This window comes from Ranitomeya imitator, chromosome 2, assembly GCF_032444005.1.
Source record: "Ranitomeya imitator isolate aRanImi1 chromosome 2, aRanImi1.pri, whole genome shotgun sequence".
NCBI lineage: Eukaryota > Metazoa > Chordata > Amphibia > Anura > Dendrobatidae > Ranitomeya > Ranitomeya imitator.
In genome coordinates this window covers 235,015,727-235,087,815 of record NC_091283.1, presented here as the reverse complement: position 1 = coordinate 235,087,815, position 72,089 = coordinate 235,015,727, and the positions used below count along the sequence as shown (strand labels likewise).

General features: G+C 45.1%; 1 protein-coding gene across 1 annotated transcript; it reads right to left on the bottom strand.

Annotated features, from left to right (window-relative positions):
• Positions 1-19,439: 19,439 nt before the first annotated feature.
• On the bottom strand, positions 19,440-64,004 carry LOC138662811 (zinc finger protein 547-like). The gene is made up of 7 exons (XM_069748770.1): positions 63,954-64,004; positions 44,196-44,384; positions 43,887-44,066; positions 43,681-43,804; positions 43,507-43,601; positions 43,218-43,308; positions 19,440-20,337 (listed from the first exon to the last, which is right to left on the bottom strand). The coding sequence occupies exons 1-7, from the start codon at positions 63,978-63,980 to the stop codon at positions 19,493-19,495; spliced, it is 1,551 nt and encodes a 516-aa protein (XP_069604871.1). The 5' UTR covers positions 63,981-64,004; the 3' UTR covers positions 19,440-19,492.
• Positions 64,005-72,089: the final 8,085 nt, after the last annotated feature.

The window sequence follows — 72,089 nt, the reverse complement described above, 5'->3', positions numbered from 1 at the left end:
GGATGAAGAGGAGGAGGAAGAGGTGCAGGAGCTGTAGACTGTGGGGGCAACCCTGATTGACATAGGGCCAGCAATTCTCGGCGTGGGGAGGATGTGTTCCATCCCAAGGTCCAACTGGGTCCCGGCTTCCACTATCTTAACCCAGTGTACCGTGATTGAGATGTTCTGTGCCTGCCCACAAGCACTTGTCCACGTGTCCGTGGTTAGGTGGACTTAGCCAGTAACAGCATTGTTGAGGGCACGGCTAATTTTGTGGGACACATGCTGGTGTAATGCCGGCACGGCACACCTGGAGAAATAGTGGCGACTGGGGACTGAGTACCTTGAGATGAACGCCCCCATCAGGTTGCGGAAAGCTTCTGTCTCAACAAGCGTAAAAGGCAGCATTTCTAGTGCAAGCAGAAGAGAAATATTAGAATTGAAGACTGTGGCCAGTGGGCGTTGGCTGGGTATTTCTGCTTGTGTTCCAAAGACTGGGTTATAGACAACTGAACGCTGTGCTGGGACAAGGACGTGGACGGGCTTGCTGATGGTGCTGCTTGACTGTGGGCCACAACAGGTGCAGGGCTAGAGGCATCTTCACATGCACGGTGTACTGGGGATTGGTTTCTATGCAAAACAGTGGAAGAAGCAGTGGTGTGACCAGCAGGCAGTGGTCCTCGAGCCTGGGGTTTGGCCCACAAAGTCGGGTGCTTTGCTTGCATGTGCCTGATCATGCTGGTGGTCAGACTGGTTGTTTTGCTACCATTGCTGAAGCGGGCATGGCAGGTGCTGCAAATGGCCTGTTTAGGGTTATCGGCTGAGTCTTTAAAAAATAGCCAGAGTCGGGAAGCTCTCACAGGTGGAATGGCAACTTCACTCATGTTGGTGTTATGGGGAATGGATGCACGCCTTCTGTCTGTGGCCACCACACTGCTTCTTCCTGCCTGTTGGGGGGATATGCCTCCTTCCCCATTTGTGCTGCTGTCCTCGCTACGCATGTCCTCCTGCCAGGTTGGGTCAGTTATTATGTCTTCCACCACCTCGTCTTCCACATTCGCACCCTGCTCCTCCTCCTGAATTTCTAGCAATTGTAGTGAAGTATATCGTGGCACAGCTGTGTTGGTGCACAAGATAGGTTCCCCAAACTAGTAAGTATATAATAAATAATTTGGCACTCAACTTGTAAGCGGTAGTAGCTTGAAAAGGTATATTTATTGCAGTCCAAAATATAAACGTTTCGGTCTAAAAGAGACCTTCAGTAAACAGCGTTTAAACATTACACAGAACAGAACAATATAAGAGAACATAATCGTAAAAAACAACGTATAAATAAAAGGTTCCAATAGCAAAAAATAACAATGGTAAGGTGAATCTCATATCAACGAGGTGCATGGTGGTGGAAGTGAGGGTAGGGAAAAAACGGAAGGGAGAGAAGGAATATATTACATACCCGACTGCTCTTGTGGTATAAAAAAGTAGGCAATTGTGTCTCATCATTGTCCACCTCTTGTGACACTTTCCCATCATTGTCTTCGTGTGACTGGGGCTGGTCAAAGCTTTGGGCAGCTCTACATGCGATCTCATCTTTCCCCACTTCAAGTTGACTGGCAGAGATTTCTGAATCTTGTAATGGAAAACTCAACAGCTCTTCAGAGTGTCCAAGTGTGGGATCAGTTGTCTCAGGGCACTCGGCATGGTGGGAGGAAGGAGGATCAGGGTGAGGAATATCCTGGCCACACTGAGGGCTACTCAGACTTGACCATGTGGAAGACAAGGTGGTGGTGGTGGCTAAGTGACTGGAAGCATTATCCACTATCCAACCAACAACCGTTACACACTGCTCTAGCTTCAATAGTGGTGTGCTGCGGTCCCCTAGAAACTAGGACAGGAATGTTGAGTGAGAAGATGTGGGCCTTTGTTGTTGCCCACTTTCACCTTGCCCATGGCCTCATCCTCTGTATGCACCATCAGCATCACGTCCACTTCCCTGTCCCTTGCCCCTTGCCTTAACCATTTTAAATGGACTACTGCACTATTTCAAATGCTCAACACAAATGTCTTTATTAGTAGCGAAATAATATGTGATCAGTATGCCTGCAAATCTACGATTTTTCAAACCCAAACACCAGGCAGGCCTCAGCCTGACCTAACAGACTGTATTCAATTTTTTTAAAGTTAATTTATGCAAAATAGTGCTGTATAGAATTTGAGTATCAGACAGCCAAAAAATAAGTACACCGGCCTCCAATGCCCAAACTTGGAGCATAGAGATATATGACAGCTGTAACGGAAATACCACACTGGCAAATCTATGGCCTTTGAATTCTTTTGATGAGAAATAGTGCTGTATAGAATTTGACTATCACACAGCCAAAAAATAAGTACACCGGCCAATGAGGCCTTTTTCGGTGAATTTAAAACACCAAAAAATGGGGCACAAGGGTAGCACAAACAACTATGCTACGTATGCCTGACAAACTATAACTTTTCAACAGGCCTCAGTCTGACAGAACAGACTGTATTTTTTTTTGGGGGGAGGGGGATTTTTGGAAAAAAAAAGAAGGAAAAATAGGTAGATAGACAGTAAATAAGCTGCAGCAGCAGGCAGTTATGGAGCTTTGGGAGGGATGGAGTTGGAGCAATGGACGCACATACAGTGCCTGCAGGCCTTGCACTGGTGTGGATATGCTGTGCCCTGCCTGCCTAGCACTGCAATATCGGGACCCACAAATTGGCCCTAAAAAGGACTTTTGGTTTCTGAGGAGTTGTGGATGTAAGAGTTGCAGACCTACACTAACTCTAAAAACCACGATTGTGACCCTATCTCGGCAGCAGCTCTCCCTACTCTCTCTGAATCCGGAGCAGAATGCGGCGAGCAGGGCGGTGCCAGGTCCCTAATACTTGGGATGATGCTGTACGGCCCTGCCAATCACTGCACGACCACAACAAAGATGGCTGCGGCATTTCATGGCCTGGCAGACAATCCCTGCACCGTGATTGGGTCTCTAAAGTCCGCCAAAACTACTGGGTGGAGACTGCAGTTACCGCCGAATAATCCCGGAAATGCTCGGTGCTCGCCGAGTCCTACGATACTCAGGCGAATAACGAGTAGTGGCAAGCACGTTCACTCATCACTATTTCTGAACTCTTCCTGAGATAAAACATTAGTACTGTTGTTGCTAAATGATTCTGAACTTGTTTTCTTTGCATTATTTGAGGTCTGAAAGCGCTGTTTTTTTTTATTTTGACCATTTTTATTTGTTAGAAAAAAATACTAAATTTATTGCTTGAAAATTCTGAGACATGTTGTCAGAAGTTTATAGAATAAAAGAACAATTTACATTTTACTCAAAAATATACCTATAAAGAGAAAAATCAGACAACCTGGACATTTTGCAGTGGTCTCTTAATTTTTGCCAGGGCTGTAAGTATAAATACAACTGTGATTTGTCAAAAATCAGAGTTGACATCAAGCCCAGGGTTAGTAATAGAGAATTGTCTATGAAACACCCCGATTACTAACACTGTAAGTAAAAATAAAGAAACAGATTAAAAACATGTAATTAAAATATAAAAACAGACACCCTCTTTCACCCAATTACCAAAAAAAACACCTGCAGGTCCAATGAGATCCATAAGGTCCAGCGTAATCCACATCGAGGTCCCAAGATGATCCCCAGCTCCAATACATACAGTAGCCACAGTGACATCATAAAATGAGACCCCTCCCAGTGTCCGCCGTACACACACTAAGGGTGGCATGGAAGCCGCCACCTGTGAGGTCACCGGAGATTACAGTTTGCGGTTATCACAGAACCCTCTGAGCTGTCAACTGTCACTTGAGGTGAACTCAAGGAGCACAGTGACCGGCAATACGCATAACCTGGCGGAAACACTGTAGTAGGTTGGATTGTCGGACTGCCCCCTGCGTGACACAGGGGCACTACAGTACGGAAGTCCGACAGTGAACCAGTGGAATCATTACAGTGCATCAGATGGTGAATCACTGGTGGACTGCGTTACCCACTAGAATTTGTTACATACAGCAAGCTAAATCTAAGTGGGCAGAAGGACCTGGTGTTTTAGCTTACTAAGTCTGGTATTAAACCACTCCAAGGGAACTGGTCCTTTATCCCACTTGGATTTAGCTTTGTCACAGAGAGCAGACTAAATCCAAGTTGGCAGAAGTACCTGGTCCTTTAGCCTGCTAGATCTAGTAGATCATCTTTCGTCGCAATGCGTCGGGCCGACGTACCGATGGACGTTGTGAAAGTTTTGCACGACGTGGGCAGCGGATGCAGTTTTTTTACGCATCCGCTGCCCATTCTGCAGTCTGTGGAGGAGCGGGGGAGTTTCGGCCGCGCATGTGCGGTCGAAAATGGCGGACGCGATGTACAAAAAAAGTTACATTGTTCGCCAAAACACGACGGATCCGTCGCACAACGGACGCGACGTGTGGCAATCCATCGCGATCCCACAGAGAGCAGGCTAAATTCAAGTTGGCAGAAGGACCTGGTCCTTTAGCCTGCTAGATCTAGTATTAAAACACTCACAGGAACCTGGTCATTTAGCCAACTGGGATTTAGCTTTCTCACAGAGAGCAGGAAGGCTAAATCCAAGTTGGCAGAAGGACCTGGTCCTTTAGCCTGCTAGGTCTAGTATTTAAACACTCACAGGGACCTGGACCTTTAGCCAACTGGGATTTAGCTTTCTCACAGAGATCAGGAAGGCTAAATCCAAGTTGGCAGAAGGACCTGGTCCTTTTGGCCAATAATTATAGTATTAACCCCTTCACAACACATGATGCAGTTACGTCATATATCATAGAAATATAAGAAAAAAAATATTGCTTTTGCTCAATTACAAAAAATACATAAAATTGGAATTGACATGTTCAGAAAGGTCTGACCAATCAAAATGTAAAATAATCTGATCAGTAAACGGCATAACGAGAAAAAAACTCGAAACGCCATAATGACTTTTTTTTGGTTGCCGCAACATTGCAATAAAATGAAACAAGAGCCGATCAAAACACGGTATCCGCGCCAAAATGGTATCAATAAGAACGTCCCACCAAAATAAAAAAAATTCCCAACGGTGATGTGCATGGAAAAATAAGTTATGGGAAGGAAAATTTTTTTTTAAAAAAAAAGGAAAATCGCCCGAGGGTTAAAACACTCCTAGGTACATGCGTAGAAAAAATCTGTGGTTGTGTGATCTACAAAAATGATCACCAGTAAATCGGGGCGTGGATGAGATTGGCGCAGAATATTGTACACACTGGGATTAAGGGGAAAATTCTTGCGTGTAATTGTCACATATAAATAAATGTGTAATCAGATGTCATATCTAGTCTGCGGCTCAATATTACTGCAAAAAAATCACATGACAGGATTCATATATATCTATATACAATAAGGGTCCTTCTGTCTACTGGGATTCAGCATTCTTATATAGAGCAGGCGGAATTATTATTATTATTTATTGTTATAGCGCCAATTATTCCATGGCGCTTTACATGTAAGGAGGGGTATACATAATAAAAACAAGTACAATAATCAAAATCCAAGTCGGTTAAAGGACCTGGCCCCTCTGTAACCAGGAAATAGCCGACTCTGTGTGAGAAAGCGAAATCCCAGTGCACAGAAGGAGCTGGTCCTTTAGCCGATTGGGATTTAGCTTTCTCTACACTGAGCCGGCTATTTCCTAGTTGTCAGAGGGACCAGGTCCTTTAGCCAACTTGGATTTAGCCACAACCCCACATATATGGCTGCTCTGTGCGCACAGGACCTGTGATGAGGTCACAGGAGGGAGGAGTCAGGGGTCACGTGATCCGCAGTGAAGACGCCAAATGGAGACTTAAGTCAGTGACATTTCCGCCATTATTCGCCATCACTACTGGCACAATTACCTCGCGCCGCCTTTTCTACACAATGTTATGTGTGGAATGTAACGTGTGATTTCTCTGGAGACAAATAGACCCCACACATGAGGGAATTATTATCGGTTACCGGACGTCTAGTATATGGCGGCATATGATTGTGCTATCGCCTCCACACCAGAAGCTAAAATGCCGAAATCTCGATGAGGCTGATGTTGATTTCTTATTCGTCAGTTTCTTATTCAGCAATTTTTCCTTTTCTGTTTTTTTATAGGTTTAACAACAAACAATAATCATCACAATAATAACCTACAATACAGCGAGGTGCCCTGATGTGAATACACTGAAAGCGCCTACAAAAACTATACATATATGCTAGCCACCTTAGGGAGAGACCCAAGTTGGGCTAAATGTAGCGGGACGAAAGAGACCGAAAAGCCCTCTACTTAAAGGAAATACATAGTGGATGCTTTCCTGAAACGGAAAGTACTTGCAAACAGCATAATACAAAGAATAGCAGGTTTACCCAGAATCCTTTGCAGTAGGCGGAGCTATGCAAATCATCTCTTTCCACCCCTGTCTAATCCACAGCGCTTGGAACCGCCAAACGTGCAATGCTGCGGATTAGTTTCTAAATTTACACAGCCAACCAATTCCTACCTGTGGACACGTGTTTCGGGCTTTAGGCCCTCATCAGCACAGGGCTGGAATTGGTTTGGTGTATGGAGTGGGGCTCGGTGAGCAAGCGATACATATATGCTAGCCACCTTAGCCTCCTTTAAGTAGAGGGCTTTTCGGTCTCTTTCGTCCCGCTACATTTAGCCCAACTTGGGTCTCTCCCTAAGGTTGCTAGCATATATGTATCGCTTGCTCACCGAGCCCCACTCCATACAGCCAACCAATTCCAGCCCTGTGCTGATGAGGGCCTAAAGCCCGAAACACGTGTCCACAGGTAGGAATTGATTGGCTGTGTAAATTTAGAAACTAATCCGCAGCATTGCACGCTTGGCGGTTCCAAGCGCTGTGGATTAGACAGGGGTGGAAAGAGATGATTTGCATAGCTCCGCCTACTGCAAAGGATTCTGGGTAAACCTGCTATTCTTTGTATTATGCTGTTTGCAAGTACTTTCCGTTTCAGGAAAGCATCCACTATGTATTTCCTTTAAGTAGAGGGCTTTTCGGTCTCTTTCGTCCCGCTACATTTAGCCCAACTTGGGTCTCTCCCTAAGGTGGCTAGCATATATGTATCGCTTGCTCACCGAGCCCCACTCCATACAGCCAACCAATTCCAGCCCTGTGCTGATGAGGGCCTAAAGCCCGAAACACGTGTCCACAGGTAGGAATTGGTTGGCTGTGTAAATTTAGAAACTAATCCGCAGCATTGCACGCTTGGCGGTTCCAAGCGCTGTGGATTAGACAGGGGTGGAAAGAGATGATTTGCATAGCTCCGCCTACTGCAAAGGATTCTGGGTAAACCTGCTATTCTTTGTATTATGCTGTTTGCAAGTACTTTCCGTTTCAGGAAAGCATCCACTACAAAAACTATAAAACTGGCACAAAAATGGGCCTCAAAGAGCGTTAATGAAAGGGTTAAATGACTTTGGGCCACTAATATCACACTGCAGACATATAGAACAGGGAGCCCCACATCAAACCCAGGTCCCTCCAGCATGGCCCAAATGGGTTCTGGGCATCGGAACTGTATTAAAGTGGGCAAACAGCTGATTTTAACAGATTTGAATAGGTAAATGATGTTTTAAGTGGTTTAGTTACTCTGGGCCACTGATCTCACACTAATAATACATAGACAGTGATGCCCTGTGTTACAGAACCCCCCAGCACCAAGAAATTTATGCAGTATATGTATGTATAATAGTTTCCATGTGAAATGCATCAGTCCACAGGCTGCGCCCCTGGACAAGATATTCTCTTTCTGACCTCCCCCCGCCTTTGTAATTCCCACAGTAAATAGCGGCAGGCTCCGGCCCCCTGCGGCTATTGTAATGTATGTCAGGCCAGCTGTTTTCCTATTGGCCTGTCCTGTGTATCTGTGTTATATATTCTGTGTGCTGAAAATAAAGTGTGTTCTTTTAGACTGGAAATACCTGGAGTAGCAGTCAGCTTTTGTATGCTCCTATGTAATCAAGAAATCCTAGCCAGCGTCCTTCATTCAAAATCCAGCAAAAGCAGAATGGACCTCCTGAAACACGGGGGTGCTGAAAGAGGTACTACAGCACAGTAGACCCCGTTACACCCTGCATCAAATCCAGGTCCCTCCAGCCTGGCCCAAATGGGTTCTGGGCATCTGACACTGGGGGCTCATGCCCACTTGCGATGAAATAGAACACATTCAATCCGATAAAAAATAGGATAGAATTCGGACCAGTGTTAATCTATGATTGTGTGATCATCAGCATATTTTTTTCCAGCTCGGATTGGATCAAGATCGGGATGGAAAAAAAAAAATCGCAGCATGCTGCCACTGTAATCAGAAAACAGATTGCATCCCCCAATAGAAGTCAATGGGTGCGATAAAAAAAGTATTTGATTTTTACGCACCAATGTGCTTTGAAAAGCCGGCAATTTATATGTGGCTACTGTAAAAACACACTGATAGATTAAAATAGAAAAGATAGAATACATGTATACTCCTAAAATAGGTGTATATACAACCCCTGGGAAAAATTATGGAATCGCCAACCTTGGAGGATGTTCATTCAGTTGCTTAATTTTGTAGAAAAAAAGCCGATCACAGACATGGCACAAAACTAAAGTCATTTCAACTGGCAACTTTCTGGCTTTAACCCCTTCATGACCCAGCCTATTTTGACCTTAATGACCTGGCCGTTTTTTGCAATTCTGACCAGTGTCCCTTTATGAGGTAATAACTCAGGAACGCTTGAACGGATCCTAGCGGTTCTGAAATTGTTTTTTCGTAACATATTGGGCTTCATGTTAGTGGTAAATTTAGGTCAATAAATTATGCATTTATTTGTGATAAAAACGGAAATTTGGCAAAAATTTTGAAAATTTCGCAATTTTCACAATTTGAATTTTTATTCTGTTAAACCAGAAAGTTATGTGACACAAAATAGTTAATAAATAACATTTCCCACATGTATACTTTACATCAGCACAATTTTGGAAACAAAATTTTTTTTTGCTAGGAAGTTATAAGGGTTAAAATTTGACCAGCGATTTCTAATTTTTACAACGAAATTTACAAAACCATTTTTTTTAGGGACCACCTCACATTCGAAGTCAGTTTACGGGGTCTATATGGCTGAAAATACCCAAAAGTGACACCATTCTAAAAAATGCACCCCTCAAGGTACTCAAATCCACATTCAAGAAGATTATTAACCCTTCAGGTACTTCACAGCAGCAGAAGCAACATGGAAGGAAAAAATGAACATTTAACTTTTTAGTCACAAAAATTATCTTTTAGCAACAATTTTTTTGATTTCACAATGGTAAAAGGAGAAACTGAACCACGAAAGTTGTTGTCCAATTTGTCCTGAGTACGCTGATACCTCATATGTAGGGGTAAACCACTGTTTGGGCACACGGCAGGGCTTGGAAGGGAAGGAGCGCCATTTGACTTTTTGAATGAAAAATTGGCTCCACTCTTTAGCGGACACCATGTCACGTTTGGAGAGCCCCCGTGTGCCTAAAAAATTGGAGCTCCCCCACAAGTGACCCCATTTTGGAAACTAGACACCCCAAGGAACTTATCTAGATGCATAGTGAGCACTTTAAACCCCCAGGTGCTTCACAAATTGATCCGTAAAAATGAAAAAGTACTTTTTTTTTTTTCACAAAAATTCTTTTAGCCTAATTTTTTTCATTTTCACATGGGCAACAGGATAAAATGGATCCTAAAATTTGTTGGGCAATTTCTCCTGAGTACACCGATACCTCACATGTGGGGGTAAACCACTGTTTGGGCACATGGTAATGCTCGGAAGGGAAGGAGCGCCATTTGACTTTTTGAATGAAAAATTATCTCCATCGTTAGCGGACACCATGTTGCGTTTGGAGAGCCCCTGTGTGCCTAAACATTGGAGCTCCCCCACAAATGACCCCATTTTGGAAACTAGACCCCCAAAGGAACTAATCTAGATGTGTGGTGAGGACTTTGAACCCCCAAGTGCTTCACAGAAGTTTATAACGCAGAGCCATGAAAATTTAAAAAAAAATTATTTTCTCAAAAATGATCTTTTAGCCTGCAATTTTTTATTTTCCCAAGGGTAACAGGAGAAATTTGACCCCAAAAGTTGTTGTCCAGTTTCTCCTGAGTACGGTGATACCCCATACGTGGGGGTAAACTACTGTTTGGGCACATGCCGGGGCTCGGAAGTGAAGTAGTGACGTTTTGAAATGCAGACTTTGATGGAATGCTCTGCGGGCGTCACGTTGCGTTTGCAGAGCCCCTGATGTGGCTAAACAGTAGAAACCCCCCACAAGTGACCCCATTTTGGAAACTAGACCCCGAAAGGAACTTATCTAGATGTGTGGTGAGCACTTTGAACCCCCAAGTGCTTCACAGAAGTTTATAACGCAGAGCCGTGAAAATAATAAATACGTTTTCTTTCCTCAAAAATAATTATTTAGCCCAGAATTTTTTATTTTCCCAAGGGTTACAGGAGAAATTGGACCCCAAAAGTTGTTGTCCAGTTTCTCCTGAGTACGCTGATACCCCATGTGTGGGGGTAAACCACTGTTTGGGCACACGTCGGGGCTCAGAAGGGAAGTAGTGACTTTTGAAATGCAGACTTTGATGGAATGGTCTGCGGGTGTCACGTTGCGTTTGCAGAGCCCCTGGTGTGCCTAAACAGTAGAAACCCCCCACAAGTGACCCCATTTTGGAAACTAAACCCCCCAAGGAACTTATCTAGATATGTGGTGAGCACTTTGAACCCCCAAGTGCTTCACAGACGTTTACAACGCAGAGCCGTGAAAATAAAAAATCATTTTTCTTTCCTCAAAAATTATGTTTTAGCAAGCATTTTTTTAGTTTCACAAGGGTAACAGGAGAAATTGGACCCCTGTAATTGTTGCGCAGTTTGTCCTGAGTATGCTGGTACCCCATATGTGGGGGTAAACCACTGTTTAGGCACACGTCGGGGCTCGGAAGTGAGGGAGCACCATTTGACTGTTTGAATACAAGATTGGCTGGAATCAATGGTGGCGCCATGTTGCGTTTGGAGACCCCTGATGTGCCTAAACAGTGGAAACCCCTCAATTCTACCTCCAACACTAACCCCAACACACCCCTAATCCCAACTGTAGCCATAACCCTAATCACAACCCTAACCGCAACACACCCCTAACCACAACCCTAACCCCAACACACCCCTAACCCTAACCACAACTGTTATGGCTGGCAATCAGGCAACACAGCGTGCAGTAATCAGCGCACATACAGAGATCTGGCAATAACCAAAAACAATAGGACGAGCTCTGAGACGTGGAATCTCTGTAGACTGCAGTACCTGATCTATCCTCACACAACTATAAGCAGCAGTGGATTGCGCCTATCACTACCTATGCAACTCGGCACTGCCTGAGGAGCTGACTAGCCTGAAGATAGAAATACAAGCCTGACTTACCTCAGAGAAATACCCCAAAGGAATAAGCAGCCCCCCACATATAATGACTGTTAGCAAGATGAAAAGACAAACGTAGGAATGAAATAGATTCAGCAAAGTGAGGCCCAATATTCTAGACAGAGCGAGGATAGCAAAGAGAACTATGCAGTCTACAAAAAACCCTAAAACGAAAACCACGCAAAGGGGCAAAAAGACCCACCGTGCCGAACTAACAGCACGGCGGTGCACCCCTTTGCTTCTCAGAGCTTCCAGCAAAAGTTAATAGCAAGCTGGACAGAAAAAACAGAAAACAAACTAGAAGCACTTATCTAGCAGAGCAGCAGGCCCAAGGAAAGATGCAGTAGCTCAGATCCAACACTGGAACATTGACAAGGAGCAAGGAAGACAGACTCAGGTGGAGCTAAATAGCAAGGCAGCCAACGAGCTCACCAAAACACCTGAGGGAGGAAGCCCAGAGACTGCAATACCACTTGTGACCACAGAAGTGAACTCAGCCACAGAATTCACAACACACAACCCTAATTCCAACCCTAACCCTAAGGCTATGTGCCCACGTTGCGGATTCGTGTGAGATTTTTCAGCATCATTTTTGAAAAATCCGAGGGTAAAAGGCACTGCGTTTTACCTGCGGATTTACCGTGGATTTCCAGTGTTTTTTGTGCGGATTTCACCTGCGGATTCCTATTGAGGAACAGGTGTAAAACGCCGTGGAATCCGCACAAAGAATTGATATGCTGCGGAAAATACAACGCAGCGTTTCCGCGTGGTATTTTCCGCACCATGGGCACAGCGGATTTGGTTTTCCATAGGTTTACTTGGTACTGTAAACCTGATGGAACACTGCTGCGAATCTGCAGCGGCCAAATCCGCACCGTGTGCACATGGCCTAATTCTAAAGGTATGTGCACACGCTGCGGAAAACGCTGCGGCTCCGCAGCAGTTTCCCATGAGTTTACAGTTCAATGTAAACCTATGAAAAACAAAAATCGCTGTACACATGCTGCAGAAAAACTGCACGGAAACGCCGCGGTTTACATTCCGCAGCATGTTGCTTCTTTCTGCGGATTCCACAGCGGTTTTACAACTGCTCCAATAGAAAATCGCAGTTGTAAAACTGCAGTGAAATGCGCAGAAAAACCGCGGTAAATCTGCCATAAATCCGCAGTGGTTTAGCACTGCGGATTTATCAAATCCGCAGCGGAAAAATCCGCAGAGGACCAGAATACGTGTGCACATACCGAAACCCTAACCCTAACCCTAGTTCTTACCCCAACCTTAGTGGAAGAAAATAAAAAAAATCTTTATTTTATTATTGTCCCTACCTATGGGGGTGACAAAGGGGGGGGGTCATTCAGTATTTTTTTTATTTTGATCACTGCGATAGTGTTTTATCGCAGTGATCAAAATGCACTTGAAACGAATCTGCCGGCCGGCAGATTCAGCGGGCGCACTGCGCATGCGCCCGCCATTTTGGAAGATGGCGGCACCCAGGAAAGAAGACGGACGGACCACGGGAGGCTCGGTAAGTATGATGGGGTGGATCGGAGCATGGGGGGTAAATCGGAGCACGGGGGTGGATTGGAGCGCGGGGGGGTGCATTGGAGCATCGGGGGGTGGATCGGACTGCAGGGGGGTGGATCGGAGTGCAGGGGGGGGGTGGATCGGAGTGCAGGGGGGGTGGTTGGAGCACGGGGGGGGGGGTGATTGGAGCACGGGGGTGAGCGGACAAGAGCACGGGGGGAGCGGACAGGAGGACGGAGGGGAGCGGAGCAGTGTAAAGGACAGATCGAAGGGCTGGGGGGGCGATCGGTGGGGTGGGGGCACATCAGTGTTTCCAGCCATGGCCGATGATATTGCAGCATCGGCCATGGCTGGATTGTAATATTTCACCAGTTATAATAGGTGAAATATTACAAATCGCTCTGATTGGCAGTTTCACTTTCAACAGCCAATCAGAGCGATCGCAGCCAGGGGGGGGGGTGAAGCCACCACCCTCCCCCCCCCCCCCCCCCGGGCTAAACTACCACTCCCCCTGTCCCTGCAGATCGGGTGAAATGGGAGTTAACCCTTTCACCGGATCTGCAGGGACGCGATCATTCTGTGACACAGCATATGCATCACAGGTCGGATTGGCACCGACTTTCATGACGCATACGCTGTGTCACAGGTCGGGAAGGGGTTAAGAAACAAAAGAAATCAAGAACAAAAAATGTGGTAGTCAGTAATGGTTACTTTTTTAACCAAGCAGAGAGGAAAAATTATGGAATCACTCAATTCTGAGGAAAAAATTATGGAATCAAGAAAAACAAACAAAAAAACACTCCAACACATCACTAGTATTTTGCCCACAGGGCAACGGGGTACTCGGTACCGGGTCCTGCTGTTCACAGAGGGATGTCACGGTGGCGAACCGGTACGTGGCCCTAGGGTGTCCGGGTCCTGCTGTTCACAGAGGGATGTCACGGTGGCAGCTACCGGTGTCCTGCAGCCTGCTCGGGGCTGGTCCCTTTCTGGTATCCTCTCCTGTGCTTCCTCTCCTGCACGCTCGCTGCAATCAATTCTGCTTTCAAAATGTCTCTTTCTGGGAGCTGCAGCTCTGGGGGCATGCACAGCTTCATTGACCCTCTATCCTCCTCAGACTGATGTCTGGAACTAACTCACTTTCCCTACAGACTACCAGTTATATATATATATATATGGGTTGTCACCTATTAAATAGGATCAAAAGCTCCCCTTGGTGGCCTGAAGTGTGAAGTGTTGCATGTTTGTGGTACCTGGATGCAGTTATCCTTCTTTGCCTCCAAACGTAGCATCACTCTCCCTGGGAGGAAAGCAATACCACTGTGACGACCAGGACCCTGGGGCCCCACAATAACAGCTTGCAGTCTCTGAGGCATGGACTTAATGAGTGTCAAACAGTAATATTCATCAATCTGGCTCCAACTTTCTCTGATTGGTGTTGCCAGATCAGCTTTGCAGGTTGGAGCCTTGTCATGGACCATTTTCTTCAACTTCCACCAAAGATTTTCAATTATATTGAGATCCGGACTATTTGCAGGCCATGACATTGACCTTATGTGTATTTTTTTAAGCAATGTTTTCACAGTTTTTGCTCTATGGCAGGATGCATTATCATCTTGAAAAATGATTTCATCATTCCGAAACATCCTTTGAATTGATGGGATAGGAAAAGTGTCCAAAATATCAAGATAAACTTGTACATTTATTGTAGATGTAATGACAGCCATCTCCCCAGTGCCTTTACCTGACATGCAGCCCCATATCATCAATGACTGTGGAAATTTGCATGTTCTTTTCAGGCAGTCAACTTTATAAATCTCATTGGAACGGCACCAAACAAAAGGTCCAGCATCATCACCTTGCCCAATGCAGATTCGCGAATCATCACTGAATATGACTTTCATCCAGTCATACACAGTCCACGATTGCTTTTCCTTAGCCCATTGTAACCTTGTTTTTTTCTGTTTAGGTGTTAATGATGGCTTTCGTTTAGCTTTTCTGTATGTAAATCCCATTTCCTTTAGGTTGTTTCTTACAGTTCAGTCACAGATGCTGACACCAGTTTTCCTCCCATTTGTTCCTCATTTGTTTTTTTGTGCATTTCCTGTTTTGGAGACATATTGCTTTAAGTTTCCGGTCTTGATGCTTTAATGTCTTCCTTGGTCTACCAGTATGTTTGCCTTTAACAACCTTCCCATGTTGTTTGTATTTGGTCCAGATTTTAGACACCGCTGACTGTGAACAACCAACATCTTTTGCAACATTGCGTCATGATTTACCCTCTTTTAAGAGTTTGATAATCGTCTCCTTTGTTTCAATTGACATCTCTCGTGTTGGAGCCATGATTCATGTCAGTCCACTTGGTGCAACAGCTCTCCAAGGTGTGATCACTCCTTTTTAGATGCAGAATAATGAGCAGATCGAATTTGATGCAGGTGTTAGTGCTCTGTTTTCGCCATCTAATTTGTTACCTCTGATTATCTGTTTGAATAATTTGCAGTTTTCTCAATAACCAGTATACAGTAATTGATATATTCATATTTGTCTGCAGTGTTTTGGCTCTCTCTATAGGTCAGAGTCATGTTCACAGTTCTATTTTCTGTTTTTTTTATATTTTTCATGTCTGATTCTCCTTCCCTTTGCAAAGCTTTATGGTAGCTCAACCTACATCTCCCTCCATTTTCTCTTCACTTCCTTCAGTCTGCTTTCAAGGAAAGACGCTTTCACTTCATCCCCCTTGCGATTGCATTGCCGGTATGTCTTTATGCTTTCTGTAGGTAATTTCTGCTGTAATATTAGCCTAGCTTAGTCAGTTGTACTCCTATTTCAGTTACTAGCCTTATAAATGTTCATGCATAATGTACAACATGTTTAGTAAGTATTTCTACTATACCATGCACTGATTGTTTGTATATGATCGTTTACAGTTTCACCGCGTCAATATACTACTACGTTCAATAAGAGCACAGACTCAATCACAGTCTCCTTATTGGACTCCGGTATAGTGGTTTAGCTGCCTGTAGGGCACTAAGTAGTGAGGAAAATTATTTTGCTTCTTTTTATTAATGCATCCAGACAAAAATAACGAATAAACGTTTTCAGTCCTGCAAAGGACCTTCAATCAGACAATTCTTTAGTGTGAACTGGATATAGAAGCAATATAGGAAGGGTTAAGGAGCGTCCAAAGATTTTATAACAGCCTGCTGCAATAGGTATAATTTGAGATATGGAACACCAATCATACAATGATAAGCGCCGGGATTTGTGGCAACCTCAGTTGCAGGGGCAAAGTGCTGTGTCCGGATCAGTGAGGAGAAAGCGCGGCAGCGCGCCATGCAGCAGGAGGGACGCGTCTTCCTCAGAAGGGGTGCATATGCAGCGCCCCAGAGTCCTGGTCATTGCAGTAATGTCATTCTTCCACCAGGGGGAGCAATGTTACGTCTGATGGCACCAAAGGAGTTCACCCTGCCAGGTATCACAGCCACACACACACTTCACACGCCGGTCCACCAGGGGGAGCTAAGGGTTCTATGTACTAGGCCACTCCTCACAAAGGGTAAAACTGGTGGGTTGGTTAGGAAGTCGGTGAGAGTCAGGAGTCGGAAGGAGAAGGAGAGGGAGAGAAGCAGACTGGGCTCGGCCCAGGGAATTCCTGTCAGGCAGACAGAGGAGAAAGGAAAGAACATCAGCGGCCCAGTGGGAAAGAAGGACATGGAGCCCATGCGTCAGCCTCCTAAGAGGACAAGAAAGGAAGTGTGCCGTAGTGAGTGAGCACAGAAGTCATAGCAACAGGAGTGAAACATCAGCGGGAGACCAGCTAGAAGCAGGCTGCCTCCATCTGAAGCGCAGATCCGGTGGCCGGAACACCGAGGAAGTAATAGACTCTACGCTTTACTTCAGAGACCGGCAGGGCAGTCGATTCCAAGTTGGCTGTCTGACCTAAACACCTAAGCAGACAAGGTAGCAACGCTATAAAATAGCCTCAGGCCACCACCGTCATACGGGTATGTCATATCCATCTGGGGGACAGAGAGAGAGAAGTAACAAGAGTGAGGACCTTATGGTAGCTAATGCAAGTAGGGACCTACTACGTTACGGGGAAGGCTACTGATTTCCACCTGGATAAGGGGACTCTGGAATTGCCATCAGACCAGCCGGACCCTGCCTACCCTGTCATCCGGCACTCTGGACTGTGAATGCTGGAGCCTTCAGTAAAGGTAAAGAGACTGCACCCATTGTGTCCTCGTTATTCACTGCGCCTTACATCATCCACCATCAACATCTACACTTCTGGGAAGCCCTGGGGATATACTTCACCTGTGGGAAGGTATACCATCTAGCTGTCATTCCATCACCCCAACGGACCCCTAAGCAGCGTCGGTCACTCTGACCGAATACCACAGGTGGCGTCACGAACACTACAGTTATCTACGAACTCTGCCTTTTATTGGGCGCCCCTCATAGGGCCACGGTCCGGGTCGGGCCACCGTGACATCCTCGCTGAGGGAACTGAAGGACCCGGTACCGAGTACCCCATTGCCCTTACGTGGGGGCGATCCAAATCCTGCCATTGAAACGCACGTCAGGGGGTACGCTGCACGGAATGAACTCTGAGTATTTATATTTATCTGTGGTTTTTACTTTTGCTAATATAATTAGTTCCCTTGATCTTTGATGTGCATGACACTGTCCCTGATTGCCTTTAGGGGATTATGCACTTTATACTTTATTATACATTTTTTTTTTTCTCCTGAGGCCAATCAGGGAGAGAGGAACTCCCAGATACATGTGCGTGATGTATTAAGTATTTTTTATCTGTCTTGAGACTCTTTTGGCTATGAGCACTATGCACTTTACTCCGCATTTGCCTATATGCAATATTGAACTGTGTCTCAAGCGGATGATATTAAATCCTTTATCTTGGATATAATACACCTGGTATATTTATACCCAGGATACTGTCATCATATGTTCCGTCCAATGTATGTTTCTTTCCATCCTGTTTCTTCAGTTTACTCTTATCTCCTTAAAACATTTTAAAATTAGTATTTTCAATAAAGACATTAATGACTCTTTACGCTGTGTTGGGGTTCTTTTGTTGCTAGTTTACAGATTTTGTGGTTGATCACGGTCCTCCGTACTTTTGTGGCTATTCTGTTTAGTCTCTTCCTAGGTTACAAACATCGGTCACCCAGTCGCTGGCTTTCCCTCTCTGGCGCAGAAAATTGCGCAGGAGCCCACGCCTTTTTTTCCCCTGAAAATAATCTTTTATTAAATACATACAGCTCCCCTAACTTGCACACACTCTATATTAATGCTATTAGTCACTGACATCTATATATCTAACTGTTCTGCATGGATTTACTGTGTTTAAACCATGTCTTCTATCCGGTCGGCTTCTGCGTTGATTGTACGGAAGCCGACAAATGAATTAACGGCTATTCTACTATCTGTCTATGAGGAAAAAAAAATAAAAAATATATATATATATATATATATGTATATGTATATATACACACACTGCTCAAAAAAATAAAGGGAACACTTAAACAACAGAATATCACTGCAAGTAAATCAATCTTCTGTGAAATCAAACTGTCCACTTAGGAAGCAAGGCTGTTTGACAATCAATTTCACATGCTGTTGTGCAAATGGAATAGACAACAAATGGAAATTATTGGGAATTATCAAGACACACTCAATAAAAGGAGTGGCTCTGCAGGTGGAAACCATATCTCAGTACCAATGCTTTGGCTGATGTTTTGGCCACTTTTGAATGTTGGTTGTACTTTCACACTCATGGTCGCAAGAGACAGACTTTACAACCCACACAAGTGGCTCAGGTAGTGTAGCTCATCCAGGATGGCACATCAATGCAAGCTGTGGTAAGAAGCTTTGCTGTGTCTGTCAGCATAGTGTCCAGAGGCTGGAGGCACTTCCAGGTGACACGCCAGTACACCATGAGACGTGGAGAAGGCTGTAGGAGGGCAACAACCCAGCAGCAAGTCCGCTACCTCATCCTTTGTGAAAGGAGGAACAGGAGGAGCACTGCCAGAGCCCTGCAAAATGACCTCCAGCAGGCCCCAGTTTTTTTTTGACTAGTCTCATTTAAATATAAGTCAATATTAAATAGTCTCCTGATGAGTCGCCTTTGGTGAGGATGATGAAATCCATAGAAATGAGAGGCTTGGAGAGTGATTGTGTACACGTCATCTCACCCTATATACTGAACTGTGGGGTACACATTTTTTCTATTACTCACCTACTCACTAACCTTCAGGGGGTAAATTATGGGTATAGTTTTATATTTGGAATTAATAAAGTTTAGTTTTATCCTTTTGTCAGCAAACATGAGGAATGACAAGAGACAACCCATTTAGGAAAATTCAATTTTGGTTAAAACTATTCCAACATTATGAACATAAAAAGGCTTCTCCCCTATGTGACGTCTCTGATGTTTATTAACAGTTGATTTCCAAGTAAAATATTTCCCACATTAAGAAAATGAAAAAAGCTTCTTCTCTGTGTGAGTTCTCTGATGTCTAACAAGCACCCCTTTCTGGTTAAAACATTTCCCACATTCTGAACAGGAAAAAGGCTTCTCCCCTGTGTGAGTTCTCTGGTGCCTAACCAAACCTGATTTATTGATAAAACATTTCCCACATTCTGAACAGTAAAAAGGCTCCGTGTGGGTTCTTTGATGTTCAAAAAGATTCCTTTTCAGAGTAAAGCATTTCCCACATTCTGAACAGGAAAAAGGCTTCGCTCCTGTGTGGGTTCTCTGATGTACAACAAGATTCCCTTTTTGGGTAAAACATTTCCCACATTCTGAACATGAAAAAGGCATCTCCTCTGTGTGACTGATCTGATGTCTAACAAGATTACTTTTATGCTTAAAACATTTTCCACAATCTGAACATGAATAAGGCTTCTCCCCTGTGTGAGTACTATGGTGCCTAACCAAAATGGATTTCTGTATAAAACATTTCCCACATTCAGAACATGAAAAAGGCTTCTCCCCTGTGTGAGTTCTTTGGTGTGTTACCAATTGTGATTTGTAGTTAAAACATTTCCCACATTCTGAACAGGAAAATGACTTCCTTGCTTTAGGAGCAGTTTGTTTTTTGTTGCCTCTTTGGTGACTTTGATTTTCCTTAGCAGTCAGTAATGAATCAGAACATGGGACCTGTTTCATAGGATCAGATGACAGATCTTTGCTGTGAATGGATGATATATCTGGAATAACAGCAGTCACTTCAGTTGTATCTTTTAGTATCTCAAGATCATCAGATTTAAAAATTGAAGATGTCAGCTGTGGCTCTGATCTCCTTGTACAGTCATCTGCTAAGATAAAAAAACAATTTTTTTAATAAAATATCCTTGAGTTTTATATTTTTGAACATTTCTACTTAAACTGTCCATAAGAATGGCAAGCTATGTAAAATACTTTGATTATTTACCAAGACAATGACAGTTCACAGTCTAATAGGAAAACCTTGTTGGATGAACCAGTAGTGAGTGGTGTTCAACTATTTGTTCATTCTGCCTCCCAAATATCAAATAAAAAGAAACCAATCAATGTTATGTAGGCGAAAATAATACCAATTCTCATCTCACAAAAAAAGTCCCAGCTCAGGTCCATCATCTGTCAATGGAAAACACGGGTATTACATACCTGGTAATGTGTTTTTTCATGAGACATGACGGCACCACGAGAGAGCGGATCTGCCCTTCAAGGACAGGAAACCTTCAAGATAAAAGGGGCGGCTCCTCTCTCCACATCACTTGTTTTACAGAGTACAAGAGGAACTCCGACACCCGAGGGAGTGTATAATACAAATAATGCTAATAATGCACCCAACTAATGACGTGATCAAAAGGGTGGGAATATAATGGTGCCATCATGTCTCATGAAAAACACATTACCAGGTATGTAATACCTGTGTTTTTCCATCATTCATGACGGCACCACGAGAGAGTTACAGAGATTTGTATTCTCTTTTAGGGAGGGATCACTGCTTGTAACACTATTCTCCCAAATGTGAGATCAGAGGTAGCAGATAGGTCTACCCTATAATGTTTAAAAAATGTAGACGGAGAGAACCAAGTGGCCGCCTTACAGATTTGGTCGATGGCAGCATCTGCTCTCTCCGCCCATGACGTCGCCATGACCCTCGTGGAGTGGGCTTTCAGACCCTGTGGAACAACCCTGTCTGCACTACTATATGCTAGAATAATGGCCTCTCTCACCCATCTAGCTATAGTCTGTTTTGAGGCTTTAAGGCCCTTCCTTGACCCCTGGAACGAAACAAATAAAGCCCTCTGTCTCCTCCAGGATTTTGGCATCTCTAAATACTGTAGGATACATCTCCTGACATCTAAGCAATGGAGTCTCTCCTCTTTCTTGTTACTAGGATTGGGACAGAAAGAGGGTAGGGTTATATCCTGAGCTCTATGGAATCTCGATACCACTTTGGGGAGATATGCCGGATCTAATTTTAATACAACCCTATCATCCATAATTTGTGCGTAGGGAGGATCTGCCGATAATGCGTGTAAATCCCCAACCCTACAGGCCGATGTAAGTGCCACTAACAAGGCTGTTTTTAATGTTAGTACTTTATCTGCAGTTGTATTTAACGGCTCAAAGGGGCTTTCTGTCAAAGCTGTCAACAATAAATTTAGATCCCATGGTGGAGGAGTAGAGGATGGAACAGAGTCAGCTCTACTACAGGCTCGGATAAACCTCATCACCCATCTATTGCTTGCCAGGTCACAGTTGAATAAGGCTGCTAAAGCTGAAATGTGTACTTTGAGGGTACTATCAGCTAATCCCAGATCTAAGCCCTTTTGCAGGAACTCCAGTATTGCCGGGACCTCCCCTTCCCATATTGGCCCTGAGCTGGACAGGAATTTCTTCCATATTCTCCCATATATCTTGGTCGTTGCTGGTTTTCTGCTGAGCAAGGTGGATATTAAACCAGCTGAGAACCCTTCTTTCTCTAACAACGACCGTTTAAATGCCAGGCTGTCAAATGTAGCCCGGAATTCTGTGGGTGGTTGAAGGGACCCTGTGTTAGAAGGTCCTGGTCTTCTGGGAGTACCCACGGGTTCGTCACTGACATCACTCTTAGCCAGTAAAACCATGGTCTTTTCGGCCAGAAGGGAGCTATTACAATCACTCTAGCCTTGTCCTCCCTGATCTTCTTCAGAACTGCTGGAATTAGACAAATCGGTGGGAAGGCATACATGAGTCCTGACGTCCATTCTGTGCTGAAGACATCTACTGCCAACCGTCTGTCTGCTGGGTTCAGGGAGCAGAACTTTTTAACTTTTTTGTTGGCTTTTGAGGCAAAGAGGTCTACACTGGGTTTTCCCCACATGTGCACTATCCGTTGAAAAATGGACTCTTTTAGGGACCATTCCCCTTGCCTTAAGTGGTTCCTGCTTAGAAAGTCTGCCTTTATGCTGTCCACACCTCGAATATGCAGGGCTGAGAGGAAATGCCTCTCGGCTAGAGTCATGAGTCTCTTGGTTATGTGCATCAGTGACCGAGAACGGGTGCCCCCCTGGTGGTTCACGTATGCGACCGCTGTTTGGTTATCTGATAGGACTCTCACATGATGTCCTGTCAAGTGTGGAAGTAACCTCCTTAGCGCTCTTTCGATTGCTAGGAGTTCCCATTCGTTTGAGGATAGATTTTTCCTCTCTTGAGCCAAGGGGTCTTGGACCAATAGTGTGTCTGAGTGAGCTCCCCACCCCCATGGACTGGCATCCGTTGTGATTGTGATTTGTTGTGATTACTTTGGAGGCTGTATACTTCCAGGGAACTCTTCTCAGAGATGACCATCTGTAACCACCATCTGAGTGATTGGAGTACAGAGAGCGGGAGAATGAGCTTCTGCTCTAGCAGCCCCTGAATTTCCAGGTCGTTCAGCAGCACACACCATTGCAGTTCTCTTGCATGGAACTGGGCCCATTTTACTGCCGGTATGCAGGAGGTTAGGGACCCCAATACCGACATGGCTCTTCTTAAAGTCATCTCTGTTTTTTTTAATGTCATAATCATTTGTTTGATTTTTTCCTCTGGGAGGCGACACTCCTGCGCCACGGAGTCTACCGTTATCCATAGGAAATTCTGGACCATTGCTGGCTCTAGTTTGGATTTCTTGAGGTTCAGTTGCCATCCTAGTGTCTGTAGAGTGTCCATCACTATTCTGACCTGCTCCTGACAGTGAGAAAAGTTTTTCCCCACTATTAGGAAGTCGTCTAAGTAGGGTATTATCAGAGTATCTTTTTCTCAGATGTGCTGTGACCTCTGCAATCAGTTTTGTAAACACTCATGGGGCTGTTGCTATCCCAAAGGGCAGAGCCCTGTACTGAAAGTGACGCAACTGGGACTCCATCTGTACTGCCACTCTGAGGAACTGACGATCTTGTTGTCTGATTGGCACGTGGTATTAAGCGTCCTTTAGGTCTAGGACCGCCATGTAACACTGAGGATATAGGAGCTTCACTGCTGATTTTATCGTTTCCATTTTGAAGGATGGAATTATTAGGTATTTGTTGAGGTATTTTAAATTTATTATTGTCCTCCGAGAATTGTCCGGCTTTTTTATGAGAAAAAGGGGGGAATAAAATCCTTCCCTCCTTTCCTCTTTTGGAACTTCTTCCAAGACATGCTTGTCTAGGAGTGATGTTACTGCCCCTTCCAGACTGTCTTGTTTCTCTGGGAGGACTGTACCGGGGTCTGCATGTATCTTCTTGGAGGCCAGTGGTGGAATTTTAATTTTAGGTCTGATCCTATGATCTGTCGGATCCATACGCTGGAGGAGATCCTCTCCCAGGCTGGAAGGAAGTGAGAGAGCCTCCCTCCCACCTAAGAAGGACCGTCACTGGAAGGATTTTTTGGTGTCTCTGGGGGACTTGCCAAAATAGAAGCCTTTTCCTCCCCTGGATCGCTTGTCCAAGTTGCTCCTGTCTCGGTCTGTAAACTGCTGTCTTCGGAACTTTCAGCCTCTCTGAAAGGAGTGCCGAAATGGCTGAATTGGCTGCTTTGGAAAGTTTTTCTTTTTGTCACCGGCTTTTTCTAACACTTTGTTTAATGTCGGTCCAAACAGGAAGTTCCCCTCACATGGCAAAAAGCAAAGTTTCATCTTTGCCTGAGTATCTCCTGGCCAGCATTTAAGCCATACCACACGGCGTCCTGTGTTGGCTAAAGCTGCTGACTTTGTAGCCAGTCTAGCCGAGTCTGCTGATGCCGCCTCGGCTAGAAATACTGCCACTGCTTTCATGGCCGGTATTGCCTCTAGGATAGTCTCTCTGGGAACTTTTTGTTCTACCTGATCTTCCAGGTTATCTATCCAGATTTTAAGGAACCTGGCTACACAAGTGGCCACAATAGCTGGCCTTAGTGCTCCTGCCGTGGCTCCCCATGCTGTTTTCAGGGAACTGTCCACCTTTCTATCCAGAGGTTCTTTTAAAGAACCTAGATCCTCGAATGGCAGGGAGGATCTTCTGGCAACTTTTGAAATTGCCACATCAATTTTCGGGGCTCTATCCCAAGATGAGGACGCCTCCTCCTCAAAAGGATATCTTCTCTTTAGGGAGTTGACTATTTGGGACTTTTTTTCTGTTTTTTTCATTCTCTTTTAATATAATAATTTTTATTTATATAGTGCCAACATATTCCGCAGCGCTTTACAAATTATAGAGGGGACTTGTACATACAATAGACATTACAGCATAACAGAAATAGAGTTCAAAACAGATACCAAGAGAAGTGAGGGCCCTGCTCGCAAGCTTACAAACTATGAGGAAAAGGGGAGGCACAAGAGGTGGATGGTAACAATTGCTATAGTTATTCGGACCACCATAGTGTAAGGCTCGGGTGTTCATGTAAAGCTGCATGAACCAGTTAACTGCCTAAGTATGCAGCAGTACAGACACAGAGGGCTATTAACTGCATAAAGTGAATGAGAACATAGTGCGAGGAATCTGTTTTTTTTTTTTGTTTGTTTGTTTTTTTAAATAGGCCACACAGTTAATCAGTTCTTGTAGATGTTCATTAATAGGGAATGACCTCCGTTTTTTCTTTTGCAGACCACTGAACATAACTTCTTGGGCCGTCTTTTTTGCCTTATCGTCTACCAGCCCCATGGTAGAGCGAACAGCTTTTATAAGCTTATCCGTAGCCTCCGCTGGAAATGTATCCTCCTCCTCTGAGCTACTATCTGAGCAGCGGGCTGTATCTGAGTCCTCCTCTGACTCCGAGGAATCCCTTTGGGATGCTACTGAGGGGCTGGATCTGCACCTCTTGCTGTGGCATTAAATATTCTGGTGAAAAGCTCTCCATCTTACACATGACCACGTAACAAGAGTAGTCACCTTCAACCTGGCCTGGTTTAGTGACACAGGGCAGCACTTCTGGTTCGTTTAAATAGATTAGCCTCTTTTTTTTTTTTTTTTATGGATCACCTGCTTGATCCTGCCATTACTGGTCGCTTCAGTAGTCAGGTGCATGTGCGCACCTGTCATGATTTGATAACCTGGCTGATCGTGCCTGCATCACTTCTGGTGCTCATAGATGCAATCAATCACCTGGTTGATCCTGCATCTGCCAGCCGCTAGCGCAACGCCTGCGCTGTATAATTATGCCAGAGCACGCACCCGGCAACCACTTCCGGTGCGCGCTATTAGATCCACCATTCACCTGGTTGATCCTACCTCTGTCCGAGTGCTGCCGCCGGGTCCTGCGCTTGCACACAGCTATTATTTCCGGTGCACGCTCCTTCAGCGCCTATGCGCGCTTTACTTCCAGGTGCACACCCCGCCTTTAGTTCCGGTGCGTGCCGAAGATTCTGGCCCCCCTGCCCGCATCAAACGTTCTGCGTGCTGCTGCCGGGTATTGTGCGCACGCACGTACCTTCATTCCCGGGTACCTGGCGCCGGCTGGAGGAAGGCTTCCAGGGGTGTCCACGCCACAGATGTCAGGAAGGCAGCGCAGCACTTACCCTCAGCATCCAGATGCTGAGTGCTCCGGACACCGCTCCATACCTCTCTGTGCAGCCTCAGGTACAGCCAGGGAGGAGGAGGAAGGGGGGAGACCTGCTCTTAATGCTCGACAGGGAGGGCCCCAAAACCTCCGAGGAGACATACTCAGCCTGGGCAACGATGTGCCTTACCGGGTGCATAGCCACCTCTGGTCAACAGGGGGGCACCATAAAAGTGACCCCCATGCACAGCAGGATTTTAAATCAACAGGGGGAACGCCACCTGCGGCCCCCGTGGATAATCTTCACCCGGGCAATGCCTCACGGGCTGTGGCCATGCTTCGCTCAGGGGGGCATGGAATACATGGCCCCCGAGGTGACTACCGGTACCTGGTGACGGGTGCAGCAGACCAGCACCTGCCCAAATCCACCCGACCCAGGCCAAGGCATCCTCTTCGGTCTTCATCAGAAGTCTTCATCTTGAGGGTTCCCCGTCAAGGACAGGAAACCAACTGATGTGGAGAGAGGAGCGGCCTATTTTATCTTGAAGGTTTCCTGTCCTTGATGGGCGGATCCCCTCTCTCGTGATGCCGTCATGTATGATGGAAAAAACAGAGGTTTCCACACTATTAGTGGCTCACAGGCTGTTGAAAAGTAACAGAGTTTCTATAAACCAAATCTGCAAAATCCGCTCTTACTTCTGAGTCTTGCAGTGTTCTCAAACAACATTTAGGATCCCTGTATTTAGCAATATGATAGTGAGAAGAATCCACTTAATTTGCAGTGTGTGTCTCCTGGAGCACAATCTGGGCACTATGTGCTGGGTAATAAAATGGCAAATGTGTGATTTTCACTCTCCAACATCCACCGTGCTAATTTCCAGAAAGTGGCTGTGGAATCAAAATATTCATTCCTCCTACACACATGGTCTGAATTGTTGGTACCCTTTGTTTAATGACATAAAAACACACAATGGTCACAGAAATAACTTGAATCGGACAGAAGTCAGATAGGAACCAAGATAGGTTATTACACTTGGGGCTATTTAGTTTGGAAAAACGAAGACTAAGGGGTGATCTTATGTTAATGTATAAATATATGAAAGGACAGTACAAAGACCTTTCTGATGATCTTTTTAATCATAGACCTGAAACAGGGACAAGGGGGCATCCTCTACGTCTGGAGGAAAGAAGGTTTAAGCATAATAACAGACGCGGATTCTTTACTGTAAGAGCAGTGAGACTATGGAACTCTCTGCCGTATGATGTTGTAATGAGTGATTCATTACTTAAATTTAAGGGGGGATTGGATACATTTCTGGAAAAGTATAATGTTACAGGGTATATATACTAGATTCCTTGATAGGGCGTTGATCCAGGGAACTAGTCTGATTGCCGTATGTGGAGTCGGGAAGGAATTTTTTTCCCCAAGGTGGAGCTTACTCTTTGCCACATGGGTTTTTTTGCCTTCCTCTGGATCAACATGTTAGGGCAGGTTAGGTTAGGCTATGGGTTGAACTAGATGGACTTATAGTCTTCCTTCAACCTGAATAACTATGTAAGAAGTAATAATAAATCAAAAATCTTTGAAAATGAACAAATGAAAGTCAGATATTGCTTTTCAACCATGTTTCCACAGAATAAAAAAAAAAAAACCTCATGAAATCGGCCTGGACAGAAATGATGGGACCCTTAACTCAAGCGCTTTGTGACCGTCAATGGCAGATAAACATCGGTGCTAGCAGGGCTTTGTGCAGCGCCGACATTTGTCAACGGTCGGCGGTTTTGTGCTCATCGGGCCTCCACGTACCTTATAACAAAGGGATTCCGGCGCACAACACTTACTGTGACCCCCAACCTCATCGAGACCTGATTGGTTCAAGTCCTGATGACGTCAGCATTACACCAGCCAATAAGACAAATCACTGGGAAAGTTTGTTGTAGCAATGAACTTTCCCTGGCGATCTGCCTCATTAAAACGCTGTTTCTCCTCAGATCTCCTGTCAGTGAGAGATTAGAGGAGAAACAGTGTTACAAGAGCTGCTGGCAACAGCTGTGTCAGTCAGCGATCTTGTTATAGAGTAAAAAAAGATAAGGCGGGTTAGGGTTAGTGCTAGAGTTAGGGTTAGTGTTTATTCTAAAGTTAGGGTTCGGCTAAAAAAAATTAGGCTTTTCTCAATTGTCACCCCAATAATTTGGTCACGTCAGTCACGTAACATCAGTCACATCAGAGATCAGAGGAAAAAATGAATAAAAACAAATAACATGGCCCGTCAGTATTATTGTGCAGAGGAGGCTTATGCACTTTTATGTTCTGACAGTGAAGAAAGTGCAGTGTCAGATGGCGATGTGGATTTCAAGGACTTTAGTAGCAGTGACAGTGATAGCTCAGATATGAGCAGTGATTCTGGTCCATCCTCACACACAAGGACCAGTACAACAAGAAGGACAAATAGCGCTTCTGGGGAAATGTCTCCAACTCAGGGAACAATGCCCAGTACTAGCGCTGTCCCTAGTGCTCGTGAATTGGTGCACATCAATTTCCAAGGGGCTTTGCCTCTTGATGTGGCATTTCCCATATGGGAGGCTTCAGATTTGGCTACTCCATTCATCCCTAATTTTAATGCCATTCCTGGTATAAATGTGGAGGTGGAAAATTTTGGACCAATTCATTTTTTTAATTTGTTTTTGACAGATAGCTTGCTAGAGCATATTGTCCTACCATTCACAGAAAAAGAAGATATAGGCTTGGGAATATATTAAGCAAACTGTTCACAGAAGAGACCCAATTTTTAATTGATTAAAACTTGACTTTTAATAAACTTCTTTTAAAAAGAAATGACCCCAAATAGTGCACTACAAAAAAACCATCACCAACACAACAACAATCAATAGGAAAGGCCCAGGTGGCGCCTAACCCTGCACTTATGGTATGTCGAGTGTGTATGAGCAAATATTCATCCCACCCTGAGAGGTCCTGATAGGGGTAGCAGGGTGAGCCGACGTGGAGCGGGGGCACCATTTGCGCAGGAGGTAGGGTGCCAACCTCCGCTGGTAGGCAGGGCGCATATAGCATAAGTGCAGGGTTAGGCACCACCTGGGCCTTTCCTATTGATTGTTGTTGTGTTGGTGATGGTTTTTTTGTAGTGCACTATTTGGGGTCATTTCTTTTAAAAAGAAGTTTATTAAAAGTAAAGTTTTAATCAATTAAAAATTGGGTCTCTTCTGTGAACAGTTAGCATATTGTCCTACTAACAAATTTATATGCGTCCCAATTCATCAGCCAGAATCCACGATCCTATCATGCTAGGTCAAATTTATGAACACGAACTTATGTCCTAGAAATAAAATTTTTTTTAGGACTTCGCTATGGAGCTTGTTAAAAAAACGAGCATTCAGTCCTATTGGTCCAACCGCCCTGTTCAAGCCAGCCCAAAGTTTTCTGCCGTTCTTCCTAGGACTCGTTATGAAATGCTTATGACATTTTGGCATTTTAACGACGAGAGTCAATGCCTGCCCAGAAATGCCCCAGGACATGACAGACTATTCAAAATCAGACCCATCATCGAAGACTTGACAGAAAAGTTCTTAAAGCTTTACACCCCAACAGAAAACATTTCCATTGATGAGTCCCTTGTAAAACTCAAAGGAAGACTGCACCTCAAGCAATTTATTCCTTCTAAGAGGGCAAGGTTCAGAATAAAGCTCTATAAAATGTGCGAGAGTTCAACTGGATACACATCAGCTTTTCGCATTTATGAGGGAAAGATAGCAACTGAACCCACCAGGATGCCCTACTTATCTGGGGACATCTGGAAAAACCATTTGGAAGCTGATAACTCCATTTTTACATAAAGGCTACAATCTGTATGTTGACAAATACTACACCAGCATACCCCCATTTAAAAGTTTGTTTGAACATAACATGGGAGCTTGTGGGACCATTCGCAAAAACCGTCAGGGGTTTCCGCAATCATTGGTCAACAAAAAGTTCTGAAAGGGGCAGTCAGGGGCTTTACGCAATGGAGAACTGTGTGCCCTTAAGTATAAGGATAAAAATAATATTTTTATCCTGAGCTCGATCCACACAGATGCCACAAGGGCCACTGCAGACCAACAGGGATCCACTACTCCAAAACCTGTGTCTGTCATTGACTACAACAAATATATGGGGGGTGTGGACCTTGCAGACCAGGTTCTACAGCCATACCGGGTATCAAGAAAATCATATACCTGGTATAAAAAGTTAGTCATTTATTTGTTTCAGGTGGCCACATATAATTCTTTTGTGTTATACAAAAAAGCCAGAAATGCAGATACTTTCCTTGATTATCAGGAAAAGGTCACTGAAAATCTTAAGTAAATAAAAAAGTCTTTTTTCAGCTCATCTGTCCACTCTGTGCATGGCTGCCATACCAGGAAAATCCAACAAGTAGTAAAAAATCCAGCACCAAGAGGTTGCACTCAATAAGCTTTATCGCAAAATCTTCATTAAAAGCATGGATAACCGACAGTAGAAAAATGGCATAAAAAGCAGGGGTCCCAGACACCGGTTTACGCGTTTCAGGGCCAAATATGCCCCTTAGTCATAACCTAGTGTTATACCAGTGAGTCAGGGTTTATATAAAACGCCCCATCACATGGTTCAGTTATTTCACACCCACAACATTAAAACTCTTTCCAGTACAAAAATAGAAACTTAACCCCTTAGCGACCGCCGATACGCCTTTTAACGGCGGCCGCTAAGGGTACTTAAACCACAGCGCCGTTAATTAACGGCGCTGTGGAAAAAGTAAATAGCGCCCCCCAGAGGCCGATTTTCTCCGGGGTCTCGGCTGCCGGGGGTAGCCGAGACCCCAGAGAACATGATTCGGGGGGTTTTTAACCCACCCCGCATTTGCGATCGCCGGTAATTAACCGTTTACCGGCGATCGCAAAAAAAAAAAAAAAACGCGATCTCTTTTTAATTTCTCTGTCCTCCGATGTGATCGCACATCGGAGGACAGAGAAAAGGTGTCCCAGGTGGCCCCCCAATACTCACCTAGCTCCCCCGATGCTCCTCGTGTCTCCCGGTGGGCGCCGCCATCTTCAAAATGGCGGGCGCATGCGCAGTGCGCCCGCCGGCCGACACCGGGAGAATCTTTGGGGTCTCGGCTGCCGCTGCCGGGGGTAGCCGAGGCCCCAAAGAGCATGATCGGGGTCGGTTTTACCGACCCCTGTTTTGCGATCGCCGGTAATTAACTGTTTACCGGCGACCACAAAAAAAAAAAAAAAAGTAAAGTGTAATTCTCTGTCCTCTGATGTGATCGCACATCAGAGGACAGAGAAATAGGGGGATTCGGGGACCCTACAATACTCACCTGTGTCCCTGGATCCTCTTGCTGCTCCTCCTGGCCGCCGGCAGAAGAAAATGGCGGGCGCATGCCCAGTGCGCCCGCCATCTGTCTCCATCTGCCGGCCGGCATGAGAACAGCAGTTGGGGCTAAAATTAGGGTTAGGGGTAGGGTTAGGGGTAGGGTTAGGTTAGGGTTAGGGTTGGGGCTAAATTTAGGGTTAGGGTTGGGGCTAAATTTAGGGTTAGGGTTGGGGCTAAATTTAGGGTTAGGCTTCTTTTACACTTACGTCGGTACGGGGCCGTCGCAATGCGTCGGCCCGACATGCCGACGCACGTTGTGAAAATTGTGCACAACGTGGGCAGCAGCTGTAGTTTTTCAACGCATCCGCTGCCCAATCTATGTCCTGGGGAGGAGGGGGCGGAGTTACGGCCACACATGCGCGGTCAGAAATGGCGGATGCGACGTACAAAAAAACGTTTCATTGAACTTTTTTTGTGCCGACGGTCCGCCAAAACACAACTGATCCAGTGCACGACGGACGCGACGTGTGGCCACCTGTCACGATCCGTCGGCAATACAAGTCTATGGGCAAAAAACGCATCCTGCGGGCACATTTGCAGGATCCGTTTCTTGTCCAAAACGACGGATTGCGACGGAATGCCAAACGACGCAAGTGTGAAAGTAGCCTTAGGGCTAGGGTTAGGGTTGGGGCTAAAGTTAGGGCTAGGGTTGGGGCTAAAGTTAGGGTTAGAGCTGGGATTAGGGTTAGGGTTTGGATTAGGGTTCGTATTAGGGTTAGGGTTGGCATTAGGGTTACGCTTGGGATTAGGGTTAGGTTTGGGATTAGGGTTAAGGTTAGGGTTGTGATTAGGGGTGTATTGGGATTAGGGTTAGGTTTGAGGTTAGGGTTGAGATTAGGATTAGGGGTGTGTTGGATTTAGGGTTTTGATTAGGGTTATGGTTAGGGTTGACATTAGGGTTGTTTTGGGGTAAGGGTTGTGATTATGGTTAGGGTTAGTGATTAGGATTATGGATCAGGTTGGGATTAGGGTTAGGGGTGTGTTGGGGTTAGGGTTGGAGCTAGAATTGGGGGGTTTCCACTGTTTAGGTACATCAGGGGGTCTCCAAACACGACAGCCAATTTTGCGCTCAAAAAGTCAAATGGTGCTCCCTCCCTTCTGAGCTCTGCCGTGCGCCCAAACAGTGGGTTACCCCCACATATGGGGCATCAGCGTACTCGGGATAAATTGGACAACAACTTCTGGGGTCCAATTTCTCTTGTTACCCTTGTGAAAATAAAAACTTGGGGTCTACAATATCTTTTTTGTGGAAAAAAAAATATTTTTTATTTTCACGACTCTGCATTCTAAACTTCTGTGAAGCACTTGGGCATTCAAAGTTCTCACCACACATCTAGATAAGTTCCTTGGGGGGTCTAGTTTCCAAAATGGGGTCACTTGTGGGGGGTTACTACAGTTTAGGTACATCAGGGGCTCTGCAATCGCAACATAATGCCCACAGACCATTCTATCAAAGTCTGCATTCCAAAAAGGCGCTCCTTCCCTTCCGAGCTCTGCCGTGCGCCCAAACAGTGGTTTACCCCCACATATGGGGTACCAGCATACTCAGGACAAATTGGACAACAACTTTTCGGGTCCAATTTCTCTTATTACCCTTGTGAAAATAAAAACTTGGGGGCTAAAAAAATCTTTTTTGTGGAAAAAAAAAATATTTTTTATTTTCACGGCTCTGCATTATAAACTTCTGTGAAGCACTTGGGCATTCAAGGTTCTCACCACACATCTAGATAAGTTCCATGGGGGGTCTAGTTTCCAAAATGGGGTCACTTGTGGGGGGTTTCCACTGTTTAGGCACATCAGGGGCTCTCCAAACGCGACATGGCGTCCAATCTCAATTCCAGCCAATTCTACATTGAAAAAGTAAAACGGCACTCCTTCTCTTCCAAGCTCTGCGGTGCGCCCTAACAGTGGTTTACCCCCACATATTGGGTATGAGCGTACTCAGGAGAAATTGCACAACAACTTTTGTGGTCTAATTTCTCCTGTTACCCTTGTGAAAATAAAAATTTGTGGGCAAAAAGATCATTTTTGTAGAAAAAATGCAATTTTTTTTTTTCACGGCTCTACATTATAAACTTCTGTGAAGTACATGGGGGTTCAAAGTGCTCACCACACATCTAGATATGTTCCTTAAGGGGTCTAGTTTCCAAAATGGGGTCACTTGTGGGGAGTTTCCACTGTTTAGGCACATCAGAGGCTCTCCAAACGCGACATGGCGTCCAATCTCAATTCCAGCCAATTCTACATTGAAAAAGTAAAACGGCGCTCCTTGACTTCAAAGCTCTGCGGTGCGCTCAAACAGTTGGTTTACCCTCACATATGGGGTATCGACGTATTCAGGAGAAATCGCACAACAACTTTTGTGGTCTAATTTCTCCTGTTACCCTTGTGAAAATAAGAATTTGTGGGCGAAAAGATCATTTTTGTGTAAACAAAAGCGATTTTTTATTTTCACAGCTCTACGTTATAAACTTCTAGGAAAGCACTTGGGGGTTCAAAGTGCTCACCACACATCTAGATAAGTTCCTTAAGGGGTCTAGTTTCCAAAATGGTGTCACTTGTGGGGAGTTTCCACTGTTTAGGCACATCAGGGGCTCTCTAAACGTGACATGGCGTCCGATCTCAATTCCAGCCAATTCTGCATTGAAAAAGTCAAACGGCGGTCCTTCACTTCTAAGTTCTGCGGTGTGCCCAAAAAGTGGTTTACCCCCACATATAGGGTATTTGCGTATTCAGGAGAAATTGCATAACAAAATTTATGGTTACATTTCTGTTTTTACACTTGTGAAAATAAAAAAAATGGTTCTGAATTAAGATGTTTGCAAAAAAAAGTTAAATGTTCATTTTTTCCTTCCACATTGTTTCAGTTCCTGTGAAGCACGTAAAGGGTTAATAAACTTCTTGAATGTGGTTTTGAGAACCTTGAGGGGTGTAGTTTTTAGAATGGTGTCACACTTCATTATTTTCTATCATATAGACCCCTCAAAATGACTTCAAATGTGATGTGGTCCCTAAAAAAAAATGGTGTTGTAAAAATGAGAAATTGCTGGTCAACTTTTAACCCTTATAACTCCCTAACAAAAAAAAATTTTGTTTCCAAAATTGTGCTGATGTAAAGTAGACATGTGGGAAATGTTATTTATTAACTATTTTTCGTGACATATCTCTCTGATTTAAGGGCATAAAAATACAAAGTTTGAAAATTGCAAAATTTTAAAATTTTTCGCCATATTTCCGTTTTTTTCATAAATAATCGCAAGTAATATCGAAGAAATGTTACCACTAACATGAAGTACAATATGTCACGAAAAAACAATCTCAGAATCAGCGGGATCCGTTGAAGCGTTCCAGAGTTATAACCTCATAAAGTGACAGTGGTCAGAATTGCAAAAATTGGCCTGGTCATTAAGTACCAAATTGGCTCTGTCACTAAGGGGTTAAAGGGAACCTGTCACCCCCCTCAGGCGTTTGTAAATAAAAGAGCCACCTTAAGCAGCACTAATGCTGCATTCTAACAAGGTGGCTTTTTAGTTACAAACGCCTGTACACGCTGAAATAAACACTTATAAAATGTGCCCCCACATACCCTGAATCCGTCCCGGGGGCGGGACTTTCCTTCGTAATGAGACACAGCACAGCCGTCACTCCGGGTCTGTTCTGCGCGCCGCCTCCTCTGCCTGCATTATCGTCCCTGGCGCCTGCGCTGTAAGTACGAAGGGCAGCGCAACTGCGCATGCCCGGAAAAAAAAAAAAAAACTTACAGCGCAGGCACCGGGAATGATAATGCAGCAAGAGGAGGCGGCGCGCACAGGCCGGAGTGACGGCTGTGCATAGACAACCGACAGTGCATAGACAACCGATGTGCATAGACAACCGCCGGGAATGATAATGCAGCAAGAGGAGGCGGCGCGCACAGGCCCGGAGTGACGGCTGTGCTGTGTCTCATTACGAAGGAAAGTCCCGCCCCCGGGACGGATTCAGGGTATGTGAGGGCACATTCTATATATGTGTTTATTTCAGCGTGTGCAGGCGTTTGTAACTAAAAAGCCACCTTGTCAGAATGCAGCATTTGTGCAGCACAAGGTGGCTCTTTTAGTTACAAACGCCTGAGGGGGGTGACAGGTTCCCTTTAATAACATAGAGAACAAGACGAAACCATGCAGTCACTGAATCCAATAAAACAGTATAACTTTATTACAAAAAAAGTTAAAATACATACAAGAGGCCAGACAAATGGCGTAGAGAAGGGCCGGCAGATGACATCAAAAATATCTGCCTCAGGCAACAAAAAGTGCAGTCACCCAAGGTATAATGACCCCGGCAACATCCCAAAACCCAACACCTGGTATACATAAGCACATAGCGCATCACATATTAATCACCTATAAGAACTAAAGTGTCGACAGTACTGCCACAAAGAGCTATATAATAGCCTTAAAGGTATAGAGTAGTAAAATAAAGTGCATGTGGGCGCTACGAATCACTGTGCTGATATCTTATGTGAAGGGTCCGGACCGCTGCAGGGGACACAGGACAGGACAGGTGTCCTGTGTCCCCTGCAGCGGTCCGGACCCTTCACATAAGGTATCAGCACAGTGATTCGTAGCGCCCACATGCACTTTATTTTACTACTCTATACCTTTAAGGCTATTATATAGCTCTTTGTGGCAGTACTGTCGACACTTTAGTTCTTATAGGTGATTAATATGTGATGCGCTATGTGCTTATGTATACCAGGTGTTGGGTTTTGGGATGTTGCCGGGGTCATTATACCTTGGGTGACTGCACTTTTTGTTGCCTGAGGCAGATATTTTTGATGTCATCTGCCGGCCCTTCTCTACGCCATTTGTCTGGCCTCTTGTATGTATTTTAACTTTTTTTGTAATAAAGTTATACTGTTTTATTGGATTCAGTGACTGCATGGTTTCGTCTTGTTCTCTATGTGTTTTTGGCAGTTATCCATATTGTCCATGCGTGGAGGGTGTATGCTGACTATTTATATAAACATCATCTTATTTTTCAGCACGTTTCTGCACCACCAATTATGCCTATTGGAATTATCTTATATCCCTTTAATAACACAATATTCTATCTGCGCTTATTTACACCGGTGGGACGGGCGGTCTCCATCATCAAGATCCAATGGATTTCTCGGCTAAGGAGTTTTTATCGCCAAGCTCCGCCCCTTCTGGACTTGCTGACCCTTTCCATTCCAAAAAACTGGAAACCGCTCAGATCACCGCCGTGTACCTGATAAAATGTCTGGATACATTGGAGGGATTAGATCTCTGGTCACTGATCCCTGAGGGGCTCACTGAGGCTGCCGGAGAGATCACAGATACTGCAGGTAATCATGTAAAATACTGGAGAGTATTCTTCAGGAGGGGGTTTATTCTCCACAAGGAGAGCTCCCACCCTTTCTAGTCCGGTAATGGATGGTCCTGTTAGAACGTCCTGGTTGTCTACTAAAGTTTTCTCTAGCGGGGCAAATGTGAAGCATGTAAATGTGCAGGAAATACCAAGCAACAATGGTTCTTGGTGACTTTATGACTTGCAGTAGTACTTGAGTCACATACATGGTTACCTGCAGTATCTGTGATCTCTTATATCGGGTGCACAACACGAGACCTCCGGCAGCCTCAGTGAGCCCTTCAGGGATCAGAGACCCAATCCCTTCAACGTATAGACATTTTTTTCAAGTACACGGCGGTGATCTGATCGGTTTCCAGTTTTTCGGAATGGAAAGGGTCAGCAAGCCCAGAAGGGGTGGAGCTTGGTGACACAAATTCCTTAGCCGAGAAACCCATTGGATCCTGATGATGGAGACCGCCCGTCCCACCGGTGTAAATAAGCGCAGATAGAATATTGTGTTATTAATATTGTTCACCGACCTCTTGACTGTGTATAATGACAGCAGCAGATTGTTGGGTTTAAGTTTGTAGTTTTGTACTGGTAAAAGAGATTAATGTTGTGGGTGTGAAATAACTGAACCATGTGATGGGGCGTTTATTATAAACCCTGACTCACCGGTATAACACTAGGTTATGACTAAGGGGCATATTTGGCCCTGAAACGCGTAAGCCGGTGTCTGGGTCCCCTGCTATTTATGCCATTTTTCTATTGTTGGTTGTCTATGCTTTTAATGAAGATTTTGCAATAAATCCTATTGAACTGCAACCTCTTGGTACCTCATTGAAATTCTTGTTTTTGAAAATGTTGTCCCCGCCAATCCTTTAGAATGTGAAGATGTCAGAAGACTCACTGAGCGACATTTTATTGCACTCATTCCAACAACTAAAACAAGAAAGATCCCCCAGAGAAGATGTTGTGTATGTTCCAAGAGAGGAATGAGGCATGATACCCGCTATTATTGCCCACAGTGCCCATCATTGCCGGCCTTATGCCTCCATGGCTGATTTACAATCTTCCACATAGATCCACGTTTTTACACTGTTTTGACATTCAAGCATTTGGTTTATTTAGTGACAGACACATCTGAGTAGAGCTGACTTAACAATTTCCGGGGGTAGGCGGGGGGACGGCTCCAGAGACACAAGCTGGGCACAATATATTGGGCACTACAATGACATTTTTGCTCTAAAACTTCCACTATGTGTTTCTAGAAATCATCCATGTACTGATAATGGTCACTATATCCATAGATGAATTCACAGAGGGGTGTCATTTCCAAAATGGGGTCACTTCAGGGGGGATTCTGTTGTTCTGGCACTTAGCAGCTCTCCAAAGTGCCATAACAGCAGAATCCCCCCTGAAGTGACCCCATTTTGGAAATGACACCCCTCTGGGAACTGGGAAGGACACCCCTCTGCGAATTAATCTATGGGTGTAGTGACCATTTACCTATCTACCCATTTTCCAATGTAAATTCTGGGGTTAAAACAACATTTTAGTGGTAAAAATGTTATTATTTTTTCTTCACTGCCCAATGGTATAATTTTCTGTGGAACAGCTGTGGTGTCAGTATGCTCACTGCACCACTAGAAGAATTCATTCAGGGAAGTATTGTGTAAAATGCAGTCACTTTTGGGGGCTTATGCTGTTCTGGCACCTCAGGGGCTCTGACAATGTGACATGTCACTCACAAACAATTCCAGCAAAATCTGCTCTCCAATATGGCGCCCCTTCCCTTCTGAGCTCTGCCATGCGCCAAAACAGTGGTTTACCCCCATATATGGGATGTCAGCATACTCAGAAGAAATTGCACAACAACTTTTGGCATCCAGTTTCTGTTATCCTTTGGAAAAATTTAAGGGCAAAAAAGAAAATTTTTTGTGAAAAAATATGATTTTTTTTAATATTTACAGCTCTACGTAATTAACTTCTGAGAAGGACTTGGGGGTTCAAAGTGCCCATCACATATCTAGATAAGTTCCATGAGGGTCTAGTTCCCAAAATGATGTCACTTGTTGGGGGTTTTCACTGTTTAGACACGTCAGGGGCTCTAACAAGGTGACATGTCACCCACAAACAATTCCAGCAAAATCTGCTCTCCAATATGGCGCTCCTTCCCTTCCAAGCCCTGCAATGCGCCCAAACAGTAGTATTCCCCCACATATGGGGTATCAGCATGCTCAGGAGAAATTGCACAACAAATTGTATGCAGCAATTTCTCCTGTTACCCTTATGAAAATGCAAAATATGGACCTAAAATGATTTGTGAATTTTTTTTTTTTATTATTTCCACAGCTCTACATTATAAACTTCTGTGAAGCACCTGTGGGTTCAAGATGCTCAATACACATCCAGATAAGTTCCCTAAGGGGTACAGTTTCCAAAATAGTGTCACTTGTGGGGAGTTTCCACTGTTTAGGCACATCAGGGGCTCTCCAAACGCGACATGGCAAACGCTAATTATTCCAACATATTTTACATTCAAAAGTCAAATGGCGCTCCTTCCCTTCTGAACCCTGCCGTTCACCCAAACAGTAGATTTCCCCCACATATGGGGTATTGGCATGCTCAGGAGAAATTGCAAAACAAAATGTATCGTCCATTTTCTCCTGTTACCCTTGCGAAAGTAAAAAAAATTAGGTCTAAAGGAAAATTTGTAAAAGAAAAGTAAAATGTTCATTTTTTCCTTCCACATTCCATTCATTTCTGTGAAGCACTGAAGGGTTAATAAACTTCTCAAGGTGCCCAAAACCACATTCAAGAGGTGCAGTTTTTAGAATGGTGTCATTTTTGGGTGTTTTCTATCATATCGACCCCCCATATAAAATGTGATGAGGTGGTCCCTAAAAAATGGTTTTGCAAATTTTGTTGTAAAAATGAGAAATTGCTGGTCAAATTTTAACCCTTATAACTTACTAACAAAAAAAAAAAATGTGTTTCCAATATTGTGCTGATGTAAAGTAGACATGTGGGAAATGTTATTTATTAATTTATTTATTATTTAACAGCAAAAATTTTGAAAATTGCAAACATTTTCGCCAAATTTCCATTTTTTTTAAACAAATAAACGTAATTATATCAAAGAAATTTTACCACTATCATAATGTACAATGTGTCACAAGAAAATAATCTCAGAATCACAAGGATTCATTGAAGCGTTTTAGAGTTATGACCTCATAAATAAACACTGGTCAGAATTGAAAAAATTGGCCCGGTCACGAAGGCAATAACAGGACTCTGGCGCCAAAAGGTTAATATTTTGCTGCACAACCTTTTGAGGCAATTACTGCAATCAAACGATTCCTGTAAGTGTCAATGAGACTTCTGCGCCTCTCGACTGGTATTTTGGCAGCTCCTCAAGAGCAAATTGCTCCAGTTGTCTCGTGTCTGAAGGTTGCCTTGTCCAGACGGCATGTTTCAGCTCTTTCCAAAGATGCTCAATAGGATTTAGGTCAGGGCTCATAGAAGGCCACTTCAAAATAGCCCAATGTTTTCCTCTTAGCCATTCTTGGGTGTTTTTAGCTGTGTGTTTTGGGTCCTTATCCTGTTGCAAGACCCATGACCTGCGACTGAGACCAAGCTTTCTGACACTGGGCAACACATTTCTCTCTAGAATCCCTTAATAGTCTTGAGATTTTATTGTACCCTGCACAGATTCTAGACACCCTGTGCCAAATGCAGCAAAGCAGCCCAGAACATAACAGACTCCTCCATGTTTCACAGTAGGGACAGTGTTCTTTTCTTGTTATGCTTCATTTTTCCCTCTGTGAACATAGAGCTGATGTGCCTTGCCAAAAAGTTTAATTTTTGTCCCATCAGTCCATAGGACATTCTCCCAGAAGCTTTGTGGCTTGTCAACATATAGTTTGGCAAATTTCAGTCTGGCTTTTTTATGATTTTTTTTTCAACAATGTTGTCCTCCTTGGTCATCTCCCATGAAGTCCACTTTGGTTCATAAAATGACGGATGGTGCGATCTGACAATGATGTTCTTTTAGCTTGAAGCTCACATTAAATCTATTTAGAAGTTTTTCTGGGCTCTTTTGTTACCATTCACATTATCTGACTATTTGATTTGTCATCAATTTTCCTCCTGCGGCCACGTCCAGGGAGGTTGGCTACAGTCCCATGGATCTTACATTTCTGAATAATATGTGCAGCTGTAGTCACAGGAACATCAAGCTGCTTGGAGATGGTCTTATAACTTTTACATTCAACAGGTTTGTCTAAAATTTTCTAATCTCCTGAGACAACTCTTTCCTTCGCTTCCTCTGGTCCATGTTGAGTGTGATACTCACCATGTCACCAAACAGCACAGTGAGTATCTGTAGCCCTATATAAAGGCCACGCACTGATTCCAAGATTGTAGACACCTGTGATGCTAGTTAGTGGACACACCACGATATAACATGTCCCTTTGTCACATTATTTTCAGGGGTACCATCATTTCTGTACAGGACGATTTCATGAATTTTATTTTTTTTTTTAATTCTGTGGAAGCATGGTTGAAAAGCAATGTCTGACTTTCATTTGTTCATTTTCATAGATCTTTTATTTCTTATTACTTTTGTCAGATTCAAGTTATATCTGTGACCATTGTGAGTTTTCTGTCATTAAACGAGGTGTACCAACAATTTTGACAACATATGTATAGATTATAACCTTCAGTAAATTAATTTATACAATGGAATCACTTTTTGGGGATTTCGACTCTTCTGGTTTTCTGTCATTTAGTCATATTAGGGCTTCTGCATATGGTGTGTCCAATCTCATCTGGGATCTGTTCCTGCGGTCCAGCTGGAGTAATCTGCTCCCTACTTCAGCCAATTGGAAAGTACCACACCCTACTAAAGCTCAAAGCACGTGGCCGGAATCTGCCACAAACAGCGTTGTTCTCCTCTGGTTCAGTCCTCTGTGCTCAGCTTGTGGCTTGTGTATTTGTTTCCTGTTGTGACCGTGGCCCGTTTACTGACTACTCTTGTGTCTTCTGATTCTGTATTCTGTCCTTCCGGTTCTGACCCAGCTACCTGACTATTCTTCTTGCCATCTAATACCACAGAATAGCAGGTAACACCATGGTCCAAGCCTAGGGGTCCCAGTGTAAGTCCAGATCCATGTAATGGTGTTTAAGGGCGATGAGCAAGGCGATCCTTGGGATATGGAAAGCAGAGAAGATAGTGCCAAGCATGTTCATGGTGGAGATCTTTTGAGCTGCCAGTTGACCATGAACATTGCTCCCAATACATTGTGTCTGCAAACTATTCCAGCTAGATCTGCATTCAAACAGCTAAATGGCGCTCCTTCCCTTCTGAACACGGCCGTGTGCCCAGAGAGTAGTGCACAATCGTATGTAGGGTATTATGAGAAGATGGAAAATAATTTGTAAGATTCATTTGTTTTCTATTATCCTTTATGAATAATTCCAAAGTTATCACCACATAAAGTGACACACGTCAGATTGTAAAAATGGGGCCGGATTAAGAACACAAAACTGGCTGCAGGAAGAGGATAAATCAGAGGATTCTGGACACTACTGTAATCAAAAACTGACTATAGACAATAACATCTACTGAAATGCTCAAGCTGAACAGTCTCCATCAGTAATAAATGAGCAGCTAGTGGTGAAACCTCTCTGGGGTAATTAGAGCATGGGGCTCGGTGACTACAAAATCTAAACTATCGGAAGCTCCAATATTTTCTGTCAGATGAGTTTCAAGAAGAAATATTACACATTTAAAGAGAACTGTGCATAATAGTGCAGAGCGGAGATGTCTTAAAGGGAACCTGTGAGCAGGATTGTGCTCAGTGACTACAGACACTGTCAGGTCGGTGCCGTTATACTGATTACACTGATACCTGGTGATTAAATCCGTCTTGTGGTTGTTGTTTTATCTGTATTTGTAGTTTTCAGCTAATGAGATTCTCGTGCTTCGTGGCGGGACTGTGGGCGGGGCTTTATGTGGTGCTCTGGGGTTGGGCTGTGGGCGGGGCTTTATGTGGTGCTCTGGGGTTGGGCTGTGGGCGGGGCTTTATGTGGTGTTCTGGGACGGGGCTGTGGGCGGGGCTTTATGTGGTGCTCTGATTACATATTCTTCTGTATTGGCTTATGACAGGTCACTGATCCCTCACTACAGGGGCTGACAGCCCCTTCTGCCTTTGGATAGGAGACCCTGTGGCATGACGTAGGAACCCGATCGCTGCCATGGAGAGCCAAAGTCGTCATGATGACATCCGGGTCTCCAGACCTGAGAGGCTTTCTGTCATGCTCAGTGATGATCAGGAAGTCTCTCAGGTCAGTGTATAGAAGCGATCAGCCTGCACAAAATGATTGTCCTATAGTGGGACACAGTGTAAAACTAAGAATGTATTAAAAAATACCAAGAGCCCGTATATTACTACTCACCTGGGTAGTCATATGTGGGAATCTCCTCTTTACACCGCTCATCCCCCCTCACATATGTCTCTGTAGTATTAATATCGGTTAGATCTTCACCCTGAAACAAATATTATAAAAGTCACCGACAGATGGAGAAGTCACATCTATGATCAGCTCTAATCCTGCCATCTCCACCGTTCTCATTACACAAGTATAAAACATATAATACTGGTGGATAAAACAAGACTGAGCACAAGACCTTCACCGGCGTCTGCACATCATAGGGGAGATCTCCTGACACCTTCTCTCCATCTACCTGATGATCCTGAGGAGCATTGGGATCTTGGTTACAGTCCTGTGGAAGAAGAGGACGGGGACATCTCTCTGGTGTTGTCCTCTTACTGGATAGATCTGGAGGAAACACATACAGGGAGTGAATTAATTCTTTACATACAGATAATTATAGGCCGTGTGTATTTAGTCCTATTACCTGGAGATGTGAGGGGCTGGGGAACCTCCATTATGACGTTCTTGTACAGATCTCTGTGTCCTTCTAAATACTCCCACTCCTCCATGGAGAAATAGACAGCGACATCCTGACACCTTATAGGAACCTGACACATACAATGATACCGTCATCCCCCGATCCCGTCATAGTGTTACTGTATAATGTCCCAGCATTCCCAGCAGTGTCACCTCTCCAGTCAGCAGCTCAATCATCTTGTAGATGAGTTCTAGGATCTTCGGGTCATTGATGTCCTCATGGATCAGGGGGTGAGGTGGAGGCCCCGTGATTGGGCTCAGGGGTCTTCCCCATCCCTCAGACACAGGGTCCTGACAGCGATCACTAGAGGTCTTCTTCACCACTGTGTAATCCTGGTAATGGAGAGATACATTAATAAATCTCACTACAGACATTGCCAGAGTCCTCACCTCTCCATTTCTGTCCATCTGTTATTGCCATAGATAAGAATGATGTAATGTGACGTCATCAGAATCTCTCACCTCTCCAGTAAGCCGGAAGAGGATCTCTAGGGTGAGGTGTAATATCCTCTCCGCCATCTTGTCTCTGTCCATATCCATCTTTGATGGGTAAATCAGGAAAATTTTCTTTTGTAGAAGATCTTCACTGAGAGGATCCGATATTGTAGAGACCTGAATGAGAAGATGAGCCGATGTAACATCAGAAGAATCCTGTAATAATAGAATTACTGGAGATAATAAGGGAAACATATGAGGAGATTTATTATTTTACAGTATTTAGTTTCCTTCTTTACATCTACTAATAAATCCTATATATTTAGGCCACAGACAACAAGCAGTTTCCTCCTCGGAGTCGGCAGCTGAATACGTTTCTCATAGACTCATCTTCCATAACGCTAATTCTCATCTCATTTACCGAACCTGGAATCGGCATTAGCAATACTGCAGGAGATATTCATTACACGCGACATGAGAAATAACTACTTCATGATGAGAACGACACCTTCATCTTCTACTACGGCTCTAGAGACATAATTGTCCAGAGTCGGTCACTGACCCCATCACCACCGGCCGTCTATATGAAGGTTTCCCGTCTTCCCCGCACTGTAATCTTCTATCACGTTAGATCTCAGGTCTGAATCACACACAGAAGTTTGTTTATAGCCTAGGAAGGGGGTTATACCCATGGAGCTTCCGAGGCTATTAATACCAGCTCACAATTGTATACTTAGCCTTTAGTGGCTGTTAAAATGGGGGACCCCTGTTGTGAATTCTGTGGCAGAGCTCCGTCCTGTGGTCACAAGTGGTACTTCGGCTGGTTCTCTCTGTGAGCTTCCGTTGGTGGAGGAAAGTGGTACTGTGGCTTCTGAGTTTCCTTCCTCAGGTGATGTGGTGAAGTCGTTAGGTGCTTCTCTATTTAACTCCACCTAGTGCTTTGATCCTGGCTTCCAGTCAATGTTCTAGTATTGGACCTGTTTCCTCCTGGATCGTTCCTGTGGCCTGCTGCTCTGCATAGCTAAGTTCCTCTTTGCTATTTGTTTGCTGTTTTTTTCTGTCCAGCTTGTCAATTTGTTTTTTTCTGCTTGCTGGAAGCTCTGGGACGCAGAGGGTGTACCTCCGTGCCGTTAGTTTGGTACGGAGGGTCTTTTTGCCCCCTTTGCGTGGTTTTTGTAGGGTTTTGTGTTGACCGCAAAGTTACCTTTCCTATCCTCGCTCTGTTCAGAAAGTTGGGCCTCACTTTGCTAAATCTATTTCATCTCTACGTTTGTCTTTTCATCTTAACTCACAGTCATTATATGTGGGGGCTGCCTTTTCCTTTGGGGTATTTCTCTGAGGCAAGGTAGGCTTATTTTCTATCTTCAGGCTAGCTAGTTTCTCAGGCCGTGCCGAGTTGCATAGGCAGCGTTAGGCGCAATCCACGGCTGCCTTTAGTGTGGTTGGAGAGGATTAGGGATTGCGGTCAACAGAGTTCCCACGTCTCAGAGCTCGTTCTTGTTTTTTGGGTTATTGCCAGGTCACTGTATGTGCGCTGACCTCTATGTCCATTGTGGTACTGAATTACCTTTCATAACAGTACTGGAAGCCCAAAGTACTAATGATTCTCAATAGAGGGAAAAAAGAAGTTCTGAGACCATTTTTTTTTTCTTTGCACTGTGTTTTGCCTTTTTTTTCCCCTAGACATTTGGGTGGTTCAGGACACAGGTGTAGCAATGGACATTAAAGGTCTGTCTTCATGTGTGGATCAGCTCACGGCAAGAGTACAAAGTATTCAAGACTTTGTGGTTCAGAATTCTATGTTAGAACCGAGAATCCCTATTCCTGATTTGTTTTTTGGAGATAGAACTAAATTTCTGAGTTTCAAAAATAATTGTAAACTATTTCTGGCTTTGAAACCTCGCTCCTCTGGTGACCCAGTTCAACAAGTTAGGATCGTTATTTCTTTTTTGCGTGGCGATCCTCAGGACTGGGCATTTTCCCTTGCGCCAGGGGATCCTGCATTAAGTAATATCGATGCATTTTTCCTGGCGCTCGGATTGCTGTACGATGAGCCTAATTCTGTGGATCAGGCAGAGAAGAATTTGCTGGCTCTGTGTCAGGGTCAGGATGAAATAGAGGTATATTGTCAGAAATTTAGAAAGTGGTCCGTACTCACTCAGTGGAATGAAGGTGCGCTCGCAGCTATTTTCAGAAAAGGTCTCTCTGAAGCCCTTAAGGATGTCATGGTGGGATTTCCTATGCCTGCTGGTCTGAATGAGTCTATGTCTTTGGCCATTCAGATCGGTCGACGCTTGCGCGAGCGTAAATCTGTGCACCATTTGGCGGTATTACCTGAGCTTAAACCTGAGCCTATGCAGTGCGATAGGACATTGACCAGAGTTGAACGGCAAGAACACAGACGTCTGAATGGGTTGTGTTTCTACTGTGGTGATTCCACTCATGCTATCTCTGATTGTCCTAAGCGCACTAAGCGGTTCGCTAGGTCTGCCACCATTGGTACGGTACAGTCAAAATTTCTTCTGTCTGTTACCTTGATCTGCTCTTTGTCATCGTATTCTGTCATGGCATTTGTGGACTCAGGCGCTGCTCTGAATTTGATGGACTTGGAGTATGCTAGGCGTTGTGGGTTTTTCTTGGAGCCCTTGCAGTGTCCTATTCCATTGAGAGGAATTGATGCTACGCCTTTGGCCAAGAATAAGCCTCAGTACTGGACCCAGCTGACCATGTGCATGGCTCCTGCACATCAGGAGGTTATTCGCTTTCTGGTGTTGCATAATCTGCATGATGTGGTCGTGTTGGGGTTGCCATGGCTACAAGTCCATAATCCAGTTTTAGATTGGAAATCCATGTCTGTGTCCAGCTGGGGTTGTCAGGGGGTACATGGTGATGTCCCATTTCTGACTATTTCGTCATCCACCCCTTCTGAGGTTCCTGAGTTCTTGTCTGATTACCGGGATTTATTTGATGAGCCCAAGTCTGATACCCTACCTCCGCATAGGGATTGTGATTGTGCTATCGATTTGATTCCTGGTAGTAAATTCCCAAAAGGTCGACTGTTTAATTTATCTGTGCCTGAGCACGCCGCTATGCGGAGTTATGTGAAGGAGTCTTTGGAGAAGGGGCATATTCGCCCGTCATCGTCGCCATTGGGAGCAGGGTTCTTTTTTGTAGCCAAGAAGGATGGTTCGCTGAGACCTTGTATTGTTTACCGCCTTCTAAATAAGATCACGGTTAAATTTCAGTACCCCTTGCCATTGTTATCTGATTTGTTTGCTCGGATTAAGGGGGCTAGTTGGTTCACCAAGATAGATCTTCGTGGTGCGTATAATCTTGTGCGTATTAAGCGAGGCAATGAGTGGGAAACTGCATTTAATACGCCCGAGGGCCATTTTGAGTATCTAGTAATGCCATTCGGACTTGCCAATGCTCCATCAGTGTTTCAGTCCTTTATGCATGACATCTTCCGAGAGTACCTGGATAAATTCCTGATTGTGTACTTAGATGACATTTTGATCTTCTCGGATGATTGGAGTCTCATGTGAAGCAGGTCAGAACGGTGTTTCAGGTCCTGCGTGCTAATTCTTTGTTTGTGAAGGGATCAAAGTGTCTCTTTGGTGTTCAGAAGGTTTCATTTTTGGGGTTCATCTTTTCCCCTTCTACTATCGAGATGGATCCTGTTAAGGTCCAAGCCATCCATAATTGGACTCAGCCGACATCTCTGAAAAGTCTGCAAAAGTTCCTGGGCTTTGCTAATTTTTATCGGCGCTTCATCTGCAATTTTTCTAGTATTGCTAAACCATTGACCGATTTGACCAAGAAAAGTGCTGATTTGGTCAATTGGTCTTCTGCTGCTGTGGAAGCTTTTCAAGAGTTGAAGCGTCGTTTTTCTTCTGCCCCTGTGTTGTGTCAACCAGATGTTTCGCTTCCGTTCCAGGTCGAGGTTGATGCTTCTGAGATTGGAGCAGGGGCGGTTTTGTCGCAGAGAAGTTCTGATTGCTCGGTGATGAAACCATGCGCCTTCTTTTCCAGGAAGTTTTCGCCTGCTGAGCGTAATTATGATGTGGGCAATCGAGAGTTGCTGGCCATGAAGTGGGCATTCGAGGAGTGGCGTCATTGGCTTGAAGGAGCTAAGCATCGCATGGTGGTCTTGACTGATCATAAGAACTTGACTTATCTCGAGTCTGCCAAGCGCTTGAATCCTAGACAAGCTCGTTGGTCGTTGTTTTTTGCCCGTTTTGACTTTGTGATTTCATACCTTCCGGGCTCCAAAAATGTGAAGGCGGATGCTCTGTCTAGGAGTTTTGTGCCCGACTCTCCGGGTGTATCTGAGCCGGCGGGTATCCTCAAAGAGGGAGTAATTGTGTCTGCCATCTCCCCTGATTTGTGGCGGGTGCTGCAAAAATTTCAGGCTAATATACCTGATCGTTGCCCAGCGGAGAAACTGTTTGTCCCTGATAGGTGGACGAATAAAGTTATCTCTGAGGTTCATTGTTCGGTGTTGGCTGGTCATCCTGGAATCTTTGGTACCAGAGAGTTAGTGGCTAGATCCTTTTGGTGGCCATCTCTGTCGCGGGATGTGCGTACTTTTGTGCAGTCCTGTGGGATTTGTGCTCGGGCTAAGCCCTGCTGTTCTCGTGCCAGTGGGTTGCTTTTGCCCTTGCCGGTCCCGAAGAGGCCTTGGACACATATCTCTATGGATTTTATTTCAGATCTTCCCGTCTCTCAAAAGATGTCAGTCATTTGGGTGGTCTGTGATCGCTTCTCTAAGATGGTCCATTTGGTACCCTTGTCTAAATTGCCTTCCTCCTCTGATTTGGTGCCATTGTTTTTCCAGCATGTGGTTCGTTTACATGGCATTCCAGAGAATATCGTTTCTGACAGAGGTTCCCAGTTTGTTTCGAGGTTTTGGCGAGCCTTTTGTGGTAGGATGGGCATTGACTTGTCTTTTTCCTCGGCTTTCCATCCTCAGACTAATGGCCAGACCGAACGAACCAATCAGACCTTGGAAACATATCTGAGATGCTTTGTTTCTGCTGATCAGGATGACTGGGTGTCCTTTTTGCCTTTGGCTGAGTTCGCCCTTAATAATCGGGCCAGCTCGGCTACCTTGGTTTCACCGTTTTTCTGCAACTCTGGGTTCCATTCTCGTTTCTCTTCAGGGCAGGTTGAGTCTTCGGACTGTCCTGGTGTGGATACTGTGGTGGACAGGTTGCAGCAGATTTGGACTCATGTAGTGGACAATTTGACTTTGTCCCAGGAGAAGGCTCAACGTTTCGCTAATCGCAGACGCTGTGTGGGTCCCCGACTTCGGGTTGGGGACTTGGTTTGGTTATCTTCTCGTCATATTCCTATGAAGGTTTCCTCTCCTAAGTTTAAACCTCGTTTTATTGGTCCGTATAGGATTTCTGAGGTTCTTAATCCTGTGTCTTTTCGTCTGACCCTTCCAGATTCATTTTCCATACATAACGTATTCCATAGGTCATTGTTGCGGAGATGCGTGGCACCTATGGTTCCATCTGTTGATCCTCCTGCCCTGGTTTTGGTGGAGGGGGAGTTGGAGTATATTGTGGAGAAGATTTTGGATTCTCGTGTTTCAAGGCGGAAACTCCAGTATCTGGTTAAGTGGAAGGGTTATGCTCAGGAAGATAATTCCTGGGTCTTTGCCTCTGATGTCCATGCTCCCGATCTTGTTCGTGCCTTTCATATGGCTCATCCTGGTCGTCCTGGGAGCTCTGGTGAGGGTTCGGTGACCCCTCCTCAAGGGTGGGGTACTGTTGTGAATTCTGTGGCAGAACTCCCTCCTGTGGTCACAAGTGGTACTTCGGCTGGTTCTCTCTGTGAGCTTCCGTTGGTGGAGGAAAGTGGTACTGTGGCTTCTGAGTTTCCTTCCTCAGGTGATGTGGTGAAGTCGTTAGGTGCTTCTCTATTTAACTCCACCTAGTGCTTTGATCCTGGCTTCCAGTCAATGTTCTAGTATTGGACCTGTTTCCTCCTGGATCGTTCCTGTGGCCTGCTGCTCTGCATAGCTAAGTTCCTCTTTGCTATTTGTTTGCTGTTTTTTTCTGTCCAGCTTGTCAATTTGTTTTTTTCTGCTTGCTGGAAGCTCTGGGACGCAGAGGGTGTACCTCCGTGCCGTTAGTTCGGTACGGAGGGTCTTTTTGCCCCCTTTGCGTGGTTTTTGTAGGGTTTTGTGTTGACCGCAAAGTTACCTTTCCTATCCTCGCTATGTTCAGAAAGTTGGGCCTCACTTTGCTAAATCTATTTCATCTCTACGTTTGTCTTTTCATCTTAACTCACAGTCATTATATGTGGGGGCTGCCTTTTCCTTTGGGGTATTTCTGAGGCAAGGTAGGCTTATTTTCTATCTTCAGGCTAGCTAGTTTCTCAGGCCGTGCCGAGTTGCATAGGCAGCGTTAGGCGCAATCCACGGCTGCCTTTAGTGTGGTTGGAGAGGATTAGGGATTGCGGTCAACAGAGTTCCCACGTCTCAGAGCTCGTTCTTGTTTTTTGGGTTATTGCCAGGTCACTGTATGTGCGCTGACCTCTATGTCCATTGTGGTACTGAATTACCTTTCATAACAGACCCCCAAAAAAGTGACATAGGGTCCCCCTGTATTTAATAACCAGCAAAGACTATGCAGACAGCTGCGGGTTGATATTAATAGCCTAGGAAGGGGCCATGGATACTGGCCCCTAGGCTAAAAACAGCAGCTCTCAGCCACCCCAGAAGATGGTTTAAGATGGACCAATTCTGGCACTTAACCTCCCTTCCCACTTATCCTTTAGCGGTGGCAAGTGGGGTAATAGCTGGGGGGATTGGTGTCACCTTCGTATTGTCCGGTGACATCAAGCCCCGAGGTTAGTAATGGAGAGGTGTCAATAAGAAGCCTCCATTGCTAATCCCATAGTCACATTGTAAGAAAGCATAAGACACCCAGAAAAAAGTCCTTTAATTGAAACGTAATCCATGATGACGTAATCCATGTATGGGGGAGAAATAGTTTCCAACCTGGACGGTGCCAAGATGTGACCGCACAGAAGCAGCTGATGAATACTCCTATCATCCGCTCCTGCTCTCACTGTTATTAGCAGGTGTCGGATGATGGGAGCACTTGTCCCATCAGCTGACATCAGTGACTGGAGGGAACCTGTATACCTCCGATCACAGCTGAGCGCTCCCGCTGTCTTTTGACAGTTGGGGAACTGCGGCTCTGACCGGCGGGGATGGTTTCACCTCCTTTTAGAAGCGGTGCTTGCCACGCTGTCATGCATATGATAGATTGTCAAACACTGTTGTCACGGAGTTACCGCGACAGAGCAGTGTCAGAAGACCACGGCGTCTGACGGCTTCTGCTTCATCGCTGAGAAGAAGCACTTCTCCTGTGTATTGAAGGTGCTTTGTTTTCTTTCAGCAGGACAGGGGTTAATAGGCCATGTGCAAATGCCTGCTTTCAGCTGTGCTCAGTTAGCCACTCCTATCTCCTATAAAAGCTAGGCCTTCTGGTCAGATCCTTGTCTGAGTTAGCACTTGCTTGATAGACCTGGAGTAGTGAGGAGCTGGTGTCTGTAGAGCTGGAGGAATTCATTGTGCGACAGTTGTATGGTTTGTAAGCTTGGAATATTCCTCATCCTTACCTGCTTTATTTACCCTCCCCGTCCTTCACACCCTGGTGGATACCTCTGTTATTTGTGAGAGCATATTTTGTGTGAGTGGAGTTTTCTTTTACCCTTGTCTTTGTTTCCCTGTTAGTCAGGTTGGTGTACTGTTGTACACAGTAGCGCCTCTCTTCCCCGGGTGGGGGAGCGGGACAGACGCAGGGCGGCAGTCAGGAGACAGGGTGAGGGTAGAGGCCCAGGCATCTGAGGTATCCCGGGGAACAGGGCGAGTTAGGGCGCCCCCTGGAGCTAGGGCCAGGAAAGGTGCCCCTGGTCCCAGATTACTCGCCAGTCTAATCGTGACAACTGTATTGTCGAGTCCCCATTCAAGTGTATGGGGTTTGGGTCCACTCTGCTCAATGACAGGCTGTATGGACGCATCATGCAGCCTGCCATCTAGAGGTAGCAGAGCCGAGTGTGAGGTCACATCCGGCTGTGTGTGTATGAGATTTCTGAAATCTCATAGACTTTGCTGGTAATGGAAAAAGCAGCTGAAAATTAGCATATAAAAATGCAGCAAAAACGCCCAGTCTGAACATACCGGTGAGAGCAGAAGAGGATGATGGGGGGTATTCATAAGCTGCTCTTGTGCTGTAAATAAATAATAAAAAAAAAGGCATGGGTTCCCCCCTATTTTTGATAATCAGCCAGGCAAAACTCACAGCTGGAGGCTGCAACCCTCAGCTGTCAGCTTCAGCAAGGTTGGTTATCAAGAATAAAGGGGTCCCCACGCTTTTTTTAATTATTTATATAAATAATTTTTTTTAAAATGGCATAGGGCCCACCCCATTTTTTTTTAACAACCAGCCTTTCTAAAGCTGACAGCTGGGGGCTGGTATTCTCAGGCTGGTAAGGGGCCATGGATATTGACCCCCAAGCCTAACAATAACAGCCGGCAGCTGCCCAGAAAAGTCACATCTATTAGATGAGCCAAATCTGGTGCTTTGCCCGACTCTTCCCACTTGCCCTGTAGTGGTGGCAAGTGCGGTTCAAATTTGTGTAGTTGATGTCACCTTTGTGTTGTCAGGTGACATCAAGTCCACGGCTTAGTAATGGAGAGTAAGACACCTATCCATTACTAATCCTATAGTTATATGGTAAATAAAGACACAGCAAGAATAAAGTGAATTGAAAAAAATGACACAGACTCCTTTAATAATCTCAATTAAACCATACTTACAACCTCGCCTAATTCCACCAAAGCCCTCGATCTCCTGTACTAAAATTGAATAAAAACAACAACATACCATACCTGCCTGTCGTTCTGTCCCATGCCGTAATCCATGTCTGGGGGAGAAATAGTTTTCAACCTGGACGGTGCCAAGATGTGACCGTTCAGGCTGAGAACCACTGGTGAATGAGCTGCTGGGAACGCAGCATCAGTGACTAGCAGTGACATTACTGAGGCTGCGATCCCAGCCGGGCTGAACTGCGGTGACCTCGGTGAGATCCCCGCTAGCACCGTGAGAAAGTCGCACAGTGCAGAGGCGAATTGAAATTCACCGTAGTGAAATTCTCCCGTGAACTCGCCTCTGCACCGTGCGACTTCCTCACGGTGCTGGCGGGGATCTCACAGAGCCCACACCATTTTTTTAAGAAAAATTATCGTTTATTAATTAAATACATGTACAGTAAGTTGAACACACTGTACTAACTGTATTTGTCACTGACATCTATATATCTACCTATTCTATTTGTATTTACTGTATGTAATCCATGTCTTCTATCCTGTCGCCTCCCGTAGTGATTTTACACTACCGCGGCTTCAGAATTACAGGCCTTTCTTTTTCTATGTAATATGTGTATGTGTGTGTGTATATATATATCTATATATATATATATATATATATATATATATATATATATATATATATATATATAGATATATATATATAGATATATATATATATATATAGTGTAGCGTTTCACCCACTACGTGTCTTGGGGGACACTCGCTTGGCAGCATAATAATCATGGACAGGCACGGTTTTTCACATAAACAGTCCATGTGGTTTATTATACTCTCAGCATAAACCACTGTAGGCCATGTTATGAATCACAGACCTCACATAGTCCTTTACTTCATCATACATGGCTTAACAAATCATTCATTATTCAAGCCTGTATCTATCCAGTCACCGGGTGACTGCACAGTTCAGCAACTGTCCTATGTTAGAGCACACAGTTCTTTTTCCCCATACCAGGGGTTACCTCTCAGGAGCTCCTGCTCCACAGGTTGACTCCACGTCAGTCCCAGGTCCTCAACACTGACCGTCCAGGTCGATGGTCTCACAGTGCTTCCAGGACGACTCCACTCCCAGGAGCCTCCAACCCTGACCGTACAGGACCTACAGCACACAGGTTACTCAGTGCCAAAGCCCAACCATGTGCTATTCAGGAATTCCCAGGATTTCCAACACAGGCTTCCAGGGCCTTGCACTTGGACCACTCAGATCCAAACACAGGAACCATGTGACCCACACCCTGGTCACATTATATACCTTTTAACCACTCCCCTGGGTGGGAGTGTAGATGTGTTGCTAGTTTGTCCCGCCCATCTCACATAACTAGCCTAGTAAGTCTCCCTTCATAACTATACAAACTCTTGAGGGACTACAGGTCCCAGAACAACAACATTGCATCAGACTTACCACGCGCTACCGCGGGTACTAGTGGCACATCTACCACAGTTGGGAACAGGTAATTATCTAGGCATTGCCAATTATTATGCGGCTCTTTAGCCGAGTAGGACACCGGCTGTGGGGATGTATGTAAGTGCCTGGGGTGGTGGCAGCATAATATAGGAAGTCAATACTGAAGGAACTAATCACAGGATTACCGTATATACTCGAGTATAAGCCGACCCCCCCTAATTTTGCCACAAAAAACTGGGAAAACTTATTGACTCGAGTATAAGCCTAGGGTGGAAATGCAGCATTTACCGGTGAATTTCAAAAATAAAAATAGATCATTATTTCCCCATAGCTGTGCCATATAGTGCTCTGCACCGTTCATATTTCCCCATAGCTGTGCCATATAGTGCTCTGCACCGTTCATAATGCCCCATAGCTGCCATATAGTGCTCTGCACCGTTCATACTGCCCCATAGCTGTGCCATATAGTGCTCTGCAACATTCATACTGCCCCATAGCTGTGCCATATAGTGCTCTGCACCGTTCATACTGCCCCATAGCTGTGCCATATAGTGCTCTGCACCGTTCATACTGCCCCATAGCTGTGCCATATAGTGCTCTGCACCGTTCATTTTTGTCCCATAGCTGTGCCATATAGTGCTCTGCACCGTTAATTATTGCCCCATAGCTGTGCCATATAGTGCTCTGCACCATTCATATTTCCCCATAGATGCTCCACATAAATCTGTGCCGCTGCTGCTGCAATAAAAAAAAAAAGCCATACTCACCTCTCTTGCTTGCAGCTCCCAGCGTCCGGTCCCGGCGTCTCTCTGCTCTGACTGATCAGGCAGAGGGCGCCGCGCACACTATATGCGTCATCGCGCCCTCTGACCTGAACAGTCAGAGTGCAGAGACGCCGGGAAAATGGAGCGACGCCGGGAAGATGGAGCGGCGCCCGGCGGCTGGAACGGGGACAGGTAACTATGACATACTTACCTGGTCCCGGCATCCGGCTCCTTCTCCCGGACAGCTGGTCTTCGGTGCCGCAGCCTCTTCCTCTATCAGCGGTCACCGGCACCGCTGATTAGAGAAATGAATAGGTGGCTCCACCCCTATGGGAGGTGGAGCCACCTATTCATTTCTCTAATGAGCGGTGCCACGTGACCGCTGAAGAGGGGAAGAACTGCAGCACCGAAGACCGCGGGACGGCAGGGGGAGCGCCAGGATCGCTGGAAGCAGGTAAGTATGCCTCAGCGCCTTCTCCCCCTCACCCGCCGACCCTGCCACCCACCTTGACTCGAGTATAAGCCGAGAGGGGCACTTTCAGCCCAAAAATTTGGGCTGAAAATCTCGGCTTATACTCGAGTATATACGGTAAATATATTGCTTCCTCATAGGCACGATTTAGTGCAGATTGTAAATGTAAATAGTATAATATCGGCTATCCCTCAGGGTATTTCCTAAATGTTTTTACTATCTTTGTAGCCATATAATACCCGTGGTTGTGCGTGGTTATGGGTGGTAGTGTGCAATGGGTGTTTTTTGTCCCTCTTTGTATACACCGTGGTAATAGGTTTTTAAATAACGTTTCTAATAAACATTGTGGTTTTATTCAATTATGGCCTTTTGATCATCCTTTTTTTGCTGTCTATCAGACTTACCACGCAGACTCCCTCTGCGACACATATCGGCCATTCACAACTCTGCCAGTCACTGTTTCATCACATTTAAGCCTCCAAGTGCATCTTAAAGTGCACACGCATATACATACACACTGTCACTGAAATCTATAAAAAAAACAAACTTCCTTCTCACCCCCAATGGGGGTGGTCTTTGTTGTCCTTTCTCATTCTCGGGTCCTCTACCAGAGACCTTGGAGTTTGAGGGTTGTTGCGCAGGATCTTAGTTGTTCCCAGCATTGCGCTTTACTAGACAGAGAACTCAGATGTTGCTCCTGGGATCTGGCAGATCCTCTGATCAGGCAGAGGGCGCCGCGCACACTATATGCGTCATCGCGCCCTCTGACCTGAACAGTCAGAGCGCAGAGACGCCGGGAAAATGGAGCGACGCCGGGAAGATGGAGCGGCGCCCGGCGGCTGGAACGGGGACAGGTAACTATGACATACTTACCTGGTCCCGGCATCCGGCTCCTTCTCCCGGACAGCTGGTCTTCGGTGCCGCAGCCTCTTCCTCTATCAGCGGTCACCGGCACCGCTGATTAGAGAAATGAATAGGTGGCTCCACCCCTATGGGAGGTGGAGCCACCTATTCATTTCTCTAATGAGCGGTGCCACGTGACCGCTGAAGAGGGGAAGAACTGCAGCACCGAAGACCGCGGGACGGCAGGGGGAGCGCCAGGATCGCTGGAAGCAGGTAAGTATGCCTCAGCGCCTTCTCCCCCTCACCCGCCGACCCTGCCACCCACCTTGACTCGAGTATAAGCCGAGAGGGGCACTTTCAGCCCAAAACTTTGGGCTGAAAATCTCGGCTTATACTCGAGTATATACGGTAAATATATTGCTTCCTCATAGGCACGATTTAGTGCAGATTGTAAATGTAAATAGTATAATATCGGCTATCCCTCAGGGTATTTCCTAAATATTTTTACTATCTTTGTAGCCATATAATACCCGTGGTTGTGCGTGGTTATGGGTGGTAGTGTGCAATGGGTGTTTTTTGTCCCTCTTTGTATACACCGTGGTAATAGGTTTTAAATAACGTTTCTAATAAACATTGTGGTTTTATTCAATTATGGCCTTTTGATCATCCTTTTTTTGCTGTCTATCAGACTTACCACGCAGACTCCCTCTGCGACACATATCGGCCATTCACAACTCTGCCAGTCACTGTTTCATCACATTTAAGCCTCCAAGTGCATCTTGAAGTGCACACGCATATACATACACACTGTCACTGAAATCTATAAAAAAAAAAAAACTTCCTTCTCACCCCCAATGGGGGTGGTCTTTGTTGTCCTTTCTCATTCTCGGGTCCTCTACCAGAGACCTGGGAGTTTGAGGGTTGTTGCGCAGGATCTTAGTTGTTCCCAGCATTGCGCTTTATTAGACAGAGAACTCAGATGTTGCTCCTGGGATCTGTTGTAGCCATTCTCCCAACTTAGGGGTCACTGCTCCAAGTTCTCCTATTACCACTGGAATCACTGTTGCCCTCACCTTCCACATCTTCTCCAGTTCTCCTTTGAGGCCCTGGTATTTCTCCAGCTTCTCATATTCCTTCTATCGGATGTTGCTGTCACTTGGCACTGCCTCATCTATTATCACTGCTGTCTTCTGATCCTTGTCTACTATCACAATGTCTGGTTGGTTAGCCAACAACTGCTTATTGGCCTGGATCTTGAAGTCCCACGGGATTTTAGCCCTTTCATTCTCCACCACTTTTTCTGGGGTCTCCCACCTGGACTTAGAGGGACTTAGCCCATATGCTGTGCAGATGTTCCTGTATACAACTCCCGCTACTTGGTTGTGGCGTTCGGTATACGCTGTTCCTGCTTGCATTTTGCATCCTGCCACTATGCGTTGGACGGTTTCTGAGGTTTCTTTGCATAGTCTGCACCTTGGGTCTTGTGTTGTGTGGTAGATTCCTGCTTCTATGGATCTGGTACTTAGTACTTGCTTTTGTGCCGCTATGATTAGTGCCTCTGTGCTGTCTCGGAGTCCAGCTTTCTCCAGTCATTGGAAGAATTTCTCCATGTCAGCCACCTCCATTATCTGTCGATGGTACATCCCATGCAGTGGCTTGTCTTGCCATGGCGGTTCATGTTCCTGTTCATCCTTCCAGACCTGTTGTTGTTTCTGCCTTAGGCTTTCTCTCAGTATTTCATATTTTGGTGACATTTTTCTGATGTTTTCCTGGATACTCCTTGTTTCATCCGTGTTGGTGGCTTTGGATGCTTATCAAGCCTCGACCACCCTTCTTTCTGTTGGTATACAATCTTTGGGTGTTATAATTAGGGTGGAGACCTCCATGCATTGTGAGGAGCTTTTGTGTTTTCACATCTGCAGCTTCCAATCTCATCTTTTGGCCAGCACACTATGCCAGCAGGGTATCTGATAACTGGCAGGGCATATGTATTGATGGTGAAGATTTTATTCTTCCCATTGACCTGACTCTTCAGGACCTGTCTTACCCTTTGATGGTATTTGGATGTTGCTGCTTTCCTTGCCTCCTCATCATGGTTACCGTATCCCTGTGGGATGCCGAGGTACTTGTAGCATGTCTGTACATCTGCTATGTGCCCTGCTGGTAACTCCACTCCATCAGTCTTGACTACCTTGCCTCTCTTTATTACCAATCGGTGGCACTTCTCCAGTCCGAAGGAGAGCCCGATGTCTTCACTGTAGATCGTTCTCAGGTGGATCAGTAATTGATGTCTCATTCGTTTTTCTCATACAGCTTGATGTCATCCATATAGAGGAGGCGGCTGATATGGCTTCCACTCTTGAACTTGTATCAATAGCCAGACTCTGTAATTATCTGACTGAGGGGGTTCAAACCTATGCAGAACAGCAATGGGGACAGTGCATCACCTTGGCATATGATACATTTGATGGTCTCTTGTGCTAGTTGTCTTGAGTTGACTTCCAATGTTGTTCTCCATAGCCCTAGTGAGTTTCTGAGGAAGGTTCTTAATTTGCTGTTGACATTGTACAGAGCCAAGCATTCACAGATCCATGTGTGTGGCATTGAGTCATCGGCTTTCCTGTAGTCAATCCAGGCTGTGCTGAGATTGGTCTGTCTGGATTTTGAGTCTTGAGTGACTGCTTGATCTACCAGGAGCTGGTGCTTAGAGCCTCTGGTGTCAGTCCCAATGCCTTTCTGAGCTGGATTCATGTACTGGTTTATATGGCTCTGTAGCTTGGTGGCTATGATGCCTGACAGAAGTTTCCATGTTGTTGTAAGACACGTTACTGGGCGGTAGTTGGATGGAACTGTTCCTTTGTGAGGATCCTTCATGATCAGCACTGTTCTTCCTTGTATTAGCCAAGCTGGGTGGTGGCCTGCTTCTAGCAGTTGGTTCATCTGCTTTGCCATGCATTCATGTACCGCTGTGAATTTCTTTAGCCAGTAGGTAAGGATCATGTCTGGGCCAGGTGCTGTCCAGCTCTTCATGTTCTTGACCCGCTGTTGGATGTCTGCTTCTGTAATGGTGACTGGTTCTTGCTGTAGGTGTTTGCGATGTTTCATTCTCAAATATTGCAGCCACATTGCACGGTTGTGTTTTTTCCTTCTCCCATATCTTCCTCCAGTATTGTTCAGTCTCTGCTATTGGTGGAGTTGCTGCCTTTGTGCTGTTCCTCTGTAATTGGGAGTACACTTTGGATGGCTCTTTGGAGAACAGGGCATTTATCTTCTTGGCCTCAGCTTCTCTAGTGTATCTCCCTAGTCTTGCAGCGAGTGCTGTGAGCCTTTGTTTAGCAGTCTTCAGTTGGGGTCAGGCCTTTCTACTTGTCCAGCTTGGTCTTATTCTTGATCTTTACACACTTCTGTATTTCTGATAGTTTGCTGATTTCCCTTCCTGACACCGTGATCTTTGTCTCCAGGCTTCTTTTCCAAGGGGAGCACGTACTTTTGTTGTTATTGCTGGTTGTATAGCCAAGCATTTCCATGATTGCTGAGGCAGTAGCATAGATCAGGTTATGAGTGAGTTATGGTGGTAGTAGGTATTGATGCAAGAACTGCTCTATTGGCATCCACTAGCGTACTGTCTGGTGGTCTTTCTTTGCTGAGCCTTGGCAGTCGATCTCTGGTATTGATGGTATTTAGTTTATCTAAGATCTTCTGTTTCAGACCAGCTGCAGTGCTCTCTAGTTGCAGGGTTGGATCAGGATCTTCAGGGGGTTGCACATGTTGTTCTTCCAGGTGTTAATGTGGGGTGGATCTGCAGTGCAGTTGATCCATCTCAAGTTGTGATAATAGCTTTCTCTTTATGATTTTGAAACATTGGGAGATAGTTGTTTCTCAGTTAGTGGAAATGCAGGTCTTGTATCCATCCAGAGTTTCCCCATACGCTTCATATATCCTCTATCTTTTGGTCTGCTGTTATAATAGCATTTCATCAGCTCCAGGTTCTCTTGCCTTGTCCATGTATGGTTTGGTCCAGTAGGCCATTTATCATCAGATTGTCCTGGTTCCTCAACATCTGATGCGGACCATGTTAATCCAGGCGTCGTCTTGAATCTTTTGAGAAGGTAGTGGAAGATAGGATTCACAAGAAATGTATGGCTATAATGAACAATAATACACACCTACTATACGAGCTGTATATAACAATTTCCTAAGGGTGAAACACGGCAATGACCTATGGCTAGTGCACTAATGGTCATGATCAGAGATTTAATTACCAGCATTTACCCATATCTGTTTGTTACGTAATGTGGTTAGTCATGTGCAAGATCTGTGTCTAGTAATTACTTTATGTAATGCTGTTGGTAATGTTGTAATGTTTGAAATGCTGCTTCTAATGCTGCTGTAATACCAAAATTTCCCCCGGGATCAATAAAGTGTATCGTATCGTATCATCCGAGCCGGCATGAATCTCTTTGCTCTTGACACTCATGTTTATTGAGGTAGGCACCATAGTGTTAAGGACCACTACTGATATATTATGTCCACAGGGCAGAGCCAGGATTTGAACCCCAGTCTCTCACATTGGTGGCTGTGATTTTACTAAACGCGGCACATGTATTGCCGGCTTCTATTATATATTTTACAGAATGTTACCGACTTTTTCCAATCTTAAGAAAAATGCTCGTGTTACCAATCATGAATCCGAATGTACCATATTTGTGCCGAATTTATGTTTGGCGATCGTTTTCTGAACAAATTCGCTCATCTCTAATTATGGCCACCACAACCTGCTACACAAAATAATAATCCCCACTCAGTATGGAGGCATTTACTGTCCACCACAACCCCAGTATTATGGCCCATACCAGCCACACATTCAGTATGAGAGCCCCAACAGCTCTTCTTTTAATATGATGCCCCCACAATTCCTGATATAAACACACACTACTCAGCCAACCCGGTTCCTGAGGAGTGCTGCTCTGGTCAGTGCGGTGTGAGTACTGAGGCTCCGTACTACAGGTGTGATGTAGTGACGTCATTGTGGTGGGATGAAGGTACTGTGAGAACATTATACTGTGTGTGGGGGTATGGCGGTACGATGAGAAGATTATACTGTGTGTGGTGGGATGGAGGTACTGTAGGAACATTTTATTGTGTGTGGTGGGATGGCGGTAGTATGAAAATACCTTTTTTACGAGAGATGCCAGTACTGTGGAAACATTATATTGTGTGTGAGGGTATGGTGGTACTATGAGAAGATTAAACTGTGTGTGGTGGGACATAGATACTGAAGGAACATTATACTGTGTGACGGGGTATGGAGATATTATGAGATTATACTGTGTGTGGGGGTATGGCGGTACTATGAGAACATTATACTGTGTGTGGGGGTATGGCGGTACAGTAGGAACATTATACTGTGTGTGAGATTATGGAGGTAGTATGAGAACATTGTACTGTGTGTGGGGGTATGGCGGTACTATGAGAACATTATACTATGTGTGGGTATGGCGGTACTATGAGAACTTTATACTGTGTGGAGGGTATGGTGGTACTATGAGAACATTATACTGTGTGTGGGGGCATGGCGGTACTGTAGGAACATTATACTGTGTGGGGGTATGGCGGTACTATGAGAACATTATACTGTGTGTGGGGGTATGGCGGTACTGTAGGAACATTATACTGTGTGTGGGGTTATGGCTGTACTGTAGGAACATTATACTGTGTGTGGGGGTATAGCGGTAATATGAGATTATACTGTGTGTGGGGGTATGGTGGTACTATGAGAAGATTATACTGTATGTGGTGGGATGGAGGTACTGTAAGAACATTATATTGTGTGTGGTGGGAAGGCGGTAGTATGAAAATACCTTTTTTAAGAGAGATGCCAGTACTGTGGAAACATTATACTGTGTATGAGGGTATGGCGGTACTATGAGAACATTATACTGTGTGTGAGGGTATGGCGGTACTATGAGAACATTATACTGTGTGTGAGGGTATGGCGGTACTATGAGAAGATTAAACTGTGTGTGGTGGGACATAGATACTGTAGGAACATTATACTGTGTGTGGTGGGATGGAGGTACTATGAAAACATTATACTGTATTTGGGGGTATGGCGGTACTGTAGGAACATTATACTGTGTGTGGGGTTATGGCGGTAATATGAGATTATACTGTATGTGGGGGTATGGAGGTACTATGAGATTGTACTGTGTGGGGGGGTATGGCGGTACTATGAGAACATTATACTGTGTGTGGGGGTATGGCGGTACTGTGAGAACATTATACTGTGTGTGGGGGTATGGCGGTACTGTAGGAACATTATACTGTGTGTGGGGGTATGGCGGTACTATGAGAACATTATACTGTGTTAAGGCATGGCGATACTATGAGAACATTATACTGTGTGTGGGGGCATGGCGGTACTGTAGGAACATTATACTGTGTGGGGGTATGGTGGTACTATGAGAACATTATACTGTGTGTGGGGGTATGGCGGTACTGTAGGAACATTATACTGTGTGGGGGTATGGCGGTACTATGAGAACATTATACTGTGTGGGGGTATGGCGGTACTATGAGAACATTATACTGTGTGTGGGGGTATGGCGGTACTGTAGGAACCTTATACTGTGTGTGGGGGTATGGCGGTACTATGGGAACATTATACTCTGTGTGGGGGGTATGGCGGTACTATGAGAACATTATACTATGTGGGGGTATAGCGGTAATGTAGGAACATTATACTGTGTGTGGGGGTATGGCGGTAGTGTGAAAATACCTTTTCACGAGAGATGCCAGTACTGTGGAGCCATTATACTGTGTGAGCGCCATCATATATATTACATAAGGGGTGTAAAAGGGAGAGTCATAAAAAAGACTCCTCAGGGCTGTGCTGCATTTGTACAAAAAGACTGCTGTCTGCCGTCCAGACGGGACCATGTGACATCAATGGGAAGAGGGAGGGTTTCCAGAGGGAAGAGTCTAGAGGGTGCACCTGGTCAGGAGACCTTGATGACGCAGTTACTGATATTATAAAGGCCAGAGCCCCAAAGGCAGAACAGATTTGGCGCCAAACAAAGGAAAGGGGTGCGGGGAAGAATCTGAGGTACTAGCTCATGGTAAAGTGCCCGAGGCAGCTGGGTGTGGGGCAGAACCCTGCTTACAGGGCATAATGGGGGCATTACACTGTGTGGGGCCAAGAAAGGGGCCCTGTACTAGGAGAACAATCCGCTCCCTCACTTCCTGTCCTCCATAGTTGGCTCGTATGTATCTATTACAGGAAACAGGACAACAACGTTATGATTCTTATAAAGTGGCGACAACAGGCCCAAAAGAGTCTCAGTGCAGAAGGGGTTAATGTCCCCGCGCTCAGTAATGGGGAATCTCCACATACCTCCACCTGCAGAGCCGCACTCCACATATATGGCTGCTCTGTGCGCACAGGACCTGTGATGAGGTCACAGGGGGGAGGAGTCAGGGGTCACGTGATCAGGGGCCTCAGGGAATGAGATCCTAAGTGAAGATGCTACATGAAAAACAAATAAATACTCACCTGTCTTCCTCCTTGCTCCACCAGTGCTCCAACCTCCCTCCCGCTCATCTGCTGACAGCGTGGTGGTGACGTCATCGTGCTCACTGTCAGCGTCGGTGATGCCAGACACTGACAGGGGGATAATGGGAGAAGGAGCGCAATGCTCCTTCCCTCATCAGTGTGGTGACGGGCGGGTGCCCCACTACTGGCACCGGGCCCCCCCGGCCTGCTCAGGGGCCGCATAGCGGGCGGCAGAGCAGGGAGATCGATTCTCCCTGCTCTGCTGCAGAAGGTAACTATTGGCATGCTGCACGTGCCGATAGAGTTACAGCAGCGTAGCTCCGGGTGGGTCCCCTCTGAGCTCTGGGCCCGGGGCGATGGCCCTCTCTGCCCCCCCGGTAGTTACGCTACTGACCACTAGTGAACTTGATGGATCAGCGTTAGACTGAAGAAATAGGATTATTGGAAAAGAATCCATTGAACCAGTAGACAAATACGTACCCCAATGGTTAGTAAGTAATTATTACAAGCACTCTGGATGCCAGAGACAACGAAAAAACTGGGGGAACGAGCTACACTAGTGATGAGCGAGCATACTCGGTAATGGTCGTTACTGGCCCGATCAGCGCTGTACTCGGTTTGTTCGGCAGGAGTTTGGGTCCCCGCCCTGCATGTTTGGCGCTCTTTATAGAGCGAAAAACCATGCAGGGATTGTCTGCCACGCACTGTAATTCCGTAGCCATATACCACTTTAAGAACATGCACTCAGGTGCGCATGTCTGTTGACGTCATAAGGGGATTTCCCCTTGACGTGCGCTCCTGACGAATGCCGGTGGGCGGGGACACTGTTTCCGGCGGTGGTGGCGGCGCGCACGCGCACTATAGGCGTACCGCATAATGAATGCCACTATAAGAGGGCCAGCATACTGTCAGCCCAACACATTCCCTTCTTGTGATAAAGCCTACGCGAAACGCGCGTCAGGGGGGTTCACATTTGCATCCCGGCATCTTACTGTTCTCCAGCATGGGTAAGGAACTCTATATTTAACTCTGTGATCCTGCACCTTTGTTTCCCCACATGGATTTTATGTCACTATGACAATCCTTGGGGTATGCACCTTCTTACAGGGGTTGGGTATTGCCTTACACGTATATTAGGTATATCAGTGTTGCAGGAGTCTAAATTGATTATGTGGAACTAGATCTGTTTAACATGCATGGAGCATATTTAGATATAATTACTATGCCGGGGATGTAGCAGTTCCCTTACTAGGGTCTTTTGTCTCTTTCCTCTTTTTGTAATTCATTATTTTATATATTATCTTTGATATCTTTAATAAAGTTTACTAATTTTAATACTTTATGTATGGAACTCCATTTTTTCTTAAAGTGGTATATGTATTGGGAGTATACATTTAATGTCCAGTTACTTCATGGGTATGTACAACAGGCCACTTAGGCATTACCCTTTTACATATGGGGCCCATGTCTTCCTTGTGAGTTTGAGTTCAATGCCGTAGCCATGTTGGTCCGTGGTGACCTTCATCAGTTACATAATGTTCAATAGCAGAAGTCAGGGACGAGCGGTGGACTCCGCGTCAGGGAGCACGTTGGCTCCAGGTACCAACCATTACCATTCCATACATTCCATTCACTCTCTCCTATAGCGATCTGCATTGAGCTTGAAGCCCCATATTTGCCTTATACAAACGGCACTACTTATCTACTGTCTACTTCTGCTATTGAACATTATGTAAGTGATGTCACCACAGACCGAGACGTTTTACTGTTCATACTACAATAAACCTTGCTGCAATATATACTTAAGTTGAGTGCTGGGTTTACTATCTTGCATCTATATGGTTTGGGAACCTAACCCTAGCACCTCCCTTTATTTCGTAGTTGTGATCACGCTGCCATTTTATCCAATTTCTTGACACCATTTTGCTGCCAAAAATAATATTTAGCAACAGGGCAGATATTTTAAACTGAGTTTTGTACGCTACACGGATCGCATATCATTGCGCTCATGATTGTGACATTTCAGGGCTCCATAGAATTTTTTTGTTGTTGTGCCATTGCAACTTATTGACATGATTTTCCTGGCCGAAAATAAAATACCGGCCTGATATTTTACATTGTGGTATCTCCGTGACACGCCTCATGTATCTGTGGGCTACAAATTGTGGCATTTGAGGCCTCCATTGAACTGTTTTTGCTATGTGTTACCCTAGTTATTGACACCGTGCTTGTTACCTACAGGGCAGATATTTTAAACTGTGGTTTTCCCACACACGATCGCATATAAGTTTGCTCCAAATTCAGCCATTTGTAGTGAACGTGGACCACAGCAGGACAGCAGTATTGAAGCCAGAGCAGTGTGAAAAGGTTGTTGGTTGGATGGTGGATAATAGAAAATAGCAAAAAATGGGAACCTGAAACATCATATTTAATAAGACAATTAAAGTGACTTGAGACAACAACAAAAATCAAACATATATTTAGCAAAAGCTAACCAGATAGGAAGCTGATTATACGTCTAGAGACCGCTCGTTAATATAGGCAGACTTCCCTGCTCCCTTAACTTGAAACAGTCACTAAACTGGTAGACATTTATAATCAAGCAGAGGAAAGAAGCAAGGTAAATAGATCCAAAAGAATAATACCACCACTGCCAGTAATATTGGTCAACATAACCAAATTTTACACATTACGAATATCAGTACCACTGATAATCATACAGATTATGTTAACAAAGAAAAGATCGGGGTACATGAATAATTTGAGCAATCTCACCAAACGATGGGGATGCCTCATGGAGAATGAATCCTCCTATTACAGTTGAACAGGAATCCATAAGTTTGATACAGGATTTCTCAAACCATTCCTATATAAGACAATGTCTCTACGCGTTTCATCCTGGGGGGGACTCATCAGGGGATAGAGCAGCCAAGTAGTAGTCTAAATGATGGAGCGCTCCGCCATCGCTGGCCTCTATATGGAGCCTCTCATAAGGATTCCACAAAAACGTCTCTTAAATAAAGAACTCATATCAAAGAAAATGTCCACACATCAACTTCCTGTTTGTCCGCAGCCAATCATATCTGCGCATCAAACAGGAGCCCACTAGTCAAACCAACCTCATTGGCAGCTCAGAGGATTGAGTGTTATGTAGGCAATCCAGTGACACAGTGTGCCAGCAATCAAAGCACATACAGTGATCTGACAATAACCCAAAAACAATAGAATGAGCTCTGAGACGTGGAATCTCTGTAGACCGCAATACCTGAACCTAACCTAAACACAACTAAAGGCAGCTGTGGATTGCGCCTGACACTACCTATGCAACTCGGCACAGCCTGAGGAGCTGACTAGCCTGAAGATAGAAAAACAAGCCTGACTTGCCTCAGAGAAATACCCCAAAGGAAAAGGCAGCCCCCCACATATAATGACTGTTAGCAAGATGAAAAGACAAACGTAGGGATGAAATAGATTCAGCAAAGTGAGGCCCGATATTCTAGATAGAGCGAGGATAGCAAAGAGAACTTTGCAGTCTACAAAAAACCCTAAAGCAAAAAACCACGCAAAGGGGGCAAAAAGACCCACCGTGCCGAACTAACGGCACGGCGGTACACCCTTTGCGTCTCAGAGCTTCCAGCAAAACGAAATGACAAGCTGGACAGAAAAAGTTGCAACAAAAGCAAAGAAGCACTTATCTAAGCAGAGCAGCAGGCCACAGGAAAGATCCAGAAGCTCAGATCCAACACTGGAACATTGACAAGGAGCAAGGAAGACAGAATCAGGTGGAGTTAAATAACAAAGCAGCCAACGAGCTCACCAGAACACCTGAGGGAGGAAGCTCAGAAGCTGCAGTACCACTTGTGACCACAGTAGTGAATTCAGCCACAGAATTCACAACAGTACCCCCCCTTGAGGAGGGGTCACCGAACCCTCACCAGAGCCCCCAGGCCGACCAGGATGAGCCACATGAAAGGCACGAACAAGATCTGGAGCATGGACATCAGAGGCAAAAACCCAGGAATTATCTTCCTGAGCATAACCCTTCCATTTAACCAGATACTGGAGTTTCCGTCTAGAAACACGAGAATCCAAAATTTTCTCCACAATATACTCCAATTCCCCCTCCACCAAAACCGGGGCAGGAGGCTCAACAGATGGAACCATAGGTGCCACGTATCTCCGCAACAACGACCTATGGAATACATTATGTATGGAAAAGGAGTCTGGGAGGGTCAGACGAAAAGACACAGGATTGAGAATCTCAGAAATCCTATACGGACCAATAAAACGAGGTTTAAATTTAGGAGAGGAAACCTTCATAGGAATATGACGAGAAGATAACCAAACCAGATCCCCAACACGAAGTCGGGGACCCACACGGCGTCTGCGATTAGCGAAAAGTTGAGCCTTCTCCTGGGACAAGGTCAAATTGTCCACTACCTGAGTCCAGATCTGCTGCAACCTGTCCACCACAGAATCCACACCAGGACAGTCCGAAGACTCAACCTGTCCTGAAGAGAAACGAGGATGGAACCCAGAATTGCAGAAAAATGGAGAGACCAAGGTAGCCGAGCTGGCCCGATTATTAAGGGCGAACTCAGCCAACGGCAAAAAGGACACCCAATCATCCTGGTCTGCAGAAACAAAACATCTCAGATATGTTTCCAAGGTCTGATTGGTTCGTTCGGTCTGGCCATTAGTCTGAGGATGGAAAGCCGAGGAAAAAGATAGGTCAATGCCCATCCTACCACAAAAGGCTCGCCAAAACCTTGAAACAAACTGGGAACCTCTGTCAGAAACAATATTCTCAGGAATGCCATGCAAACGAACCACATGCTGGAAGAACAAAGGCACCAAATCAGAGGAGGAAGGCAATTTAACCAAGGGCACCAGATGGACCATTTTAGAAAAGCAATCACAGACCACCCAAATGACTGACATCTTTTGAGAAACAGGAAGGTCAGAAATGAAATCCATCGAAATATGTGTCCAAGGCCTCTTTGGGACCGGCAAGGGCAAAAGCAACCCACTGGCACGTGAACAGCAGGGCTTAGCCCTAGCACAAATCCCACAGGACTGCACAAAAGTACGTACATCCCGTGACAGAGATGGCCACCAGAAGGATCTAGCCACTAACTCTCTGGTACCAAAGATTCCAGGATGACCAGCCAACACCGAACAATGAAGTTCAGAGATAACTTTACTAGTCCACCTATCAGGAACGAACAGTTTCTCCGCCGGACAACGATCAGGTTTATTCGCCTGAAATTTTTGCAACACTCGCCGCAAATCAGGGGAGATGGCAGACACAATGACTCCTTCCTTGAGGATACTCGCCGGCTCAGATGAACCCGGAGAGTCGGGCACAAAACTCCTAGACAGAGCATCCGCCTTCACATTTTTAGAGCCCGGAAGGTACGAAATCACAAAATCGAAGCGGGCAAAAAATAACGACCAACGGGCCTGTCTAGGATTCAAGCGCTTGGCAGACTCGAGATAAGTAAGGTTCTTATGATCAGTCAATACCACCACGCGATGCTTAGCTCCTTCAAGCCAATGACGCCATTCCTCGAATACCCACTTCATGGCCAGCAACTCTCGGTTGCCCACATCATAATTACGCTCAGCAGCCGAAAACTTCCTGGAAAAGAAAGCACATGGTTTCAACACTGAGCAACCAGAACCTCTCTGTGACAAAACCGCCCCTGCTCCAATCTCAGAAGCATCAACCTCGACCTGGAACGGAAGAGAAACATCTGGTTGACACAACACAGGGGCAGAACAAAAACGATGCTTCAACTCCTGAAAAGCTTCAACAGCAGCAGAAGACCAATTAACCAAATCAGCACCCTTCTTGGTCAAATCGGTCAATGGTTTGGCAATGCTAGAAAAATTACAGATGAAGCGACGATAAAAATTAGCAAAGCCCAGGAATTTTTGCAGACTTTTCAGAGATGTCGGCTGAGTCCAATCCTGGATGGCTTGGACCTTAACAGGATCCATCTCGATATTAGAAGGGGAAAAGATGAACCCCAAAAATGAAACTTTCTGCACACCGAAGAGACACTTTGATCCCTTCACAAACAAAGAATTAGCACGCAGGACCTGGAAAACCATTCTGACCTGCTTCACATGAGAGTCCCAATCATTTGAGAAGATCAAAATGTCATCCAAGTAAACAATCAGGAATTTATCCAGATACTCACGGAAGATGTCATGCATAAAAGACTGAAACACAGATGGAGCATTGGCAAGTCCGAACGGCATCACTAGATACTCAAAATGACCCTCGGGCGTATTAAATGCAGTTTTCCATTCATCTCCTTGCCTGATTCTCACCAGATTATACGCACCACGAAGATCTATCTTAGTGAACCAACTAGCCCCCTTAATCCGAGCAAACAAGTCAGATAACAATGGCAAGGGATACTGAAATTTAACAGTGATCTTATTAAGAAGGCGGTAATCAATACACGGTCTCAGCGAACCATCCTTCTTGGCTACAAAAAAGAACCCTGCTCCCAGTGGTGATGACGATGGGCGAATATGTCCCTTCTCCAGGGATTCCTTCACATAACTGCGCATAGCGGCATGTTCAGGCACGCATAAATTAAATAATCGACCTTTAGGGAATTTACTACCAGGAATCAAATTGATAGCACAATCACAATCCCTATGCGGAGGTAGGGCATCGGACTTGGGCTCTTCAAATACATCCTGATAATCAGACAAGAACTCTGGGACCTCAGAAGGAGTGGATGACGAAATAGACAAAAATGGAACATCACCATGTACCCCCTGACAACCCCAGCTGGATACCGACATAGAGTTCCAATCCAATACTGGATTATGGGTTTGCAGCCATGACAACCCCAACACGACCACATCATGCAGATTATGTAGCACCAGAAAGCGAATAACTTCCTGATGTGCAGGAGCCATGCACATGGTCAGCTGGGTCCAGTACTGAGGTTTATTCTTGGCCAAAGGTGTAGCATCAATTCCTCTCAACGGAATAGGACACCGCAAAGGCTCCAAGAAAAACCCACAACGTTTAGCATAATCCAAATCCATCAGATTCAGGGCAGCGCCTGAATCCACAAACGCCATGACAGAATACGATGACAAAGAGCATATCAAGGTAATGGACAGAAGGAATTTGGATTGTACAGTACCAATGACGGCAGACCTATCGAACCGCTTAGTGCGCTTAGGACAATCAGAAATAGCATGAGTGGAATCAACACAGTAGAAACACAGACCATTCAGACGTCTGTGTTCTTGCCGTTCAACTCTGGTCATAGTCCTATCGCACTGCATAGGCTCAGGTTTAATCTTAGACAATACCGCCAAATGGTGCACAGATTTACGCTCGCGCAAGCGTCGACCGATCTGAATGGCCAAAGATATAGACTCATTCAAACCAGCAGGCATAGGAAAACCCACCATGACATCCTTAAGAGCCTCAGAGAGACCCTTTCTGAACAAAGCTGCCAGCGCAGATTAATTCCACAGAGTGAGTACTGACCACTTCCTAAATTTCTGACAATATACTTCTATATCATCCTGACCCTGGCACAAAGCCAGCAAATTTTTCTCAGCCTGATCCACTGAATTAGGCTCATCGTAAAGTAATCCGAGCGCCAGGAAAAACGCATTGACATTACTCAATGCAGGGTCTCCTGGCGCAAGAGAAAATGCCCAGTCCTGAGGGTCGCCGCGCAAAAAAGAAATAATAATCAAAGCTTGTTGAATAGGATTACCAGTAGAATGAGGTTTCAAGGCCAGAAATAGCTTACAATTATTTTTGAAATTAAGAAACTTAGTTCTATCACCAAAAAACAAATCAGGAATAGGAATTCTTGGTTCTAACATAGATTTCTGATCAATAGTATCTTGAATCCTTTGTACATGTGTAACGAGATTATCCATTGAAGAGCACAGACCCTGAATATCCATGTCCACACCTGTGTCCTG

What these genes read in the sequence shown, in the direction of transcription:
- LOC138662811 (XM_069748770.1), bottom strand. Translation starts at nt 63,980, where the DNA reads ATGTGGAGTGCGGCTCTGCAGGTGGAG. An exon ending in CCAGCCCCTCACATCTCCAG is followed by an intron (nt 43,602 to 43,680) that starts GTAATAGGACTA and finishes TGTTTCCTCCAG; the next exon opens with ATCTATCCAGTAAGAGGACA. An exon ending in TCCCACATATGACTACCCAG is followed by an intron (nt 20,338 to 43,217) that starts GTGAGTAGTAAT and finishes TTATCTTAGCAG; the next exon opens with ATGACTGTACAAGGAGATCA.